The sequence below is a fragment of the Phascolarctos cinereus genome, unplaced genomic scaffold (genome assembly GCF_003287225.1).
Source record: "Phascolarctos cinereus isolate Bilbo 61053 unplaced genomic scaffold, phaCin_HiC Scaffold_5;HRSCAF=322, whole genome shotgun sequence".
Taxonomy (NCBI): domain Eukaryota; kingdom Metazoa; phylum Chordata; class Mammalia; order Diprotodontia; family Phascolarctidae; genus Phascolarctos; species Phascolarctos cinereus.
In genome coordinates this window covers 241342411-241398671 of record NW_027555958.1, presented here as the reverse complement: position 1 = coordinate 241398671, position 56261 = coordinate 241342411, and the positions used below count along the sequence as shown (strand labels likewise).

At 44.5% G+C, this 56261-nt stretch overlaps 1 protein-coding gene and 1 long non-coding RNA gene across 2 annotated transcripts; one reads left to right on the top strand and one right to left on the bottom strand.

Moving 5' to 3' along the window:
* Positions 1–17552: 17552 nt before the first annotated feature.
* LOC144457598 (uncharacterized) lies at positions 17553–23009 on the bottom strand. Its single transcript, XR_013487051.1, has 2 exons — positions 20959–23009; positions 17553–17866 (listed from the first exon to the last, which is right to left on the bottom strand). It is a non-coding gene; the product is annotated as an uncharacterized LOC144457598 (long non-coding RNA).
* Positions 23010–28947: 5938 nt separating this feature from the next.
* On the top strand, positions 28948–46176 carry ARMC12 (armadillo repeat containing 12). The gene is made up of 7 exons (XM_020999580.2): positions 28948–30758; positions 35802–36055; positions 36616–36761; positions 37080–37214; positions 41823–41996; positions 42669–42740; positions 44481–46176. Exons 2-7 carry the CDS (start codon positions 35914–35916, stop codon positions 44817–44819), a joined length of 1008 nt encoding a protein of 335 aa, XP_020855239.1. The 5' UTR covers positions 28948–30758; positions 35802–35913; the 3' UTR covers positions 44820–46176.
* Positions 46177–56261: the final 10085 nt, after the last annotated feature.

Here is a 56261-nt window from a genome sequence, read left to right as displayed (position 1 = left end):
AAGGCATCCAGGAACCCAAGCTCGGCTTGCCTAGCCCAACACTTGCTCCTAGTTGCCATGTGGTCACAATTTGGCATTTTTCTATGGATGGAGTGAAGGAGACTAGTCCTCTCCTCTCATGCCCTCTAGGGATAGATTTAAATAGCCCTTATACAGAATCTCAAATCACTTAAGCTCTTCAGCCCAGAGCCAGTACCCATGGCCATGGCAGGCAGGGCAGTTCTATACATGCTATCTGCAATCTGAAATTACACAGGCTACACTAGAAAGTACAAAGAAAATGTGAGTTATAGAAGAACATGGGGGGGGGCAGCTAGGTGGTGCAGTGGATAGAGCACCAGCCCTGGAGTCAGACACACACTCACACTCACTAGCTGTGTGACCTTGGATAAGTCACTTAACTTAGATTACCTCACCAAAAAAAAAAAAGGGAGAGAGAGAACATAGGAAGGGTCAGTAGTGGGAAAAAATGCTTAAGTTCACAGTAACCCACACCCTCAAGTTGGTCTGAATAAAAAAACAAGCTAAATAAATGAATGAATGAATAAGAAAGAAAATAAGAAATAGCTGTAAATACTCTAGGAGTCAGGAGACTTAGGTTTCCTTGATATACCACTCTTTCTTTGTGACCTTGAGCAAGTAATTTCTCTCCTTGGAGTCTGACTTTTCTCAACTGTACAATGAAAGGGTTGAATGCTGGTCCCAGAAAAAAAAAAGATCAAATATACTTCCTTGCCCTCAGTAGAGAGGTAAGGGCAATAGGTGTAGAATGTCGCATACGGTATCGGATTCTGTCACTTTTTTTTCTTAATTATTTTGCTATGAGGAAGGGCTCAATCAGTGGTGGTAGTAGGGAGTACAGAAAATTGTTATATTAAAATAAAGTCATTGATAAAACTTTTTAAAAATAAAAATGAAATGAGGGGTTAGACAAGATGCTCTCTAGTAGTATGTTTTGGGGGCAACCACGAAGACCCCCAGCCCATGCCCAAGAGAATCTTCCCTCATCTCTTGGCCCTGGTAATCTATTATTCCATAGGTGTTGGAGTGAGAGGCAGATAGAATGACAGAAAACATCGAGAGAACTGGAGAGAGTGGGAAGATTTGTTAATGAAATTTCCCAACTAGTGAAAAGACCCTTCCTCTCCAGTTACAACCACTAAGCCAGGCAAAGATGTGAAAACTGACAAGCTGAAACTGCTGACTAGTTTTGCCTTAAAGCACACAACATCTTTAGTTCCCCTTCTGAGGAGGGAATTAAAAAAAAACAAAAACGAAAACATGCTTGCCCTGGGCATTCTCAAAACTCTCCTAGGTTCAGATTCTACCCATTTAGGATGTGGTATATTTTTGGGGAAAGCCATGAAGATCTCCATGCCCAAGAGAACCCTTCCCTAGATCATTAATTAATTAATCTATTATTAGATTGAAGTTGGAGAAAGGGAAGTAGAATGACAGAAAAAAAAAGATCATGAGAATGGAGAGTGGGAAGATGTGTGAGATGTGGGGAAACTGAGGACCTAGGGAACCAATCACTTATCCAATGCCACATATCTGCTATAGGGTGGGATTAGAACTAGGCCTCCTAACTAACTGAGCCTTTTTCCAACATGTAGGTCAGGTCACTGGCCCTGTATGCCAAAGGGCATGACCCCACCAACTCCACATTATCATTGATCTTAACCATTCCTTTTTGCTCTTCCAACCCAGGAGTTGAACTAGCTCTCTCAGCAGAATCCGGCTGTCCAATATTTCTAGTGTCACCACAGAGTTTTTGCCACATGGCTCCTTGTGAATGATTTCCTCTACTCTTTCTTCCCCATGCCAAGAATGGAGGCAGGGAAATGAGATCTTTGTGGCTACTGGGGGAGGTGTGGTAGGGGGCTGACAACTCAGATCAAGGCAAGAATAGTACCTATCTAGTGGTTCCACTAACATGGTAATTCCTTGGAAACATTTTCCCCCAGAGGGCCAAAGGAATCCCCATCCTCTTCCTCTACCTTCCCCTGCCCCACCCTAGAGTCTCCTTGCATATCTCCACCCCTTCCTGCCTGCCAGCTACTTATAGCAAGGGGGAATATACCGTGCCTGACCAGCTACCAGCGGATCTTCCAGGGCTTTTTCTCCTTCCCGTGGGGCCATTAGCAAAGGAAATTAATACAAAAAGCCCAGCTTTGACGTAAAGCTTGAGGAGCCAGGAAGCCCGTAGCTGAGACAGCGTCCTCAGTTCACCTGCCTGCCGCACCCCCTCCAACTCTGTCCTTTTGCCTCTCTGCTTATGACTGGCCCGTACTAGAGAGTGAGGGTAAAACTGGTCTGATTTGAGGCTAAAGGAGAGGTCCCAGAGCTGCATTAGTGTATAGGAAGTGTGGGGGTGGGGAGGACAGAGAGTAGAGATGCACATGGAAAATATATAGGTGGGTAACTTAGGTATTTTTAGGTATTTGGAATGCACTGCTTTAAGTGTTCAAGGGGTAGAGATGGTGCTACCAGGTCCTACTAGGTCTCGATAAACTCCATTGGTTCCCTATTGTCTCCAGGATTAAATACAAAATGCTCTGTTTAACTTAAACTCTCCTTAACTTAAGTCCCTCCTACCTTTCTTTTTTTGGGGGGGGGGAAGGGCTAGGCAATTGGGGTTAAGTGACTTGCCCAGGGTCACACAGCTAGTAAGTGTTATGTGTCTGAGGCCAGATTTTAACTCAGGTCCTCCTGAATCCAGGGCCGGTGGTCTATCCACTGTGCCACCTAGCTGCCCCCTCCTACCTTTCCAGTCTTCTTACACATCATTCTCTGCCACATACTTTTCAATTCAGTGACACTGACCTCCTGGCTATTCCCCAAACAAGACACGCCAGGCATTTTCTCTGGCTGCTCCCATGCTTGAAATACTCTCCCTCCTTATCTCCATCTACTAGCTTCCCTAGCTTCCTTTAAGTCCCTGCTAAAATCCCATCTCCAACAGAAAGCCTTCTCCAACTTTCTTTATTTCAGTGTCTTCCTTCTGTTAATTATTTCCCATTTATTCTACATATTGCTTGTTTGTAGATACTTTTATGTTTGTTGTCTCCTCCATTAGATTGTGAGCTTCTTGAGGGCAGGAACAGTCTTTTCCTTCTTTGGTATTTCCAGTGCTTAGCATAGTGCCTGGCACTTGGAAGGTACTTAATAAATGTTTGTTGATTGATTGAATAAGTGAGGGAGCTTGTGTACAGGTGTGAAGACCCTGGCTTTGTTGTGAGCACATACTTCTCCGTTTGGGGATTGGGGAGAGGGTTGCATAGGTGTATGTATGTGACTGGATGTGTATCATTGAATCTTCATTCTGGCTGAGAGCTGGGGTTGGGTGAGGGTGCTTATGTCCTGCTTCCTCACCTTCCATCTCTCCCTTGGTGACCTTTCAGACCTCTGAGAGGACTTTGTTCACACTCTCTTATGTATTTATTATATTCTAGTTCACATTAGAAGCAATACAGGTAGAGTGATTCTAACAGCCAGGCTTGAAATCAGAAAGAACCAAGTTTAAGTCTTGCCTCTGACCTAAAGGAGCTATGTGACCCCAGACAAGTCAATTAACTTCTCAATAACCCATACAACTCTTCTAAGACCATGAGTTACAGACAAGTTACTAATCTATGTTAGTGGATCGTTTCCAGGCCAGGGGGTCTTCACATTGATGAAATCATAGGCCTAGACCCTGCCCTCCCCACAAAAGACCAACACCAAGCTTTATATGTCATTTTCCTACTGGTCTTATCTTCCCTATTAAACTATATGCTCTGAGAATACAGACTCCCCCCCTCAGTTTCCTCATTCGTAAAATGGGGAGTTCAGAACTCTAAGGTCCCTTCCATCTCTAAATCCATGACTCTGTGAGTCATGTTTATGTGTCTCCTGCAGAGTCTAGCACAGTTCTTTGCACACGGTAGGTAGTGAATAAGCATTCATGGAATTTAACTGAATTGAACCATACGTTGTAGTTTGTCCTTTGTTTCTGAAGAGGACCAATGGCTTCACAGGGTGATGATGTCTTGGCTTTCCTGTGAATTGGATTCAAGTGAGGCAGAGTTGCACAAAGGCATCAGCCTCACTTTCTCTTCCAGAGTCATTGGAGTCCAGTGGCAAGACAAAGTCAAGATGATTGATGGTCTGGGATGCAGTGGATGACCCCGGCTCTTCGATGCTTAACCCAAGCTCTACGCCTTCCACAGTGCCTTCGTGGCTGTTGGAACAAATTGTTCTCATCTACCCATTCCACTGGGGGAAGTCTTCACATGCTTGGGGTAGACACCCCCTCAACTCACCGAAGGGTTTGAGACCCCTTGGTTACCCTCAACATGATTTAGCCCATCTGCCAGTTTATGGCTTCATATGCCAGCTTCTTGGAACCACTGGTGAGAGTGGAGTGCCAGTAGACCCCAAACGTGGATGAGCATCCCTAAAAAGGGCTCCAGAGGCGCTCACACCAGAGGTGCTAGTCCTCCTGCAAAGTAAGGTCAACTCCTCCTGACCACCTGCACGTACCGGTGAATCTAGAATCTAGTTGAGAGGGCCCAGGGGTACATACTTAGTTTGACAAAATGCAGCGGCACAGAAAGAGAAGGCAAACCCAGCAGCTTCTTCTGACCCTGTGGCCCCTCCTCTCTACTTAAGGAAATGAAAGCATCTCCAAGTAGTACCCCACTCTCTGTGACTGAACTAGCTCTGAGGAAAAGCTAAGGGAAGAACTGAGGTCCAGGGAAGCTGAATGATTTCCCAGAGCTCACACTGGTCAGCATTTGAACCCAGGGCCTCTACCTTCCGAGGCAGTGTCCTTTGTATGGCATCATACCACCTGAAGTGAGCCTCCTGCTACATTTTGAGCACCTCTGTGATTGGCAGAGACCTTTCATTTCTCTAAAGACAGATTTAATCTCACGAAGGCAAGGGTATAGTGATTAGGGGTCAGAGCCTCATTCTGGAACCATCTAATGGTGAAATGGTTATTTCCAATCAATGAGGTCTAAATTAAATTGTTTCTAGGGCAGAAAACAAACCAACCCAGCTCCCCTATCTGGGAGGCAGGGTGTGGGGGAGGGGAGGAGGAAAGAGAGGATAGTCTATGGCCTGGCCCCTCTAGCTGAGTCTTGGCTCTTGGGGCTGGTGTCCCCAGTGAAAGTTAAAAAGAAAAGTGCCTCCCTTACATCCCAGCTAAAAATAGCCCCAGGCAGCAGCAGCAGCAGCAGCAACCAAGTTGCTGGAGCTACAATAAAAGGAGGAGGAAGAGAGAGACTCAGATGTTTTTCTTTAAATCTAAAAGCAGTTCAGCAGTTGGAGGAGAGGAAGGGGAGGGAGGAGGAACAGGGGTAGGAAGTGAATAGGACATATAGAAATCCCAGAGTACGGTGGGGGTGGGTCTCTCCTACTGTCACTCTAGACAGGGCAGCTGGCCGTCCTGGGTGTGTCTCGGGGCCATGTGGGTTGTGGGAGGAGTTCCATTCAGGAAGCTCTAGTAGTTGGGGTGGGGCGAGGAGGGGGAGGAGGAGGAGGAGGAGGAGGAGGAGGAGGAGGAGGAGGAGGAGGAGGAGGAGGAGGAGGAGGAGGAGGAGGAGGAGGAGGAGGAGGAGGAGGAGGAGGGGGGGGGGTCTCTATCTCCAAGAGGAGAGCAAACTGAGAGGGAGAGAAGTGGAGAAAGTGACCCCCTCCATAAGTCTTCCCACTTCTTCCATGAAACTCCAGCCCACAGGGACCTCTCTCTCTCTCCTCTTTGCGGACCAGTTTCCCATACACAACTATGTATTGTTTGCCTCTTTAAGTATGCATCTCCCTCCACCAGACTATGAGGTCGTTCCTTTGGAGACGCAGGCAAGACAGCTGAGAAATTTCCCTGGAAATTGGAAATGTAAGGACATTAATTTAGCATGTAAATATGATTCAGAGGGAGAGAGGAAGGACAAAGAAGGGGAAAAGGGAGACCTATTTAACTATAGCAACTCGCTGTGATCTCTCTCTCCTCTGAATGTATAGCCTGAAGCACTTTAAGCCTGCTCAATCCAATAAACATTTATCTAGCACCTATCACAGATGAGGCTCCCTGCTGGTTGCAAGAGGAACAGAGATGAAAAAAAAAAAGACAAAATTGTTCAAGTGGGGTAAACAGAGCCCTGGAGTTCTAGACCTGTAACTCAGCACACCAAAATGGCTAGCTATCCTATGCAACACGGGTGGTAATTGGCACCCTGACTACATCTGGTGCCACATGTATACATGTGATCTGTCTGGGACTCTTTTCATGAATGACAGGAAGGAAGGAAGAGAAAGAAAGAAAGGAAGGAAGGAAGGGAAAGAGGGAGAGGAGAAGGAAGAGGAGGAGGAGGATTAGTTATTATCCTTCATTCTTGAAGAGGACTAAAATGACATCACTATGTTGTAGTCAAGGTACAGTACGTCTGACTGTGGCTAATCAGACCAATAAGAGGTCAGAAGACTCTACCACAAGTTGGGCACAAATAGTCCACATGAGCATTTGGCGTGGTGATGGCTCTAAATCTGCACATCTCACATTTCTTTTGAGCTACCGCAATTCTACTTCACTTGTAAAGCACAGCACCTTCTTTGATGCAGGCACACCATGTTGAGTGGTCCCGTGCCAGTGTGTCCTATGTCATGCAATCAATTCCAAACTTCTTCAGAGAGACTTGGAGAGCGTTCTTGTATTGCTTCTTCTACTCTCCATGTAAGTATCTGCCTTGTGTGAGTTCTCTGTAAAATATTCTTTTAGGCAAATGTACATTTGGCATTCAAACAACGTGGCCAGCTACATAGAGGTTGGTGCACGCATTGCCAGAGCGAGCTCAGTGTTTGGGAGGCTCCAAAAGAAAGTGTGGGACAGGAGAGATATGGCCAACCCACTGAAGTTGTGCTCTCTGCACTAGAGTTTGAACTCCTGGCAGTTTAGAACGAGGAAGGACCTCAGAGTCCCGTACCTTATCTTGCCAGGTGATCTTCAGAACCTTTTTATAATAATTCAAATGGAAGTGATTCAGTTTCCTGGCATGGTACATTGTCCAGATTTCATAGGCATACAACAATGAGGTCAGCACAACAGCTCTGTAGACCTTCAGTTTGGTAGGCAGTCTAATACCTCTTCTCTCTGACACTTTCCTTCAGAGCCTCCCAAACACTGAGCTAGCTCTGGCAATGCATGCATCAACCTCATTATCTGAATGTACACCTCTGGAAAGCATGCTGCCAAGGTAAATGAACTTATTTACAGCATTCAAAATTTCTCCATTTGCTATAACCAATGGTTCCAAGTATGGATGGTGTGGTACTGGCTGGTGGAAAACCTATGTTTTCTTGGTGTTAATTATTAGGCCAAAGTGAGCACAAGCAGTAGAGAAATAGATCCATACTTTGTTGCATCTCAGCCTCAGAGGCCACATTGAGTGCATAATCATCTGCAAACAAAAAAAATCATGCGACAACTCTTTGTAGCCTTTTCAAGTTAGATAATTTACCTTCAGTGTGGTAGCTGACCTTGATGCTGTTTTCATCTTCATTGAAGGCATCTGACAACATTGCTGAAAACATCATGCTAAAAAGTATAAGAGCAAGCACACAGCCCTTCACTCCCTTGGTGACTGGGAAAGCTTGAGAGCATCATTCATTGTCCAGAACCCATGCAAGCATGCCATCATGAAACTGACATAAAGTACTGATAAACTTCTCCAGGCAGCCAAATTTTGCCATAATTTTCCACAAGCTCTCATGACTGACAGTATCAAAGGCCTTGGTCATATCTACAAACATTGTATACAGACCTCTGTTCTGCTCCTGGCATTTTCCCTGGCGTTGTCAGGAAGCAAACAACACATGAACTGTTCCTCAGTCCTTTCTGAAGCCACACTGGCTCTCAGGTAGATAGTCATCTCCCAGGTAAAGGATCAGCCTATTAAGGGGAACTCTGGCAAGAATCTTGCCAGCAATGGCTGAGAGAAAGACCCCTTGTGATTGTCACAGGACAATTTATTTCCTTTTTCTTTGTAGAGATGGACAAGGGAAGAATCCTTGAACTCCTTGGGGGATGAGTAGTGAACACACCGCTTCAACCTGACTTCAACCTGAGGTACACAGTCAATGGCTTTAGCATTAACTGATGATTAATTAATTCTGTTGAGAATGCTATGGAAATGTTCAGCCTATCTCTCCAGCATCTGTCCTTATCACTAATCAATGTGGCTCCGTCAGCACTGAGTAATTGAGATGCACCATAGGTCTTTGGCCCATAAATAGCCATCAGGGCATCATAAAAGTTATTGTCAGTGTAAAACTGAATTTTGTCTGCCTTCTTACGAGCCAAGAATCCTGCATCTCTTTGGGCTTTGCTTACATTTTACTTTTGATGCAGTTAAACTCTGTCTTTTTAGACATGGATGAACTATCCTGCTCCACCTCCTGTGGAGATCTCATTTTTTCACTTAGCAGCTTCTGAATTTCTCCATCATTTTCATCAAACCAGTCTTGATGTTTGCAAGTTTTCTTACCCAGATGAGTAAATGCAGTGCTGTACACCAAATCTCTGAAATTGCTCACTCCTTTTTTGCTCCACTATTGCCAGCCTAATGTTGGCTCAGCTTTCTCTCCAAGTTAGCAAGGAATTGTTCATACTTGGAGAAGTGCTCTAATCTACCTACATTAAGTCTTCTGGTAGTCACTTTGCCTTGGGGACGCTGCTTTTGTTGAAAGTGAATATTTAGCCTGGAGAGGATAAGTCTATGATCAGTCTAGCACTCTGCATCACACATTGCCCTCATCTCTCTCACATCCTGTCTGTCTCTTCTTACAATAATATAGTCTATTAAATGCCAATGTTTACTGTGGGGGTACATCCATGAAGTTTTATTCAATTTAGGTAAATAGAAGACACTGTTGGTGATGGGAAGGTCATGAGATACACAAGATTTTAGTAGTGAGTGACTGTTGCTGTTTCCGATTCTGTTCCTCCCAAGGACTCCCTGCCATGTCTACTGGGCTGTAGGCCTACACTGGCATTCAAATCACCCAGAATCACAAGCTTGTCCTCTTTTGGCACATTGCTGATGTGGGTCTCCAAGTCTTCATAAAATTTTTCTTTGATCTTATCCGGGCTTGTCATGGTGGGAGCATACACACTGATGATAATGGTAGGGATTTCCTGCAAGTGTCAATAGCATTATCATTCACTTCTTTGGGGAGGCATACAAGCTCGTTGACTAAATTAGTCTTGATTGAAAAATCTATGCCAGCTTCATGGTGCTCCCCTTCATTGTGGCCACTCCAGAAAAACACGTATCCAGCTCTGACATCTGTAAGATGGCCTTCATTGCCAGCTTTGTTTCACTCAGGGATGCTTTTTGGAGGCCATACTTGCTGAGCTCTCTTGCAACAAGAGCTGTTCATCTTTCAGGTCTACTTGATTTCATGTTGTCCATAAGTGTGTGCACATTCGATGTACTGATGATGAGTAGAATCATCTTCATAAAAGTTTTTGTGCACTTTTTTTTGTTTCAACAGCAGGGTGGGATCCCCACGTGTTTGCCTGCAGTAAGTAGGTGAGGGTTGGATGAAGCAGACAATTTTTAGGGCACCTTTTCTAGCCCCTTTCTCATGCCAAGAGGTGAGTAGCAGAGTCCTTAAAAAAAGGCTGCTCAAACATCCAGGGGGCTGCTGAATCCCACTGCTGCTTCAGTCCAGTAAGAAAACAACCCTATGGCCTGGGCCACCGGTGTGCAGGGGTGTGACTATAGCTCCCAGTGTATCCACACCTGCTGCTTCTCACTTGCCTCTCACCATGGGACTTTGAAGTAGGTAAAAAATGGTAAAATGGTATGGGTGACATCCTTTGATTCAAGCCAAAATTCGATTTAGGTGAGGCAGAGTTGCCCAAAGTCATCAGCCTCACTATCTCTTCCAGAGTCGTTGGAATCCAGTGGCGCATCCAAGTCAAGACAACCGGTGATGGCTTAGGATGCAGTGGAAGATGTCAACATCTGCAAGGTCTTACCAAGCTCTAAGCACTCCATGGCACCTGCTTCAGCAGCCTTCATGGCTATTGCAACAAATTATTCTCATCTGCCCATTCCACTGGGGTACGTCTTCACATGCTTGGGGTAGACACCCACCTAACTCACTGAAGGGTTTAAGACCCCTCAGTTACCCTCAACCTGGTTTAGCCCGGCTGCTGAAACTGTCTACTGGGGTGCGGCCACTATGATTCCTACAGCTTTTTGGAGTCACAGTTGAGAGTTGGATGAATTGGACACCAAAGTAGCCTTGAAAAGGGCTTGGCAGCCCTCACACCAGAGTTACTAATGTAACACACTCTATACCCTTAAAAAAAGAAAGAAGAAAGGGGAAAAAAGGAAGGAAGGAAATATACTAGAAGGTCCAGGCACATCACTTGATGCAAATTTTTTTTATACTTTTGTTATAATTTATCCTATCTATGCAAATGTGCTTTATAAATAATTACAAATATTATAATTATACTTTGAAATAAAATTTTTCATCTTTACCTTATGGATAAAAAAAACCACACTGTATCAGTCCTTCAAGGAAATATTACATTCCAATCCTTCTTAAGCACTTGCTACATGCTAACCACTATGCTAAGAGCTGGGGATACAAATACGCAATTGATTACAGTTCTTGCTCTCAAGAAGATTCCATTCTAATGTGGGGAGACTGCATGGACAAGGAAGTAGGAAGGATTAGTTTTGGTTTGGAAAGGTACATGGATGGTGAATACAGCCAGTTCACTGACATAACCTTTCCAATGGGGATATTAACTTAATTATGATTCCAGAACTGGAAAGCAGGGTCAGTAAGGACCGGCCAGGGGTGTAAGTACAACGTGGTGAAGCATGGGCAGGGTCAGACTGATATAATGGACATTCAACAATCAGGGAAATGGCCTCATGAAGTACTGAGCTCTTCACCCTGACTACATCTATTAGCACTTGGAGATTCACCAGAAGTATCAAGAGGCCAAAGGGCCTGTTTTGTCGGGGGAGTGGCCAGGCTGCGGGCTCAGAACTACATGAGAAGTACCTCAGCCAGAACACACTGAAAGTAGCCGTCCCTACTGTGTGACCACTGTTATCTGGGGCAAGAAGATATGGGATATAATGAAAGGAGCCATGAATTTAGAATCAGAAGCCCTACGCACAAATCCTACCTCTGATACTTCCTGCCTCTATAACCTTGGACAAGTCACTTAATCTCCCTGGGCCTCAGTTTCCTCATTGGTAAAATAAAGAGTTTGGACTAGATGACCCTTAAGGTTCCTTCCAAATATGTGCTTCGGGGCAGCTAGATGGCGCAATGGATAGAGCACTGGCCCTGGAGTCAGGAGTGCCTGAGTTCAAATCTGGTCTCAGACCAGACACTTGACACTTACTAGCTGTGTGACCTTGGGCAAGTCACTTAACCCCAATTGCCTCGACACAAAAACCAAAACCAAAACCAAAACCAAATATGTGTTTCTAAATTCTGAACCTGCTCTATAAAACCTGAATGATCCTAGGTATATCACCTCTCTGAACATCCATTACGCGTGCTGGAAAGCCAAAGGGATGAAGAATACCTATTGTCTAGACCAGGTCTCATCCTCGAGGCCACATGTGGCCCTCTAGGTCCTCAAGTGCGGCCCTTTGACTGAATCCAAACTTCACAGAACAAATCCCCTTAATAAAAGGATTTGTTCTATAAAACTTGAACTCAGTCAAAAGGCTGCACCAGAGGACCTAGAAGGCCATGTGTGGCTTTGAGGCTGAAGGTTCCCCACCAGGTCTAGACTATTATATGGGTTGAGAATCAGTTTGCATATTTGTTAGTACTTAAGTAGGTGCTAGTTGACTGACTAACTGGATAGTAAGCCTGACCTCAAACTCGGGAAGACCTGGGTTCAAGTCCTACCTGGCTCTGTGATCCTGGCAAGTCACTTATCCTCTAAGTGCTCTAAAACTATAAATTGTGGGGTTTTTTCTCTTTTAAATAGTATTTTATTTTTCTAATCACATGTAAAGACAATTTTAACATTCTTTTTTAAATAAAATTTTTAGTTCCAAATTTTCTCCCTCTTTCCTTCCCCTCCCTCCTCTCTAAGATGGTATGTAATTTGATATAGGCTATATCTGTGCAATCATGTAAAACATATTTCCATATTAGTCATGTTGGGAAAGAAGAAACAGAACAAAGGGGAAAACTATGAAAAAAATACAGAAAGTGAAAATAGTATGCTTTCAATCTGCATTTAGACTCCATCAATTCTTTCTCTGGATGTGGATAGCATTTTCTTTCTTTTTTTTCCATTTATATTTTTTTCAATTACATGTAAAGACAGTTTTCAACATTCACATTTATAACGTTTCGAGTTCCAAATTTTTCTCCTTCCACTCTCCCTTCCCCAAGACAGCATGCAATCTGGTATAGGCTGTGCATGTACAATCATATTAAACACATTTCCACATTAGTCATGTTGTAGAAGAAGAATCAGAACAAAAGGGAAAAACCATGAGAAAGAAAAAAAAGAGAGAGAAAATAGTATGCTTCAATCTGTATTCAGACTCCATAGTCCGTTCTCTGGATGTGGATAGTATTTTCCATTGTGAGTCTTTTGGGATTGTAAGACTATAAATTGCAAAGAAGGTCCTTGCCTACCTGTATCAGTAGATGGAGTTTTCTTACCTGGGAGTTCCCTATGCCAATACAGTCACAAGTCCAGTCTATCTCCCTATCATATGGGATGGATATACAATTCATATAGTTTGTCTGTCTGTTCATTTATTTTGGGCAGATACTGAATATGGATAATGAATGGGACCAGGCATTTTAGTCCCTTTCTTAGCATAATTCCAAATTGGTTTCTATAATGGTTAGACTAAGCTGTACCAACTGTGGATTAATATGCCTGTCTTTCTATAACTCCTCCAACATTGGCTATTCCCATATTTTGTCACTTTTGCCAATTTGTTGAATGTGATGTGAAACCTCAGAGTTGTTTTGATATGCTTTTTTCACATTATTCATGATTTAGAGCAATCTTTCATTTAGCTGTTAATAGCTTATAATTCTTTTGAGAGCTATCTATGTCCTTTTTGATCACTCATCTTTTGGGGAATGGCTTCTGGCTTTATATATTTTATACTGTATATCTATCTCTATCTCTATGGGTGTGTGTGTGTGTATGTATATATGTGCATGAAGACACATGTATATATACATGCACTTACATATACACACACACGTACATTTTAGATATCAGACCCTTATTGATTTGATTTGATTTGTATTTGATACAAATATCTTTTCCCAATCAACTACTTCCTTTCTTGTCCTAGTTGTATTGATTTTGCTAGTGCTTTTAAATTTCATATAATGGAAATTATCTATTTTTTGGGGGGGGGGATACCAAGCAAGTGAAGAGAATATGACAACTCCCACCAAAACCAATGATTCAGCTCAAATTTCACCCATGCCTCCTCATCTTGTGGAACTCTTGACCATGTCCTCCCATTTAGTCCTTCATATTGGATTTACCCAATGGTCCTTCAGTACATTGGGTGGACCCTCCTGTGGAAGATTTACAAGAGAATTTACATTCAGATTAGAGAGTACGGATTGATTGTGACCTGCATCATAGGAGAGAGGACTCACCTTCATAAGATCATAGTTCCATACAAGTATAAGCAAAATGAAGGGACTGAGTTAGATGATATCTAAGGTCTTTTTCATCTCTCAGTCTTAATAAGTTTACAATCTGGTACCACACTGAGTTTATGCTTCTTATTTTCATTAATAATATTTTCATCTGTGTATTTTTACTCTTCCATTTTCACTGTATGTGCCTTGGAGGCCAGGACTCTGCCTCCGACTGCCCTGTATCCTCTATAGTACCTAGTATTGTGCCCTGAACATTGTAGGTGGTCAATAAATATTTGCTGATTGGTACATCCGACGGCAGGAACAAAACTAGAAGAGACATGAGAAGCCATCTGGTCCAACTCTCTTATTTTATTTTTTAAAATTCATTTTGTTGATTTCCTTGATCTTTACATCAGCCATTTCTACCCTCTGAGACCTAATCTGAACCTACCCCCCCCCTTGTGAAAAAGAAAAACAATTAAGCAGAGACATCTGATACAGAAACCTTGTCCAACAATGTAGACACTATTCTGTCCCAGGAGTGTCCCATCTCTCTGCCATGAAGAAGAACATATGCTTCATTATATTTTATCCAGGACCTTTACTGTTTTTTTTAGTTACTCAGAGATTTACTTTTTTTTGTAATCTTTAAATTTACATTGTTGTAGTCACTGTATAGATTATTCTCTTGGTTCTGCTTTGCATGAAAACAGTTTGCATCAGTTCATGCAAATCTTCCCAGGTTCCTCTGAATTCCTCATATTCCTCACTTCTTACTATACAATAATAATCCATTGTATTCATATACCATAATTTTTCAGTCATTTTGCAATAAAAGGGCATATACTTTATTCAGCCCCTTCATCTTACATATGAAGTCCTATATGAGAGAAAGTGACTTGTTTTTACATATTCTATAGCCTGATAATCAAAATGACCAAGTTTCAGAGGCCAGTGTAGGACACTGGGAATAAACACGATGAACCAGGGGCCAAAAGCTGGAGTTTAAGGGGCAGCTAGGTGGTGCAGTGGATAGAGCACTGGCCCTGGAGTCAGGAGGACCTGAATTCAAATCCAGCTTCAGACACTTGCCACTTACTAGCTGTGTGACCCTGGGCAAGTCACTTAACCCCTACTGCCCAACCAAAAAAAACAAAAACAAAACAACCAAAAACTGGAGTTTAGAGTTTGGATTGTCCCCTGCAGGTTAATTGTCAGGGTTAGTCTTATTAAGGTTGGATGGGGGGGTGGGGGTAGAGTTAGAGAGGCCTAATGTCACAGGACACAGAGAGCTAGACTCAAAGCCAGGAAGACCTGAATCTCCTCCAACATATACTGACTCAGTGTGTCACATAAGCTGTTAGTCACCTCAGCAACTCTCTAGGACTATATATTGAGAGAAGTTTCCTAACTGCATTGCTAGAAGGTTTCCTTACGTGAGAGTTTTCTGTATCAGTGAAATCATAGGTCCAGTTTATAGAGGAACTATTAACAGTAATTGATCAGAAGAATAGGCAATTTCTCTAGAAATTAAAAAAGACTGGGGCAGCTAGGTGCTGCAGTGTATTGCCCCTGGAGTCCGGAAGACCTGAGTTCAAATCTGGCCTCAGACACATAATACTCACTAGCTGTGTGACCCTGGGCAAGTCACTTAACCCCACTGCCTAGCCAAAAGAAAAAAAAAAGGAACTAAAAAAGATTGAAAAATGTAAGGGGAGAAACCTGATACATAAATGTGACTAGCTGAGAGGTAGAGATAGGGTATAGGGAAGAAAGAGAAAGGGAAGAAGGAAAAGAACCTTATCTCAGTGGGGACAAAATGAGAGACTTAGAAGGACAGGAAATCAAAATCTAGTTCTGTCTTGCCTAATACAGGATGTCTGCTGACCATATTCCATATCCTCTTGGGGTGGCTAAGTATTAATTGGTGTGGTCTTAGTCCTAGGAGCAGGAGGCAGAAATGACCCAGTGGAAAGGAGATTTACTCTAGAGTTTTTGTTGTTGTTCAATCATTTTTCAGTCACGTCTGATTCTTTGACCCCATTTGGGGTTTTCATGGCAAAGATACTGGAGTGGTTTGCCATTTCCTTCTTCAGCTCATTTTATAGATGAGGAAACTGAGGCAAACAGGGTTAAGTGACTTGCACAGGGTCACACAGCTACTAAGTGTCTGAGGCCAGATTTGAACTCAGGAAGATGAGTCTTCCTGACTCCAGGCCTGGCATTCTATCCATTGTACCACCTAGTTGCCCATTCTAGAGTTAGCGGTCCTGAATCCTCCCTCTGATGCTTGCTACCTAAGTGGTTTTGGACATATCACTTAATCTCTCTGGGTCTCAGTTTCTTCTTTTTAAAATGAAAGGTCAGATTAAACAGCATCTGAAGTCCCTTCCGGCTCTAGATCTGTAATCTTTTGAATTTGTCCCACCCACAGGAATACTGTGAGGATCAGATGAGATTATGGATATAAGTATGAAAAGCATAAAGTGCTTTTGTAGTGGCAAAGAAACAGAAACAAAGCAGATTCTCATTGATCAGGAATTCCTAAACAAATTGTGTGATGGAATATTACTGTGCCTGCCATAAGAAACAATGAGTATGGAGAATGCAGATGAGCTTGGGAAGACATATGAATTGATACAGAGCGAAATAAGCAGATTCAGGAAAATAGTATACATGAATACAGAAATGTAAATGGAAAGAAAGAAAAAAATAAAATAAAAAGTGGATGCTATATAATTATAATGACCAGCCTTAGCCCTGAAGAAGGGATGAGAAGACTAATATCCTTCTCTTCTTTGCAGACCATGGGTACTGTCAGACTCAACTGATATGATAGTTTTGCTGAATTGATTTTTTTCTCTTTCTTCTTTTTTTATTCTTTGTCACAAGGGCAGGAAAGGAGAAAGGGACATATTTGGAAATGAAGATTATGGAAAAACTAAAGGTATCTGTATATATAAAACATATGTACTCATATTTGTGTATATACATACATACATACATACACAAATACATATATGAGGTTACCTAGGTGGCCCAATGAATAGAGCACTGGGCCTAGAGTCAGGAAGACTCATCTCCCTGAGTTCTACTTTGACCTCAAACACTTCCTAGCTGTGTGACCCTGGGCAAATCACTTAACCCTGTCTGCTTCAGTTTCCTCATCTGTAAAATGAGCTAGAGAAGGAAATGGCAAACCATTCTAGCATCTTTGCCATGAAATCCCCAAATGGGGTCACAAAGAGTCCAACATGACTGAAACAATTCAACAACAACACCTATGTATATATTTTTAATCCTGAAAAAAAAAGAAAAATATAAAGTGGTATATAAATGTAAGTGGTATTCAATAGCATTATTACTTTCATCCTGGTGAGCCTGGATATCCATGGAAGTGGCAAAGCCCCTGTAACTCTGGAATGCCGCTGAAAAATTTGAGAACATGGCACTATGAACAGGCTTAGCCTCCCCACCCAAGCACATCAGATTTCTGGCATCACGGTCCTAGATCAATATCATGAGGGAGGCCAAGTTTGTTTCTGGGTGAGAGGTGAGGGGGGAGGTGGGGAAGGAGGAAATGTGCAGGAGGTTGGGGGGAGACAGGAATCCAAGCTATTTGGGATGAGATCAAAGGCCAACCCCAGTACAGACACTTAAAAGGCCTGAACAGAGCAGTTTCACCACTGACAATGTGAATATTGGTCATTTAATTGCTCTGGACCTCATGTATTCAAGATGTGAAATGGCAAGATGAGCAAATAGGTGTTTACTTCCCTTCCCTTCCTCCTGATAAAAAAAAAAGTATTCCTGGAAGAAAGACCCAGTGGAAAGTAGAAAATGAGGGGGGTGAGATTAAAGGAAAAACTAGTCTTTTGGGCCTGGAAAATGGACATGAGGTGCTCTTTAATCCCAAATGTTGGTAGTAAAAGCAGAAGAAGAAATTCATCCATTTGTGAGTATCTTGACCTGGTCAAGAGAAAACACAAACTTCTGGATCTGGCACCTGGGCACAATTTAGAAAATCATTACAAAAGTAGCTGAACCAATTTTAAGACTCCAAACTGGAATGAATCTGTGACTGCTCTTGGGATGGGGAGATCTTACCTAGTTTTCCTGTTATGGGGACTTCTGAGTCACATCTTGCAGGGGTGACTTAAGGCTTCATTGTCTAGGGTTGTTCAAGGAAGTTCCCAGGCTCCTAGAAAATGAGCTACACATAGTCATAACTGTACTTTGGGCAAATTCAGTTTGAGTGGCTGGGCTTTGCTTTGAAGAAGACAGTGCAAAGTGAGGCAGAGGGATGTCCCAACAATGGGACTTTGGGGGTGAGAGCGGCAGTTGGGACTTGAGTCTCTGCAGTACGCTGAAATAGGATGTGGGGACACTGTTCACGAGGGAGAGGAAGCTCAGTCCTGGGTGACAGTGCCTTAATCATTCAATCGACAAGCATTTATTAAGTGCTCAGTGGGTGACAGACCAGTTTCCAAGTGCTAGTAATACAAATAAAAAAGCAAAAATACCTGCCCCAAGGAGCTTCCATTCTAACCGAAAAAGTCTAATGACCCAGCACTGAGAACAACTCTGCTCCGACCTTTTGCCACTTTCCTGTAAATCTCTGTGATACTACAGTTTCTAGATTTCCTCTCACTGCTCTCTGCCTCCTCAGTTGTAAATAAATCATTTCCAACTGCCATAAAATCACAATCAAAATAAAACGTTATATTCATTGAAAAAGAACAATAATGATCATAGTAGTAGTAGTTGTTATTGTAGTAGTTAGCATTTATATAGCACTTTAGGTAACAGTATTTCATTTGATCTTCATAACACCCCTCTGAGATAGGTGCTATTATCATCCTTATTTTATTTTATTTTTTTTGTTTTAATACAAATTTATTTATTTTTAGTTTTCAACATTCACTTCCACAAGTTTTTGAGTTCCAAATTTTCACCCCATCTCACCCCTCCCCCCACCCCAAGATGGCATGCATTCTGAATATCCCTTCCCCTAGTCTGTCCTCTCTTCTATCTCTCCCCCCCCCCCGTCTCTTATCCCCTTCCCCTTCTATTTTCCTGTAGGGCAGGATAGACTTCTGTACCCCATTTCCTGTATTTCTAATTTCCCAGTAGCATGTGAAAACATTTTTTTAAAACATATGTTTTTAAAACTTTAGGTTTCAAATTTTCTCTCTTCCTCCCTCCCCACCCACCCTCATTGAAAACACAAGCAACTCAATACATGTGCAGTTAAGCAAAACACGTCCATAGTAGACATGTTGTGAAAAACTAACTCTATTTCCCTTAATCCTATCCTGCCCTCCCATCTATTCTATTCTTTCTTTTGACCCTGTCCCTCCTCAGAAGTATTTCCTTCTGATTACCCCCTTTCCCAATCTGCCCTCCTCTCTATCATCCCCCTGCTCTCTTATCCCCTTCCTCCCCTATTTTCCTATAGGGTAAGACAGATTTCCATACCCAAATGAATGTATCATCCTTATTTTACAGATGAGGAAACTGAGGCTGAGAGAGGTTCAGTGACTTGTCCAGGGTCACTCAGCTAGTGAGTCAGAGATAGAATTCAAATTCAGGTCTTCCTGATTCCAAGTCCACCAAACACTCTACCTGCTGGAGATTCCACTCTCAAAGCCCCAGAGTCATCCTTCAGTGGTTTAAGGATGGCTTGTTCTATACTGGGTTAGTAGTGAGAAAAGGTACTAGAGTCTGTGAACTCATTCTTTTGTAGCCTGACTCCTAGGTTGGGGGTCAAAGGATGGGAGAGAAGGAGGAGGTGCACCCACTTTGGCAGCCTTCTATACTGCGCTGCTACACAGAATGGAGAACCATGAGGATTGGGAGGCTATTCCTGCTCTATCACGGGCCTGGGACTCAGGTCCATAGTGGGCAGAAGAAAGCTTGACTGATTGGCAGCAGAATGCCATGGAGTCTAGGACTGGGAAAGGATAAATATAAAGCGGCCGGCACAGTACTGGACAGGGGCCATATGAAACACAAAGTACATTCCGGCCCCAGCATAACAAACTGTACCAGTCTTTTCCAGGGTTGGGAGGACTGGATCAGGGTGGCCAGTGAGCAAGGGTTCTTGCTAGGATGGCTTGAGACTCCTCCCCTTACCCCACTGCAGGCCCAGGCAGAGCAGGTCCTGCTTTTCCTTTTCAAAGCTTGGAAAACGTGTTCTCTCCTTCTCTCCCCACCCCCCACCTCTCACAGTTCACCCTGGGCACATTCAGACTCCTGGGGTTCCTTATGGAGCTCCAGCATTCAGACAAACCACGAACTAGGCCCTACTCATGGTTCATGGAGAAAGGGAAAGTGAGTAAACAGCAGCTAGGGCCAATGAAATTCAAAATAGACATTAATGAGAGCTGTCCAAAAGCAGGATGGGCTGTGGTGATCTGTCAGAACGGCCTCTTCCACACTCACACATCTCCCATCTTTGCATGACCTTTGTACTGGCTGTCCACATCCCGGGACTTCCTCGCCTCTTATACAAGACTTAGATGAGTCATCCTTACTTTGGTGTAAGTCACTCTTACTCTGACTCTGAGGATGGGGGCTCTGATTTTTCTCCTCTGCCTTCCTTCCCTCTAACTCATAGAGTCTCTCTCTTCCTTTAGGGAGGCTCACGCTCATGCACTTCTTTGTACATGAAGCTTTTCCTGATCCTCCCAAGTGCCAATCCCTCATCCCCAAACACCTTGTATTTAACCATTTTGTAGATGTTTGCTTTTGCTCGCCTTATATTGATATTGAATACGTACCTGTTTAAATATGGACCTGTCTCGCCCATTAAAATGTGAGCTTCTTGAAAGAAGGAATTACTTCGTTCTTTGTACTTGTATCCCCGGGATCTTGCATGGTGTTAATAAACAGTTGTTGACTGATTGATTTGTCCTGTTACTGGACGTGTTTGAGCAAAGACTGGATAACCACTTTTCAGGGACAGTGCAGAGGGGCTTCCTATTTGAGAACGAGTTCGATTACAGTGAATAGAGCACTGGGCCTGGACTCAAATATGGTCTCAGATGCTTACTAGCTGTGTGATCCTGGGCAAGTCGCTTAACCATTGTCTGCCTCAGTTTCCTCAACTGTAAAATGAAGATAATAACAGCACCTACCCATGTCCCAGGGTTGTTGTGAGGATCAAATGAGATCAGATTTGTAAAGTGCTTAGTGAAGTGCCTGGCACCCGCTAAATGCTTAGTACACGCTTGTTTTCTTCTTTCCTTCTTAAAATGCTATGATGCCAAAAGCCTAATACAGCCATAGTACCTTGAAAGGTGCTGGGGATACAGATCAAACTGGAGAAAAATGAGAGTCGCTGTCCTCAGAGTCAGAGTAAGCGTGACTTACACCAGAGTAAGGGTGACTGATCTTGTGTTTGAATTCTTCCTCTGCCATGAGCTGTGTGTGACCTTAGACAAGTCACTTCCCCTCTTGGAGTCTCAGTTTTCTCTTCTATGAAATTAGAGGGTTGAATTAGATGATTTCTAAGGTCCCTTAGAGTAAAAAATTCTAGGTTTGGGTAACCTAAGCACACAGGGCAATGCGATCTATTGAGAATATAGCGCAGGAAGCAGGATGGGGCCTTCAGGGAGGTGCTAGAGCTGAAATTTGTGAGGCTGTCCATTGGGAGCACTGAACCTAGCTGACTCGATCCTATTTTTCATGACCTAGCTTGAGTCTTTTCTCAGAAGCCTTTTCTGACCATTCTCCCTACATCCATAAACCTGCCCTGGTACTCCCTTTTCTTTTCACATATTTGTCTCTCCCTTCCAATAGACCACGAGTTTCCTGAAGACAGGAACCCTGAGTCTGCATCCACACAGTATCTAATGCAATGTTAGGTACATGGTTTTGTGCTTAATTGATACTTGCTGATTTATTTTCTTGATTTGGAGCAAACAAACCCTGAGGAGGTCCAAATCCTGGGCACTCTCCCCCTAATTACTAAGTTCTTGTTCAACATCCTCTCTCCCCCCACCCCCACCACAGGCTCTCTGGCCCAGAGCCCAGGGAAAGATGAAAAAAAGTTGGTGCTGCCTCAGTCCATGGATATGTCTGGGTTTTTAGAAATGCCCGTCTGAACTGGAGGCAATGGATGGTGGAGTGATTGTGGGTGTGTGTGTGTGTGTGTGTGTGTGTGTGTGTGTGTGTAGGTGGGGACTGTTCTAGCATAGCTGTACTTACAGTACTCTTTCTATAGCCACAAAAAATGGCCAGCTGGCCTTTTGGACAGTGGTGGGGGAAAGAAGTGTCCCCAAACCTTTCTAAGGGGCCTGACTCTGGCCTGCCAGACACTTCTCCAAACCTCTGTCCATGTCCCAGAGAAAGAGGAAGCCCACGATTTTGATTTGGGCTGAAGACATTGACCATGTGTGAAAGACAGATTTTGAAAGGGATTTTAGGAATGGCAATGAAAGAAATTAAAAGCCCTAGAGATGGATCACTCAACCCTCCACAGCTGCCCAATCTGACTTACCAGAGAGAGTCATATTGTTGTTGTACTTGATTATTGCAGGTTCCTCTGCCCCAAACTGAAGAATTCCCAGCCTCCCCCCTTACACTCCTCCAAATACCCTTCCTCATATTCACAGGGAGAATTGGGGATGGGTGGAAGGAGGCAGACTTCATAGAATCAGGGACAATAGAGCTGGAAGGGACCTTAAAGATATCTAAGATGGGGGCTCTTAACCTGCTATCTGTGAACTTGTTTTTCTTTTTCTTTTTTTAAAAGAATTTGATAATTTTTTCAATGTAATTGGTTTCCTTTGTAATCCTATATATTTTATTTAATGCCTTTAAAATATTATTCTGCGAAAGAGTCCATAGGTTCCATCAGACTAATCAGAGGGGTTCATGGAACAAAAAAGGTGAAGAACCACAGGTCTACCACAACCCTTGTGTTTCACTGGTGAGGAAACTGAGGCCCTGAGAAGCAAAGTGATTGGTCCATGGTCATGCAGATGGATTATAACCAAGTGGAGTCAGGCCTAGAACCCAAGTCCAAGTCCTCCATACTTCCTTCTCTCAACTGACCTGCTGTGGCCCATCTGTTCTTGCCTCAAACTCTGGTCACAGCCTACAGACAGTGGTAATCCTAACTCAAACAGGCATTTGGCCCTCATGATGCCAAGGGCTCCTTGCCACCTGAAAGTAGGGATGGAGTTGGGGGAAAGGGAATCTCCCAGTGACAGGCTAGAGCTTGAGGTCAAATGGATAGGAGGAGAGAAGTGGGGCACCTCCTGTAATTCTCATCTACCCCTCCCCAAACTGGCACTTAGACAAGGCTGGCAGGACTCCTCTGCCAGGGTTAGAGTTTCCTTGTGGGCTGAGTGCCCAGGCTCCCCTCTCCACATCCCCCACCCCCGTCACCACCCTCTGTTCCCCTACTCGTCTCCTGCCACTCCCCCCACCCCGTACTCCCCCCTTCGGGGCTACAGTGCCGTGGGGGCGGCTGTACTCTGAGCCAGGCACAGTGCAAGCTGCGAACACAAACAAGTGAGAAGCTGATGTGAGCAGCTGGGCTCGGGGCCAGGGAGCCAGGGCTGGAACACAATGTACCGAGCAGGCAGCGAGTGCAAGAACAGCCTGACTCAGCAGCTGGGGAAGCGGGTGTGCTCGCTCACCAGATAAACCGCTCCTGCAGCCTGCGGTCAGCTCAGCTCCTAGACCCAATATACACACAGCAGTTACAGGCGGAGCTGATGGGTGCAAGTTCCTGGGCCCCCTGGAGCCTCCTCTGGTACCTCCCTGGAGGTTCGTCGTCTAACCCCCACCTCCCGCTCACCAGGGCTTGCTCCTTGCCTACAGGACAGCTCCCCCCCTCCCCCCACCCAAATTCTCGTGCAAGTAGAGTATGTACCTACAGACACCTCAGGCATGTACAGTACTCCCTATCTGAAAGGAGACGCTCCCACACCCAGACTGGAAAACACATAAGTACCGGCCATCGTACCCAACCTCACCCCCCTTACCCTCCCCCCACCCCTCACACACACACACTCCTCACCAATCCTGTTCACCAGCCCATCGACAGCTTTGGGCCACCCAAGGTTATGGTGTGGTTGGGGTCAGCACAGATTTTGGTCTACCTGCATCAGTCAGAGCTGGACTGTACTTGGGTGGAGATGATAATTCTGGGGAGTGGGCGGAACCACAGAACCTAGGATAGAAGCACACAGTTCCTCTGTTTTGGGAAAAGAGAAAGAGGTAGAGATAGGGTATAAGAGAGGGGTTTCTTTGGGTAACGGGATAGGAATGGCATGGCCTGTGGGGGGGGGGGTCGTGTTCAATGGGCCCTTCTTTGGGCCTGAGAAAAGGAAAAGAATCCCAGATGCAGGAGACCTCGCCTCTTTTATCTCCCCACTCCTCCAGTCTTCTGATTACACTTGGTTTAGAGGTTCTGCCTCTCCCTAGATGACAGATTAGGGATTCTCCTAGAGGGGAAAAAGGTAGAGGGGATGTGGCACAGCTGAGACACTCCTATTTTGACTTGTCCATGGTCCCTTCCAAAGGCACACGAAGAGCCTTAAGAATTGTGACACCCCAAAGGACATTCATGTTGTCACTTCCCTCCTCCCCTCACCCTCAGCCCTTGGAGTTCTCTGTGGTCTGGCAGAAGGACAGAACCATTTTGAGCATAACAAGGGGGTAAGAAGCTAGCTGCTAGAGAGGAGCCTTTCAGCTGCCAAAGGCAAGGCCAAGGACACACATGGGCAGAGAGAGGGATAAGGAGGAAGAAATTGCCCTACGGTACACCTAGGCCTGCTGGGGTGTCTGCAGGGTGCCCCAGGGGACATGCTGTACCCAGAGAGGTGCCAAGGCTGGCTAGGGAGGGGCTCCCTTCTCTGCTGAGTTCCAGGAAAGGTGCTGGCTTGCTTTGTGGGCCTCAAAGGGTGGGACTGGAGGAAGGACAATTCTGAGACTATGGAAAGGCTTTATCTCATTTCTGGCCCCTGAGCTTAGCTTCATACTGTCTCCTTCTGCTCCTCCTCCTCCTCCTCCTCCTTCTCCTTCTCTTCCTCCTCAGCAAGGATAGTGGTTATACTTGACCTGGGTATCCTATCCTGAGTAGATGGCATAGAGATAAATGACTCTCTCTCTTATTTTCCTCTGACCCTCCCTCCACACACATATAATCACAGATGCTTATCATAGATTTAGAATAGTAAGTATCATTTTATTCAGAGCTGCATGAGACTTCAGAGATAATCTAGTCCTGTGCCCTCATTTTATGGATGAAGCTCAGAGAAAGAGAATGATTTGTTCATGCTTTCTCACAGAGTGGGGGTTGGAACCCAGGTTCTCTGACTCCATTGTTCTTTCTAGCTTAAAGATCATCTAGTCCAAAACCTTCATTTTACAAATTAGGAAACTGAAACCCAAAGATAATCTCTAATTCTCAACTTCACTCCCCTTCCAGTCCCTTTGGACAATTTCTTTTTTTAATTTTTTAACCCTTTTTTTTTTTTAGGCAATTGGGGTTAAGTGACTTGCCCAGGGTCACACAGCTAGTGAGTGTGTCAAGTGTTTGGTCTGAGGCCGGATTTGAACTCAGGTACTCCTGACTTCAGGGCCAGTGCTCTATCCACTGTGCCACCTAGCTGCCCCCCTTTGGACAATTTCTTAACAGACTTACTCTGGTTTGGTGCTGATAGCCACTTGATGGGGGGGGTCATGTGCTCACCCCTGCAGTTTGCATATCAATCAATCAATAAGCATTTATTAAGCACCTACTACCTGCCAGGCTAAGTTCTGGGGATACTAAAAGAGGCAAAAGATAGTCCTTGCCCTCAAGGGGGTTACAATCTAACATGCAAATAAACATATATTGACCAAGTTATATACAGGATAAATAAGAAATAATTAACAGAGAGAAGGCACTGGAATTAAGAGTAGTTGGGGAAGGCTTCCTGTAGAAAATGGGATTTTAGTTATGACTTAAATGAAGTCAGGGATCTCAGTAGTCAAAGTGGAGGAGGGAAAGTGTTCCAGATATGGGGGGCAGTTGGAGAAAATTCCTGGAGCTGAGAGAGGGAGTGTTTGTGGAACATTCTGGAAGCCCACGCATTAGACGGAAGAGTATGTGTGAAGGAATAAAGGAATGAAGTGTAAGAGAAAGGTAGGATGGGGCTAGGTCATGAAAGGCTTTGAATGACAAACAGAACATTTTGTATTTGATATTGGAGGCAATAGGGAGCCACTGGAGTTTATTGAGTAGGAGGGTTGAGTTGGCCAAACCTAAGCTTTCGGAAAATCAATTTAGTGGCTGAAAGGATTGGAGTGGGGAGAGACTTGAGGAAGGTAGACCCACCAGAAGGCTATTAAAGAAGTGCCAGGAGTGAGGTGATGAGGACTTGTACCAAAACGGTGGCAGTGTTAGAGATGGGTTCCGGAGATGTTGCAAAAGCGAAATTGACAGGCTTTGACAACAGATGATGGGGGTGAGAGATAGTGAGGAATTGAGTGAGGAGTTGAGGACGACTCCTAAATTGGGAGCATGAAGGACTAGGAGGACGAAGATGCCTTCTACAGTAGTAGGAAAAGTAGGAGGAGAGTAGGGTTTAGGGGAAAAGATAATGAGTTCAGTTGTGAACATGTTGAGTTTAAGACGTCTACCAGACATTCTGTATGAAATGTCTGAAAGGCAGGTGGAGATTTGAGATGCCTCTTTGGAGCAGAAGTGCTAAGTGTTTCCTTCTTTATGGTTATTAGAAAGCCCCCTGAGACCTTCTATCTTCAGTTCTGTCATTTCTCTTCAGAGTGGTGACATTTGTCATCTAGGGCTGTGTGTATTTGAGGATCTACCAATCAGAATTTAATTTTAGGTTCCTGGCTGCTGGCCAACCCTGTCTCCTTTTGAACACACTTTATTTCAAAGAGGACTAGTCACACAATCTTGGCATGATGGAATTGGTTCCCCAAGGAAATAAATACACAACCTAAATGGTTACTTACAGTGTTTTTCCTCAGCACAGAATCAAAAAGTAAACAGCATATAAATAATGAGACAAAGCATAATGATAAAGCAGTTACAAATCTGCCATTTTCCTAGATCCTGGAAGTCCCCTAGACTTAAGATTGCTCTGGATCCAAGAGTTCAGGACATATATGATGTGAGTCTTCCCTTGAGATGAAAGATTATAATCATACAGTTCCCACAGAATGTTCAATTCACATTTCCCTTAGGATGAGTCATCATCAGTCATAAACGACCTCTGACACCTCTGGAGTCAGAATCTTGTCATGTCATAGGAGTGTGGATCTGGTTGCTGGTCCACAACTAGAACTCAGGACAGCTGGTTCTTCCCCATCTTGACTTACTGGTCATCATAAGGGTCCTCTGGCCTTGTCTGGCCACAACTATTGATTTGGCACTTGGTCGCAGTGAGCTGGTGAACCTAGTAAGGTTCACTCTGACCTTGACCACTACTCTCAGGTCCCTTCTTCTCTAATTCCCTTAACACAAAGGTGGCTACTTGAAGTAGGAGAGAGGGGTAGCTGAAAAGCAAGAGGTTGTAACACTTAAATGTCCTGAAACTAATCAAACACAGAATCACAGAACTAGAAGGGACTCCCCAGATCATCTCATTTTGCAGGGGAGGAGACTAAGGATCACATAATGAATTAGTTGCAGGGCTGGGGTTAGAAACTGAATCTCTTTACTTCTGGGTCAGTTTTTTTTTTTCCTACAGTAACATACTGTCTCTCTCAGGGCATCACTCATTCATAAGTTTCCCCTCAAGGTCAAGAAGTCTCAAAAATCATAACCAAAGCATCTTATGATATACATGGGGAGAATTTGGGGAGATGAGGGCAAGAGGGTAGATGGTACACAGCTAAATAGATTCAGAATTGGCTGAATTGACCAAAAGAGAAGTTATTAACGATCGATGTCAGTCTGGAGAGATGTCTCTAATGTTCTTTTTGATCAAATTGATCCCCCTAAAATACGAGTCTCAATCATGTCACCCTACCCTTCCACTATTTAATCAACTCCAGTGGCTCATTATTGCCTCTAGGAATCAAATATAAAACCTTTTGTTTAGCTTTTAAAGCCCTCCAGAGTCTTCTTACACCTTCCACCCCACCACCCCTCCCCCCTACACTATGTGTTCCAGTGATAACAGACTTCATCCTGTATCTTGAACACAATGTTCCATCTCTCCACTGTGGGCATTTTCACTGGCTGGGCCCCAGGCCTGGAATCCCCTCCTCATGTTCACTTCCTTGCTTCCCTGGATTCCTTCAGGTCTCAGCTAAAGTCCCACCTTCTACAAGAAGCCTTTCATGATACCTTCCCTCTGTTGATTATCTCCAATTTATCCTATAGATATTCTACTTGTACATGGTTGTTTGCATGTTGTCTTATTCATTAAGATTGTGAGCTCCTTGAGAACAGGGACTCTTTTTTTTTTTTAATTTGGCCTTTTTTTGTATCCCCAATGCTTAGCACAACTCCTAGCATATAGTTGGTACTTAACACACACACACACACACACACATATACCCTTACACTTAGATTAAAAAAAACCTAGCTGCCCAAGTACAGGATAAAAAAGGCATGGCTAGACATCAGTTCATTTGAAAAAATCTGGGGGTGTCAGAGAACTGTAAGCTCAACATGAGTCAACAATATGATGTGGCAGCCAAAAACATCTAACGTGATCCCAGGCTGCATTAAGAGAGAGGCACAGTGTTCTGAACAGGGGAGGTGATAGTCTTACTGTCCTTGACTTTGGTCAGACCACATCTGAGGTCTTGTGTTCAGTTCTGGGAGGCATATTTAGGAAAAACAAAACCAAACTGGACCATATCCAAAACAGGATGACCAGGATGTTGACAGAACTGGAAACCAGGCCATGGGAGGACCAGTTGAAGGAACTCATGAAGTTTAGCCTGGAGAAGAGACTTGGGGGAAGGGATATGATAACTGTCTTTCCATATTGGAAGGGCTGTCAAGTGGAAGATCTGCTTGCCCCAGAAGGCAGAGCTAGAAGCAAAGGGTAAAATTTTCAGAGAAACAGATTTCATCTCCTTGTAAGGGAAAACTACTGAAAGTGAAGTCTCTGAGCTAAGAGGGGGCAGTCAAGTCCCCTCCACTGGGGAGACAGGATACCAGCAATAATCCTCTCCATTGAGAATCCCAGCAAAGTAGGGGTGGGGGGAGTGATTGTGGTGCACTGTGGTGGGGGGAGCGATGAGGAATAGCAGCAGAAACCAGCTTGGAGATGTACCAGGTAAGGCTTTGATATTATTGATTGATACATCCTGATCTGCTTGTCCTACCCAATTCCTCCCTCCATATAGTACTCTTTCTCTTCTTTCTATCAATGGAAACTATCACAGCTCAGTACAGTTGAAGAGGTCTAGGGGTTTTGGGGTGCTGGGACCCCCAAGATCACGGTACCGGGCCCTGCCTGAAAGAATTCAACTCAAATCTTCTTCAGCCAGAGGAAAAGTTTATTAGTGATAAAACACTTAGGGCCAGGTAGCCTTGTGGGCCTGAGATTCTCAGCATCTGAATGAGGGCCAAGGTGGATCTTAAATACTAAAGTTAACATTGTGTGGCCAGAGAAGGGGGTTGGGGAAAGGGTCTAGGTAAGAATTCTAATTGGGGAGGTCTGACAGATTGAATAGACAATGGGAATAGATAATGGAGGGAACAGGAAGGCAGAAGTTTGAAAGGCATCTGCACAAAATCAAGGTGGGGCTAGGACTTTCAAAAGGAGATAAAGGAAGGCCTTTCTGAGGCCTATAAACAAAAGGGAGCCAGATTCTTTTAGGGCGCATCTGAATAAGATTAAAAGGTAAGGCTAAGGCTTTCAAAGGGAGATGAGGGTCTGGGGCCTGTGAGTCAGATTCCCTTTGGGGCAAAGGGTGAAGATCTTGGCTTGGGCCCCGCCCTCATCACAGCTTTTAGATTCCTTGGGACCAAATTTTATCCCATTATCTGTATTTCATCCCTCTCAACTAGACTATAAGCTCTGAGGTGCTAAGCACAAAGAAAGTGCTCATTCCACAGATACTGTTAAAGGCAAGGCTCAGTACCAGATAGTGGATGAAGACTGATTTGAAAGATTACAGTCTTTAGTAGCTGGGAAAGACTACTAACACCTCCCATACATTCTCGGACAGAGAGAAACACACCACCCTGACTGATACACACAGGCCTCCCAAGGGCCTTGGGAAGGAAAAAAAACGTTTGTGAGTCAGCCTCTTGACCCTCCTCTCCTCCTCCAGCAGTCTCAGTACAGACAGGACCAAATCAGACCCCCTCATTGTGACCTTCAGAGTCCTGAAGACCATCTTGAACCCTGTTCCCACTGGCCTCAGTTCCTGGTGGAAGTTGCCCTTATTCTCTATCTCTCTTCTTGGACAGAAAAGCTCTGCCTAGGAGTTACAGAGGGAGGGGCACAACAAATCGCTTACCCCTTCCTCCAACAGTAATCTGATCCCTTACAATGGTGACATGGACTTCTGGGATCTGATTCCCAGGTTAACCTTCCCCAGGACTCAGTCTCTGCCTCAATATCCCCACAACAGTAATGAATAGAAAAGTGCAGGAAAAAGGTGTCCTCCAACTTGGGACTTCCAGCCTCTCTTCTTACCCTGGATTCCCTCCCACTTTCCACTCTAGGTCCCCTACCCCCACCCTCTAGAGGTTGCCGTGACAACAGTGAGGTCAGAAGGAGGGGTGGGACCTTTCTCCATCCTCCCTTTCTAAGAAAGTTCCTTTCCCCACCTCACGTCAGCCTCTCCCCGGTCACTCACTTCAGACGCTGAGGGTGGGGGTGGTCTGCTGCGCTTCCTCCTCAGCTGGCCCTGGAGCAGCCTGCTTAAGGGCCCCTTCCTTGGTTCCTGATCAATCACACAGTGGTGTAGGATGCCCCAGCCACAGCAGCTGTGGTGGTGGAAAGACTTCTCAATCTGGAAACAAAGCCTGGGTTGAAATACTGTCTCTGCCGGCAGAGTTGTGATTGCTTCTTGCCTCCGTTTCCTCATCTGTAAAATGGGAATATTAAAACCTACAGTACCCGTTTCACAGAAGTGTTGTGAGAACAAATGAGGTAACGTTTTGTAGTCAGGATAACTGTATGTAACCCGAAATATAGATTCCATTTTTTTTTTTTTTGCTTCCTGAAGCAAGCCACTTCACCCTCCAGGGGCCTCAGTTTCCTGAAATGAAAATTTCTAAACTCTCAACTAGGTCTAAATCCAATGAACCTATGAAAACTGAGGCGGGCGTGCGGTGGGTAGAGCTGTATTCGTGGGGAGACTGGATTTGGTGACCCTTCCACGCCCCTCCTACCCCCACTTCCACTCTCCAGGTCTGCAGGCTTGCTGCAACCAAACTGTCCCTGAAGCACCCTAACCACAGAAACCATTCTCCAAACCCCGGTCCTAATTGAGGTAGAGCTACACTCCTGGGCGACACACCCCGCACACGCCCTAGCACTGGGGCCACTCGAGTTTCCCCCTCGGGCCTCCGAGCCGGGCCGACTGGGAGTGGGAGTGGGGTGTGTGCGGATGGGAGGGAGGGGTGCCCTGCCCGCCTGGCTCCCTTTCCCCCACTTCCACCCCGGGCCCCTGAACACATTCCTCCCGAGGGGATGCAGGGCAGAGTGGAAGGAGTTAAACAAGGTGAAGGAGCTAGGCGAGGGGGATGGGACACAGTGAATGGGGGGAAGGCGGAGGGGACGAAAGAGAAAGTGTGAGCGCGGGGGCGGGAGGGGGGGTGGTGAGCGGAGAGAGACAGAACATCCTGTGCCCGTCGCCGGATACAGCGCTGGAGGGAGGAGGGGGCGCGGAGGCGGAGGTAGACAGAGACTGGGGGATGGCGGCGACTGAGCGATGGAGGGGGCCGGGGGGCCGCGGCCACCCGGGGCAGGGAGTGGAAGGCGGGCGGCCCCGGAGATGCCCCTCGAAGGCCGCCCCCACCCCCAGCCCCATCCCCACACTGCACACCACGCCCTGCGCTCTGCGCTTACTGGAGGCTCCTACCCCCCACTTCTGCGCTGGCTCCCCAATCCCCTGCGGCTCCCAGTCCTTGCTGCCTTCTCCCGGTTTCCCCGTCCTGCCGCCTCCTTCCCCTGCGAGGAGAAAAAGCTCGAAGGCAGGCTTCAAAGTCTGGGCTCCCTGGCAAAGGGGGTTGTTGAGTTGAAGGGCATGTGCCAGCTGGTAATCTGGCTCTGCTGCTTATTACTCCTGACCCTGGGCGAGTCTCAGTTTCCTGATCTGTAAAAGGAGGCGGTTAGACTCGATGACCTCCAAGGTCTCTTTCAGCTTTATAACTCTGATCTTTGATATCTGAGGCTGAAATAGAATATGCCATTGTACCCATTCCACAGGTGAAACTAAGTTTTAGCAAAATTAAGCCGCTTTCAAAGATTGACAGGGTAGTAGTAAGCTTTGGAGATGGATTGCAACCTAGGTCTTCTGACTCCACTATCCTAACCAATAAATTGGTTAATTCTCCCTAACTTTATTCTACTCCGGCCCCAATGGATTTCAGCCGCTATAATACCTAGCACAATGCCTTGCTATCTATCAAAATCAGTTGATTCATTGATTGACTGAATCGGACAGCTAGCTGCCAGAGATAATTATGAAAATATGAGGTTTGGAGATTGGATTTGGGTTAAGGCACAAGGAATACAGAAAAGGATGTCGCAGACAAAGAGGGTCATAATCTAGGTATGTGCTGGTGGGGCTGTTCAAAAGAAAAACAGACCCAATTAGGCTTTATGGGAGCCTGATTTGGAGGAGCTGTGTGGTTACTTTTCTGTCTGGCTGAGTTGCCTTAGAATCTCACAGTTCAAGGTTCTTCTTCTGGGCTCCCCAATGTTAAAGGTGTATAGGGTTCTGAGCAGAGGCATGGACATGACCCAATAAAAAGAGATAGGTTCAGAGAACAGAAGGCTGACTGCTGTAAAGAGTCTTCCAGTCAGGGACATTCCTGAAGGGGGAGAAGGACTCCCACCACACAACAAATTCTAATTTTATGCAACAGTGGTATACTGCAAAGAACTCTGGATTTGGGGTTAGAGAGCCTGGGTTCTAATCTTGCTTCCAATTCAATCCGTCAACAAGCATTTATTAAGCGTTTTGTTGTCGTTTTCGTTGTGTGCCAGGTACTAAGCTATCTGGCTTTGCCTGAATTACTTCTCCTGCCTGGGCGTCAGTTTCCTCCTCTGTGAAATGGGTATAATAATACCAGCTTCCTACCTCACAAGACTGTCATGGGGAAAGTGCTTTGATTATATTGGAAATACAAATGAAGTCTGGTTAAAATGCAGATGAAGGGGAAAAGAAGTCCCATAAGAATATCCTGAAGGGATAAAAAAAAAAGATCCTTCCTTTTACTCTGGTGATGTGGAGGGGGTGGAAACCATCGGGTTTATGGGGGTAATTGCTGATAAATATTTATATGGGCCTTAGGCATTTGCCCCTTTTCCCTCACTGGCTACTTCCCAGAGTCTCTGCCTAGTGGTTAGCCAACAGGGAAAAAAAAGGAAGTGGGGGTCAGGGGAGGGAGAAGTGGGTGGGAATGTGGGAATCCCAGGGACATTGGGGTGTAGGGTGGAGGAGACAGAATTGGACTGCATTTGAAAATTTCAGGAACAGTGTGTTACTGTCCACCCGAGGCTCTGAGCCTTCCTTGTAACACAGAAGACTTTAAAGCTCTTCACAGTCTGGCTCCAGCCTACCTTTCCAGGCTTAGTGCATGTTATTCCCCTTCATGGACGCTATGTTCCAGCCAAATTGGCCTACATTCTGTTCCCTGAACTTGGCAGTCCATCTACCCCCTCCATGACTTTGCACAGGCTGTCCCCTGGCCTGGAATGCCCTCCCTCTTCACTTCAGGCTCCCAGCATCTCTAACCGACCTCAAGGCTCAGCTCAGGAGCTGTCTTCTAGGGGGGACCTTTCTTGATCCCCCCTAGTACTACTGCCCCTTCCCTCAAATCCTCATCTGTTTGGAAGTGCCCATGCAGAGTAGCACAGTGGAATATATTCTAGATTTGGTGACAGAAGACTTGCGTTCAGATCCCATTCGCCAGCTATGTGACCTTGGGTAGATCACTTCTCTCTAAGCCTCAGTTTTCTTATCTATGTAATGAGGGGATTGGACCACATGGCCTCTAAGGTCCCCTGCCAGTTTATAATCTACGATCCTGTGTTGTTCCTCCCTGGTAAAATGTGAGCTCCTGGAGGGCAGGGGAGATTTTTAATTTTGATTTTCTATCTCCTGTCTAGGAGGTATGGGTGGGTAGAGTGCCAGTGCCTGGAGTCGGGAAGACTTATCTCCCCAACTTCAAATCCAGCCTCTGACACTCACTAGCTGTGTGACCCTGGGCAAGTCACTTAATTGTCTTGGTTTCCTCATCTGTAAAATGATCTGGAGAAGGAAGGAAATGGCAAACCACTCCAGTGTCTCTGGCAAGAAAACCCCAAATGGGGTCATGAAGATGAAATGACTGAACAACAGAACAATCTCTGTCTGACAAGTGTCTTACACAATAGCAGGTACTTAATAAACATTTGTTGGCTAGGACTTGGAGAGTGAGATCTCCTGGAGATTTTTTGATTCTTTACTGGATGGCAGTGAGAATTACGTTGGAAGACTGGGGCTGACTTGACTCAGCCCGGTCAGTGTGGTCTATCCCACTGGTTTACAACTGCTAACAACTGGTTTGACCTAGGGCAGGCCACTGAACCTTGGTATTGTAGTGGAGAGAGTGGTGGACCTGGAATTAGGAAGAGCTGAGTTCAAATTTCAGATGCTTCCTGATTGTATAACCCTGGGCAAATCACCTAACCTCTCTTAACCTCAGTTTTTCTCATCTGTAAAATGGGGATAATAGCACCTACCTCACAGTGCTGCTGTGAGGAAAACATGCACAATGCCTTGCACATCTATTGTTGTTGTTCAGTTCTTTTTGACTCTTCTTGACCCCATTTGGGTTTGTTTTTTTCTTTTGACAAAGATACTGGAGTGGTTTGTCATTTCTTTCCCCAGTTCATTTACAGATGAGGAAACTGAGGCAAACAGGGTTAAGTGACTTGCCCACAGGGTGCCACAGCTAGTAAGTGTCTTAAGGCTGGATTTGAATTCAGTTCTTCCTGACTCCAGGCCTGGCTCTCTTATCTGCTGTGCCACCTAGATGCTCTTGCAAACCTATGTAAATCATAGCCACGTTTAACCTCTTTGGCCCTCAGTGTCTTCCTCTATAATTGAGGGGGTTGGACTAAAGGACCTCTAAGGTACCTTCGAGCTCTAAATCTCTGCTCCTGTGATCACTCTCTCCTCTGCCCTCCCTCAGCAGCCTCCGTTTAGGCGGTTGGTCCTTGGGTTAGGGATGCTCAGAGCTGCTCCTTTCCCCCCTCATACTGCCCTAATGGGAGAGACCGGCTCAAGTTTAAATGGGTGGCCCTCAGACCGAACTTCACCCAGTGCTCCCCAGCTAACTCTTCTCTCTCTTCCTCTCCCCTTCCTAAACACTCTGGGAGAGGGCCTCTTCTTCCACTGTGCGACAATGGCGGGCTGGGGAGGAGAGAAGGGAAGGACAAAATGGAAAGACTGAACTGAAGGAAGCCAGGAGTGGTCTGGGGGCTCCCTCCCTGCGTCGTGCCCACGGTCTGTCTCCCCCCACCCGGGTGGATCTCCTGGGTGTGAGTAGCCCACGAGGACAATCAAGAGCTGATGGGACTCTGCTGCCCTCTAGTGGCAGTGGATCTGCAAGAATGACCTGGCTAAGGCCCTATCAACTTCTAAAAGGAAAAGAGATTGATATCAGGACCTGGATAGAGATCATCTACTTTACATCCCTTATTTTACAGAGAAGGAAACTGAGGTCCTGGAAAGGAAAATTACTTGTCCAGGGTCATACAAGGGGGAGTCAGTATGTGTCTTTAAGATTTCCATGGGTCTATTTAGTCCACTGGATCCTAGCTGACCCCACTACTCCTCTCCTTTTCCCCCACCCCATGGTTCCCCCCACTTTCTCCTAGCCCTTTTGTTTCCCTCATCTCTATGCCCAGATTTCTTGCCCACTCACCAAGGGGGAGGCAGAGTCCTTCCCCTAGTTCCCTTTGTTTCCTGAATTCCAGGTTCTGATTTCGGCTCCCTGAGTTCTGGGTTTCACTGGAGGTTCCAGTTCCGGAAGCCTCTGCCTGGGGTGCCTGGGGTCCAAGCTCCCCACCTGAGGGGGAGCTGGGAAGCATGGATTTCAAGGACTTTAGACTCCGAAAGGGTGTGGTGGGCCTGGCCACAGGGGCAGGTGCCATCTACCTGCTGTACAAGGCCATCAAGGCTGGCATGAGCAGTCGTTCATCCTGCCCAACGTCACCCGTCTGCATTGCCCGTGAGTTCTCAGGGCTCCTGGGAGAGGGCTGTGTCCCAAGGGGAACCTTCAAACACAACCGACTCCTACAGAGGGAGGTCACCAAGGTGACTCCTCCAAGCTCCCATCTTCTGCCTCTCTCTCCTCTCCTCTTCTTTGCTGGCATCTACCCTGCAGCCCCCTAGGCACAAGTTGACATAGGAAGGGCTGGGCAGGGGTCCCCAACTAGAGCCAAATCAACCAGGAGATCTCAAAGCATGACCTGGTAGGTCTCCAAACTGGTTGCCACCTAATATGTGCCGCCCTCCCCCCTCTGCCCAGTTTGAGCTTTAGTGAGCTTTCTGATGGAGAGTGGATTAAATTTGGCATCAGCAGCTGCTCAGGAGCCTCTCTGCTCGCACCCTCCCCTGTGTTGTCTGTAGGCTCTGGGGCAGACATTGAAGAGGAGCTTCCTCTACCAGAAAAGCCAGGGCTTCCCCCATTATGCCCAGATCCCAGGTGCAATGCCCCCTTCCTTGGTCACTCTTCACTCCCTCACTCATCCTAAGGCCTGGGGCTGGGGGTGGGGCGGGGCTGCCTAGGCCTGGCCATTGAGCGAGAGTGGCATGGAAAGGATTCTGGAGAGCTTCGAAGGCTCCTCAACTCCCTGGAACACAAACATGATGAGTACTCCAAGGGCATGATTCTTCACAGCATCACCCGGTGTGTCTACTTGTTGGAAGCCGAAGTGAGGAGCGGCCCAGGGAGGGGATGGGCAGAGGGAGAGAGCAGGAGGGAGGGAGAGAGCCCTCAACCTGGCTGTCTGGGAGTGGGTGGGGCCAGGAGCCTCAGTGGCCCCTGACGTCCTGGCCATTGCAAGGATACCAACTGGGACCACATCCCAGGAAACCAAGGTGATGGGGGCGGAGGTTAAGAGCCACAAGAACCCTTCCCTCCCCTTTGAGTGGCAGGAGATGAGGGGCAGGGCTCCGGAAGGGAGTGGCTATCGTGGGTGCTCTTTTCTCCCCTCCTTCTTCCATGTCCCTCCCACCTTTGACCCCTACAGGCCTGTACCTGCACCTTTGAGGACATCAGGCTGGTGGGCTGCCTGCTTGATGACAAGGACAACAGCGTCAAAATCCAAGCTCTCAATGCTCTGAAGGCTTTCTCTGGTATAAGGAAGTTCAGGCTTAAGATCCAGGTGAACCCAGGGGCAAGTGATAGAGGGGCAGTCTTGGGGAGGATGAAGAAGGCAAGAGAGGCTTTAAATCTGAAAGCTTGGATGCCTGGCTTGTTTAAACACTACGGATATACATGGGCAGTCCACCCCTTTACCTGTAGTAAAAAGCTTTGTAGCCCTAATAAAAGCTCTGAGTTCCCTAGGCCCTGGAACCTGGGCTGGTCAGAGCCTCCCATGGTAACATTCAGGGAGGATGGATAAGGACCGTCATGATGGGGACGGTGACTTTGCTGGTGGGGATGGAGGGCTGGTTGAGGGTTCCAAATGGCAAAATGGATGGTGAGGGTAGATTGGCAACAGGACTGGGGGCCTGGGAGTTGTTCCAGACATATGTATGAGTCATGCTTAAGTCAAGCATTTTTTAACTGTCTCCAGGATATTAAGTTCAGTTCAACAAGTATTTTTCCAGCCTGCATGTATGCTTAGCATTGTGTGAGGGCCTGTGAAAAACATAAAGGAAATCTAAGACAGTTTTTTCGCTAAGAGCACTTAGGGGAGACGGGATATAGGGTAATGAAACATAGAACAATAAATAAGAAGCCCTGGATAAGTGGTCTTCAATCTTTTGCAGTATTGTAGAAATCTTTCACATGCCCTACTCGTGACAGTTCAGTTCTGTTGTTTCAGTCGTGTCCAACTCTTGGTGACCCTAGTTGGGGTTTTCTTGGCAAAGATACTAGAGTGTTTGCCATTTCCTTCTCTATCTCATTTTACAGATAAGGAAACTGAGGCAAACAGAGTTAAGTGATTCACACAAGGTCACACAGCTAGTAAGTGTATGAGGTCACATTTGAACTCAGGAAGATAAGACTTCCTGACTCCAGGCATAGCACTCTACCCACTGAGCCATCGAGCTGCCCTACCCATTATAGTGGTATCCATTAATTGAGAAAATACTTAATGGCAAAAAGATGCTATAGATTCAGTAATGAGACCATCAAGTCCAACTCCCTTACTATATAGATGAGGAGACTGAGCCCCAGAGAGGTTAAATGACATATATGTTTAGAGCTGGTAGGGACCTTAGTACAGATAAGGAAACTGAGACGATCAGCAGTTTAAGTAACTTGCCCAACGTCACACAACCAGTAAGTAGCCTGGCTAGGATTCAAATCTATTTTCTCTTGATTACAAAGAGAAATTATGCTGCAATTATAGCACTTTCCATTATACCACACCTGCCTCTCAGTACTTTTAAATTCATTTGAATTTTACTTACCTCAGCAGTCTGTACATATGTTGAAAAACGTCCATGCATTTTTCGTTGTTCAGTTGTCTCAGTTGTCCCTGACCCTTCATGACCCCATTTGGGGTTTTCTTGGCAAAGATACTGGAGTAGTTTACCATATCCTTCTCCAGCTCGGCAAACAGGGTTAAGTGACTTGCACAGGATCACATAGCTAGTAAATGTCTGAGGCCATATTTGAACTCAGGAAAATGAGGCTTCCTGACTCCAGGCCTAGGCACTCTATCCATTGTGCCACCTAGCTGCCATAAATACATGTGTTTGTGTATTATTTACTCCACCTACAAAAGGTATGTTTGCTTATTTATCATTCTAAGGCACAGGGTGTGCTTTCTGGACATTAAAATAAGTTTACAATATCAAAACATAGGAATTATCCGACCCATTGCAAAAATTCCAAGGCCCTTACAGGGCTTCTGCTGACAGGCTGGGAACCAGAATGCTCTCATTTAAATGCCAGCTGATTGATCAGTATCTATTGTGTGTGGTAGGGGAGTTCAGAGAAGAATCAGATCAGAATGGGCTGGTGTACTCAAGGGAGCCTTGGTGGATGTGGGTAAGAACTTGAAGGGATGGGGCAGGGAGGTGGCGCAGTGGATAGAGTACCGCCCTGGAGTCAGGAAGACCTGAGTTCAATTCTGGCCTCGGACACATAACATTCACTAGCTGTGTGACCCTGGGCAAGTCACTTAACCCCAATTGCCTCACCCAAAAAACAAAAACAAAAAAAGAACTTGAAGGGATGGTTAAGATGTGGACAAACAGAGGGGATGGGAAGGAAACATTCAGGGAGTAGGGGACTGAACAAAGTCACAGAATGTCTGAGCTGGAAGAGACTTTCAGGACCATCTACTCCATATTCTTCATTATACATGTGAGGAAGCTGAGGCAAATGTTGCATTGATTTGGCTAAGGACACTCAGTGAATTCGTGTCAAAGCCAGGATTGGAACCCAGCTCTTTTGATTCCTAGAACTAGAGAGGTATATGTTTAGGGAGGATGAATAAGGACCACCATGATAGGGATGGTAACTTTGCTGGTGGAGATGGAGAGGTGGGTGAGAGGTCCAAATAGCAGCGCCTATATACATCAAAAGGTAGGGATAGAGTGCCAAGCCTAGAGGCAGGAAGCCTAATCTTTTTTTTTTTTTTTTAGAGGAAGCCGATATTTTATTAAGGTTTTAGTAAACTTCCATAATGGAAACATGTAAATGAAATAAAATTTACTCTGCCCTTAGACCACCACCCTGAGCCATTACAATAGTTTACTAATGATAATTGGCAAGAGGGTGACTCAGTAAAATAACTTCATCCAGCAGTATAATGAAAACATTTTCTGTAGTACTGAATATATTTCTTTGTATTTTCACACAATTAGGGAGCAAGGCACATTATGAAATAAGAGTATATAGTTATGCAAAAGATAAGACAAAAAATTGAATTTAATTACATCCTTATTGAATTGTGCATATTCTTTTGCATATTGGTTACTTTATAATGCAGGTCCTTTTGGCCTCCCATGTTTAAAAAAATTATATGTATACATATGATATGTGTACATATATATGTGCATGTATATAGTATGTATGTATGTATGTGTGTATGTATGTATGTATCTGTCTAATACATATATGTATGGCAAAGCTCTCCCGAACTGTAGAAATCAGAGTTTCTAAGAGCCTCCCCTTTTCACCCCAAGTATGGGTTAAGGGGTTGGGGTGAGGGAGGACTAGGAAATGGGGGAGGCAATCCCATTTAAAGATAAAGGGTGTAATTTCTTTAAAAAGCAGTAAACATGAATCGTATTTACATCCAGTACATGCTTTTGTGTAGACTAATGACTTTTTAATGTACATCTTTGTACAGAATTCCATTAATAAGCCCAGTTTTCTTGAGTTCAAATCTGGGCCTCAGAGACTTATTAGGTGGGTGACTCTGGACAAGTCACTTAACCCTGTTTTCCTCAGTTTCCTCATCTGTAAAAGGAGCTGGAGAAGGAAATGGCAAACTGCTCTAGCATCTTTGCTAAGAAAACCCCAAATGGGGTCATGAAGAGACTGAAAATACTGAACAGGTGTTTATAGAGAAGGGCACAAAGTTTTCTGGGCTTTGAATGCCAGGCTGATGAGTTTAGATTTTATCCTGATAGGACTGGGGCATTTTGCTGACTTTTTGAGCAGGCAAGTCAGGATGAAAACAGGAAGATTAATTTGGCAGTGAGTGTGGACTAATGGCTAGAGAGCTGACTTTAGTTTCAGGAATACTTGGGTTCTAGTCCCACCTCTGACACATACTGCCCATGTGTGACCCTGAGCAAATCACTTAACCTCTAAGTGCCCCCAGGCAACTCACTGAGACCAAATACCTGCCCTTTTGCATTGGTAGGGGGATTTTTCTCAAGGGGAATTGCTTTTACCAATGAGATTACACACGTCTGGATCCAAAATCTGGTTGTGGCTCGCAGGGGTGAACTGCTTGTTCTCTGATCAGCTATCTAGAGGGGCAAGGTGATACAATGGAAAGACTCAGGAGATAGATGACCTGCTTCAGATCTTGCCTCTTACCGGCTGTGTGACCTTGGGCAAGTCATTTAACCACCCGGGCCCCAGCTTCTTAGCTAGAAAATGAAGGGCTAATTGATGTTTGTAGATCTATGATCCTCTTTTTCCTACTCATCTTTCAAGCACCAGCCTAAATGTCATTTTTCTGCCCACTCCAGCCCGTATTGATCCCTCTGAGGACCTTAGGGACTGTATTCACATTTGCCACTTAGAGTGCATTGCTTTGGGCTGTGATTGGCTTCATGTATATGTTAGACTGTTAGACTGGGACTATCTTATAGACCTTAGTATTCCTCCACCGTTGTGCATATGATCACCCAATAAATAACTCTTTATTGATTTAAGTGGTCTGTGTCATTATACTCCATTTTAGACTATGAATTCTATTTTAAAATAGATTCTTATTTTGTTAAATATTTTCCAATTACATGTACATTTTTTAACATTTATTTTTTAAATTTTTTAATGTTTTAAATGTTAAGTTCTCCCCCTGCATGGGAGATTAGGAATGAAGACCCCAGTGGGGGTTGCTCACCCGTTTGGGCCTTAGCTCCCTTCTCACCTAGTTTCTGTTGTTTTGCCTTAGTCTTGCCTTTCTCAGCAATACGTCCTAACCTAGGCATTTTGGTCCCACTAGACTCAACTTAGAGGAGACTGGTAGATTGGCTGTTCCTAAGCACCTCAGGGAGGGAAAGCATTGAGGGCATCAAGGGGTGGAAGATCTGATCTCAGAGTCAGACTCCTCTTTCTTTGTCTTCCCCAGGAGCATTCCATCAAAGTCTTGGAGCTGATCTCCACCGTGTGGGATTCTGAGCTGCACATAGCGGGCTTGAGGCTACTCAATGGATTGCCCCTGCCTGACTTTGCTCACCCACAGCTCCGTCGGGTGATGCCTTCCCTCATGGAGATCTTGCAGACAGACAGCATCCTGGCTCAGGTACCCGAGGACCACCTCAGTGACAGTCATGAATGGTGCCATCCTCCAACAGCCAGCCCCTCCCCTCCAACACACATAGATGGGCACTTACTTGTGACACAGTCCCCACCTACCTTGCAGCCTTTCCATCAATGGTAAACTGAGTCACGTCTCCTTTTGCTTGCCCCAGTTCCCTCTGCCCACCCCACAACCCCGAATCTCACACTCCAGCCCAGCTCCCTTTCTCAGAGCACTGGCTTTGAAATTAAGAGGACCTGGGTCCACAATTGTATCTTGTCACTAGCTCTGTAAACTTGGGCAAACCACTTAAAACTCTTTGAGCCTTATTTTCCTCATCTGTAAAATGAGAGATTTGGATTAAATGGACTCTGAGGTCCTTTCCGGGTCCAAATCAATGATTCTATTATGATAATAATAGCTAGCATTTATATAGTGCTTTAATGTTTGCAAAGCACTTTGCAAATATCTCCTCTTATCCTCACAACAACCCTGTAAGGTAGGTGCTATTATTATTCCCATTTTACAGATGAGGAAACTGAGGCATGAAGAGGTTAAGTGGCTTGCCCAGGGTCACACAGCCAGTGAGTATCTGAGACAGGATTTGAACTCAGGGCTTCCTGACTCGAGGTTCAGCGCTCTATCCACTGTTGATATTCTCCCCTCCCCCTTCAGGTCCAAGCAGTTCGACTCCTGAGTCATCTGGCCCAGAAAAACGACCTATTGTATGACATCCTCAATTGCCAGGTAAGTCTACTCTCCCTCTCATAGGGGAGCGGGGCAAGGCGTGAGGTTGAAGGAGACAGGGTGGTTGTTGCTGCTGTCCTCTATTCCTGAAGAGGACCACTGACCTCAGGAGGAGAATGCCTTGATTTGCAAGTGAATTGGATTACAGTGAGGGAGGGCTGTGCAAAGTCACCAGCCTCACTCTCTCCTCCAGAGCCATCTGGGTCCAGTGGCCAGATATAGATCAGGACAACTGGAGACGGGCCCATGCTACCTGTGTGTCCAGCAACAGAATAACTGACCCACTGCCTTTTACTTACTGGACACCCAATTTCAGTAATGATTTTCTTGCCCTGATTTCTAAGTAAATTTCTAATGCCAAGATACTCAAACCAATTTGCTCTCTTCTGCATTTTTCCTCTCTAGGTCTGCTTCTAAAATTTCATAATAATGAATTGCTAAGGGTATAACTGTACTTTGGCATTCAGGGGATTGGGAGGGAAAGGGGACCAAAGGGGGTGGGGGTGGGGATGGGGAGAGGTAGGGGGGCTGGTGGACTGTAGATTCTCAGGGTGTGGGAAAAGCTTGAACAGATCATCTTGTCCATCCTCCTCCCCTCATGATGCATAGCAACTAAAACCATCCTGAAGAGGAAGGAGAAGTGGCCTTGTTTACAAGAAGTTGTCACTGAAGACATAAAACTTTGGAGGTTTGACTGAAAAAAGAGGTAGCCCCCAATGCTGTCCCTCCCATAGCTAAACTCTGTGGGGATGAGTAAGGGAAGAGACAATAGACTTACTTGATTTTTATTTTAATCTTCTACCAATTATATGTAAACATAAAATTTCAAAATTCTTTAAAAAATTTTTTGAGTTCTATATGATATAATATTTTATAAAAATAATTTATAATATCATAGAATATATACGATTATATAATATTTTATAAAAATAATTTATAATATCATAGAATATATACGATTATATAATATTTTATAAAAATAATTTATAATATCATAGAATATATACGATTATATAATATTTTATAAAAATAATTTATAATATCATAGAATATATACGATTATATAATATTTATAAAAATAATTTATAATATCATAGAATATATACGATTATATAATATTTTATAAAAATAATTTATAATATCATAGAATATATACAATTATATAATATTTTATATATTATATATTCTCTCCCTCCTCTTCCCCGTCCTTGAGGAGGCAAGCAATTTGATATAGATTATACATGCTCAGTCATGTGAAACATTTCCATATTAGCAATGATAAGGAAACTGAGGCAAGCAGAGGTTAAGTGACTTACCCAAGGTCACCCAACTAGTACGCATCTGAGGTTGGATTGGAACTCCAGTCTTCCTGACCTCAGTGCTAGCATTCAATCCACTTTGACACATAGCTGCCTTGAAGTGGGGTAGACTTAGAGGAGTCACCTGAATAAGGGAGTTGGTAGTGAGATGGCATAGTGAAACTACTGCCCAACTTGGAGTCAGGCAAATTGAGTTTTGATCCTGATTCTAAGCTGTTTGACTCTGGGCAAGCCACTTGTCTCCTCTGAGCCTCAGTTTCTTTACCTGTAAAATGGTAAAACCTGTTCTGCTTACCTCATAATGCTTTATCATGAGGAAAGTCTTTTGTAAATATTCAGAGGCTATAGAAATATGACTAATTCTTTGCCCTTCTCTCTAACTGTTCCTTCCCACCCGCCCCACCCCACCCCACCCCATTAGGTACATTGCAATTTCCTGAACCTATTCCAGTCCATGCAACCTGGGAGCCTGCTGTTCGAGGTGCTAGTGTTTGCAGAGCGACTGAGTGAGGGTCGGAGTTGTCCCCATTACCGAGCGGTGAACTGGCAGTACAACGAACAATCTTTGCATGAAGCGCTCTTTGGGGAGGAGTCCCGCCTGGCTGACCGGCTGCTGGCTCTGGTCATTCATCCTGAGGAGGAGGTTCAGATTCAGGCCTGCAAGGTCATTGTCAGCCTGCAGTGCCCTCAGGACTTTGGCACTCGGCACTCTTCCTGCCATACAACCAATTCCTACTTTAATGAAGAGGATGCCAGTTAAGGAGAAACCAATAAATGTCATATGGGAGAGAAAGAGAAAAAAAAAACAACAAAGAAAGTGGGGTGGGGATGCTTGAGAAGAGGCAACATTTGTTGCAAATCAGAGCTCCAAAGGGCCTCCCAGAAGTCACCTTGGCTGACCCAAGTCCCCAGGGAAGAACAACACATGTGTCATCCTCCTAAACATTTTCCTCATTAGCACGAAATACAAAGAGCATTGGTTCAAATGTCGGCCCTCCCCCCCGATATTTAGGTGATTGTAGGCCTGAGTGGGGTACAGAGAACGTGGGTTCCAGTCCCAGATCTGTCACTGTGTGTGACCATGGGCAAGTCACATCATCTCATCTGTTGGTCAAAAATGGCCTTTCCGGTGCTTTCTAAGTAAGTCTGCAATCGTGTTATTTTCTCCATGAAAAACTAGAAACTGCAGTGGTTCCCAGGTCACTCAGAAATTCAAAGACAAGAATTCATCTCCTCCCTCTATGCCCTCCCTCAGCTCCCAGATACACCCTTTTGGACAAATTACCTTATGTCTTCCAGAATCTAGTTTTCTTCTTTTGGAGATTTAGATCACTTCCCAGATTTCCCCATGTGGAGTCAGGGTTTGTGCCTTGCACATCCATGGACATGCACTGGATAGGAGGCACTGCACATCTATGGACGTGCACTGGACTTGGGGACCGGACCAAAGGATTTGAAGAGCAAGCCAAGATCATCAAATTTATGCAGAGGGCTAGAATAGAGACCTTCTAGTCCAATCTCATAGAGCAGGGAACAGAGGCCCAAGTGAGGTGACTTGTCAAAGGTGACGCAGGTGAGTCAGCGGCACAGCTGAGTATACAACGCAGGTCTCCTGATTTCCAGCATGCTGATAGTTGGTAGTATCACATTGTTTCCTCCTTGTGGGTGCTGAGTTTGTGTTGGTGCTGGTTCATCTTTCATTCTCAAAGAGGACACCAGGAAGGTGATGTCTTGACTTGTAAGTGGATTGGATTTAAATGAGGCAGAGCTGTGCCAAGTTATCAGCCTCACTCTGTCTTCCTCAGTCACCGGAGTCCAGTGGCAAGCCGTAAGTCAAGATGACTGGCAGTGGCCTCCATTGGTCTTGATTATGCTGAAGCAGAATGATATGAGAGAAAGAATCACTAGATTTGAAGTGAGAGGACCTGTGTTCAAATCCTGACTTCGTCACTGCCTGTTAGTTACCTTGGGCAAGTAAAAATCTCTCTGGGTCTCAGTTTCCTCAACTTTGAAAAGAAAGGGTTGGATTCGATGCTGTTGAAGGGCTCTTACAGATTTGAATCTATGATCCTGAGAAACCCAGACTTTGGGGAGTAAAATGGCTATTCTAGTCTGAACCACTTGGGGATGAGAATAATTCTTGGGAAATGCTCTCTAGAAATCATCATTCCCCCTGAATCCATGGCTTGCTTCCTTCCAGCTCTGTTCTCCCTTGCATATGGGGCCCTGTCCCTTTTAGAGACTCAGAAAGGATTTGAGGAAGGAAAGAGACATAGAGATGGGGAGAGATCCAGTTCAGAGCCACTATATCCTTTTGTCCTAAGACATCAATTCTAATCTCTCTTCAGGTGATTCCACATTCTACAATCTACTGAAATCTACCCTAGATCTTAGGCACAGCCATTCAAATCATGGGCCTCTACTGTTGTGTTTCTTTTTACTAATCAACTACAAAATATATTAGTTCAAAGTGTAGTTAGGGCTGTCCCTTGCACATGTAGCATGGGGATGTCATTGTGTGTCTCGAAGGGAGGCACAGTCAACATCTCTAGCCTCTTTTCCCATCACCCTCCTCCAAGGGAGACTTCATTTCCTGCCAAGAAAGGAAACAGGAGTTTGGTGCCAGAAGCTTGGCCACTCTACTCTCCTCAGAGAGGGGTACCGGGCTAGAATTTATGTTTGCTTCGTTTAGTATTCTTAGTTTGGGAAATGTAATGTTCAAGTTAAACTTCTGATAGCTAATCATTAAAGGAGAAAGGATGCCCCAAGCTATAAATGCAAGGTTCAACTCCCCATCAAATAACAGTTCCAAAATGAACATACATTGCCATTAGCAAAGAGACCTATTTATCCAGATTGATAATACCGGACAATACAGAGTGAAGGAGCTCTCCCATCGTGAAGTAATTCTATTCAAGAGAGAGTTTCAGATCTCATCCAAGGGGAAGTTCCCTCAAGGGTCTGAAATCAGACTGGGGATAGAGACATGATGGAGACTGCCCACTCCTCTCATGTTAGATAAGTCCCAGAGTCTTTTACTTCAGTCACCTGAAGTGGGGGTGGCATTTTCCATCTTCTCTCTCCAACCAGAAGCCTCAAAAGACTGGAGTCCAAAGAAGACTTGAAGAGACAGGAGGGTGCTCTCTCTCTCTCTCTCTGTCTCTCTGTGTTTCTCTATCTCTCCTCTCTCTGTCTACCCGCTGACTTTCTCTGTCTCTCTTTGTCTCACTCTGACTGTCTCTCTGTCACTGTCTCTCTGTCACTGTCTCTGTCTCCTCTCCCCTTCTCTCTCTCTCTCTCTCTCTCTCTCTCTCTCTCTCTCTCTGTCTCTCTCTCTCTCTCTCTCTCTGTCTCTCTCTCTCTCTCTCTCTCTCTCTCTCTCCTCTTCTCTCTCCTCTCTCTCTCCCCCGTCTTTCTTTGTCTCTCTCTTTGTCTCGCTTTGTCTCTGTCTCTCTGTCACTGTCTCCCCTCCCCCCTCTCCTCCCCTTCCCCCCTTCTCCCTTCCCCCCCTCTCCTCCCCTCCCTTTCCCTCCCCTCCCCTCCCCTCCCCTTCCCTCCCCTCCCCTCCCCTGTTCTGTGCCACACAGCTCTGTGGGCATCTCCACTAATCTACGCTCTAGTGCCCTCTGCTGGGTGTCTATACTAAGCTGATGCTGCTCTTCGCTGCCATCTGCTGGTTTTCACCTGCTATTGAAATTCTTCTCCGCCCTCTGCACATGTGTATGTGTGTTGGGATGTCTAATAGCTCCTTAAATAACAGCTCCAGGTGCTATTTCAACTCTTTAATGATAAAATCTTTAAGCATTTAAGCTTGTCTTTTAAAATGACTTTGTTTCATTTTTTCTTATTAATCCCTGACCCTAATCCACAGTATCACTTGGGGTTAGAAAATTCCTTTCAATGTTTTCTCACTCCTGTCATGCTAGTTTTGATCCATGAAAATCTCACTTGAGAAGCAGCACCAGAAGGGTCTGGGTTTAGTTGACAACTCTTATCCTATTTTACTGCCAAAATGAAATTGCTGCCCTCTTTACAAAAGAAAAGAATAACCCTTACCCGTTCTGTTTTTAATGGATTCACACCATTCTAGGTACTTTGATTGTATGAGTGATGGCCTTTGTGATAAACAATTCCCTTTTTTTAAAAAAGGCAATTGGGGTTAAGTGACTTGCCCAAGGTCATACAGCTAGTAAGTGTCAAATGTTTGGTCTGAGGTCGGATTTGAATTCAAGTCTTCCTGACTTCAGGGCCAGTGCTCTATCGACTAGGCCACCGAGCTGCCCCTATCAATTCCCTTTCTTAATGGTCACAAACTATTCCTTTAATAATATTCTAGAATTTTGTCAGATTTAGATGGCAAATCAAATTCACTGGCTTCTGGTTTAGAGATTCCATCCTTTCCTCTTTTTAAAAAATCAGAACACTAGGGGCAGGTACACTGATTGCATCTCCCTATGGAAGTTAGGTGGCACAGTGGGAGAGTGCTGAGCCTGGTGCCAGGAAGGCCTGAGTTCAAATCAGGCTTCAGATACTTACTAGCTAGGTGACCCTGAGTAAATCATGTCACTCTGTTTGCCTTAGTTTCCTCATCTGTAAAATGAGCTGAGGAAGGAAATGGCAAATCACACCAGTGTCTTTGCCAAGAAAATCCCACAAAAAGACAGCCACAACTAAAATGACTGAATAAACATTGAAGGTATGGACATATCCGTTAACATCTTATTGAGATCATAGCACCATAGGGTAATAGATATAGAGCTGAAAGTCCCCCTAGAGGTCATCTGGTCCAGCGCCCACATTGTATAGATGACTGAGCCTATCTCCTTGATAGGGTTCTGTCAATATTTCCAGCCTTGGAAGGTTGTAGCAACTAGGTGGTGCAGCAGATAGAACCTGGGACCCAGGACTCAGGAAGACATGGGTTCAAATGTGGACTCAGCAGATCTAAATAACTGGAAAAACATCAGTTGCTCATGGATAGGCAGAGCTAATATAATTAAAATGACAATCCTACCTAAATTAATTTACTTATTCAGTGCTATACCAAACTACCAAAAAAGTATTTTATATATCTAGAAAAAATAAAATTCATTTGGAAAAACAAAAGTTTAAGAATATTAAAGGAATTAATGAAAAGAAATGTTAGGGAAAGTGGCCTAGCTGTACCAGATCTTAAATTATATTAAAAAGCAGCAATTATCAAAACTAGTTGGTACTGGCTAAGAAATAGAGCAGTGGATCAATGGAATAGGTTAGATACACAAGACACAGTAATCAATGACTATAGTAATGTACTGTTTGATTAACCCAAAGATCCCAACTTCTGGGATAAGAACTCACTATTGGACAAAAACTGCTGGGAAAACTGGAAAGTGGTATGGCAGAAACTGGGCATAGACCACCATCTTACACTGCACGCCAAAATAAAGTTAAAATGGGTCCATGATTTAGATATAAAGGCTGATACTATAAGCAAACTGGAGAGCAAGGAATAGTGTACCTGTCAGATTTATGGAGAATGGAAGAACTTAATGACCAAACAAGAGATAGAGAACATTATAATATGTAAAATGGACAATTTTGATTACATTGAATTGAAAAGTTTTTGTGCAAACAAAGCCAATGCAACCAAGATTAGGAGGGAAGCAGAAAATTGGGAAAGAATTTTTACGAAGTATCTGTGATAAAGGCCTCATTTCTAAAATATATAGAGAACCAAGTCAAATTTATAAGAATACAGGTCATTCCCCAATTGATAAATGGTCAAAGGATATGAACACAAAGTTTTCAGATGAAGAAATCAAAGCTATCTATAGACATATGAAAAAATGCTCTAAATCACTGTTGATTAAAGAAATGCAAATCAAAACAACTCTGAGGTACCACATCACACATATCAGATTAGCTTACATGACCAAACAGGAAAATTATAAATGCTGGAGAAGATGTGGGAGAATTGGAATACTAATGTATTGTTGGTGGAGTTGTGAACTGATCCAACTATTCTGGAGCGCAATTTGGAACTATGCCCAAAGGGCTATAAAAATGTGCATACCCTTTGACTCAGCAATAGGACTTTTAGGGCTATACCCCAAAGAGATCATACAAATGGGAAAAGGACCCACATGTACAAAAATATTTATAGCAGCTCTTTTTGTGGTGGCCAAGAACTGGAAATTGAGGGAATGCCCATCAATTAGGGAATGGCTGAACAAGTTGTGGTATATGAATGTGATAGAATACTGTTGTGCTATAAGAAATGATGAGCAGCTGGACTTCAGAAAAACCTGGAAAGACTTGTATGGTCTGATGCTGAGTGAAGTGAGCAGAACCAGGAGAACATTGTACACAGTAACAGCCACATTGTTCGATGACTAACTTTGATAGACTTGGCTCTTCTCAGCAAGGATCTAAGACAACTCCAAAAGACTCATGACAGAAAATGCTATCCCCATCCAGAGAAAAAACTACGGAGTCTGAATGCAGATCAGAGCATATTATTTACTCTCTTTATTTTGTTCTGTTTTTTCTTTCTCATGGTTCCTCCCATTCATTCTAATTCTTCTTTACAACATGACTTGTTGAGGTTAGAGTTGGGAGAGCTGGTTCAGGTATGAAAGAATTCACTTGGACCTTCTCTGTAGCCAGTGGGAGCTTTACTTTGTCAAAGCTTCACAAGCCTGAGGTTAGCAAGGAGCTAAACAAAGGGCGCTGATATAGGAAAAGACCCAGGCTTATATAGACAGAAAATTATACAGCCTGTAGGAAGACAGTGTATTTTTAGGGTTTCTTATGGGGGTTGGAAATTAGGGACAGGATAAGGAAGATGAATGATAGGGTAGGGAACACAGGATAAGGGAGACAAAAGCAATTCTTTTGGTACAAGTTGTACGGCATTTCTAGATAAGGGGAAAAGGACTTGAGAAGTTCTCAAGTTCTAGGATCTCAAGGTCCAGGATGGGCTACAGAATGAGCCTCAAACCCCCTTAGGGGGCCTGGGAAAGTAACCTTTAATATTATTTTTAATCCTAGGGCAGTCTTTGTCCTCACATCATGATTAATGTGAAAACGTGTTTAATAAGAATGTATATGGGGGCAGTTAGGTGGCACAGTGCATAGAGCACTGGCTCTGAAGTCAGGAGGACCTGAGTTCAAATCCAGCCTCAGACCAAACACTTGACACTTACTAGCTGTGTGACCCTGGGCAAGTCACTTAATCCCAATTGCCTAAAAAAAAAAAATAAAAAAAAAAGAATATGTAGAGCCTGTATCAGATTGCAGGCCTTTTTGGGGAAGGGAAAGGGAGGGAGGGGGAGAAAATTAAAAACTCCAAAGGTTATGGAAGTGAATGTTGAAAACTTAAAATAAATTAATTAATTTAAAAAATATGGACTTAGACCCTTACTAGCTGTGTGACCTTGGACAAGTCACAACTTCTATTTGCCTCAGTTTCTTCCATAGTATTACCTCCCAGGGTTATTGTGAGGATAAAATGAGATGATATTTTTAAAGTGCTTTGCTATTATTATTATGAACCCATTCACACCTCATTTAGGAGGAGTGATTAAGTCTCAGCATTGGGGATCAGCTCAAGCTATTGTGGCAGAGAATTCCACCATTGTCTCGGATCTACAATACAGGCAGAATTGTCAGAGATAGTAAAGTAGTGAGTCAGTTTAGAGAGAACCAGAGGAGAGTTAAAACCAATCTGAATCCTTGGGAGGAGATGGGGGCAGGGTAAACCCTCTGCGTCCTCATAGCCTCCATCCAGGAAGCCACTAATCCCAGCCAGGTAGATGCAGTAGAAGCATTTCTCCACATCCTCTCAACCTCTTGCCCCAGGCCCCTCCCTCCATCTGATGGGAGAGGGTGGAGGATGGACAGCAGAGAGAGCTCCTCCCAGATCTTCCATTTACAAGGGGCATCTAGGGCAGCCATCTCTTTGTTTCTCATCTGGTCACACTGCACTCCATCTCATATCTGTCCAAGACTGGGGGGTGGGAACAGGGAAGAATTTCTACCCAGCTTCTAAGGATCAGCTCAAGTCTCACTCCTAGGTGGGCAGTAGCCAGACTCACTGTGCTCACTCAATTCCTCTTCTTCTCCCTTCTTGTATTCTTCAGACTTTCCCCCTTCACCCATCCTTCCTCTGCCTATGTTTTTCAAAGCTTCCTTTCGCCTTAGAGTCCTTAGCTGTTAAGCTAAGTCTAGTGCTAGGAGGCTGACATGTCTAGTCAAGACACCTCTCTTATCCAGAGGTCATGTCTCCACTCATTCTTTCATTTGACATTCACTAAAAGCCAATTTAATTCAACAGACACTTATTAGGTAACTATTACATGCTAGGCACTGTGCTAGATATTGGGAAATACAAAGGAAAACATGAAACTGTTTCCAGCCTTGGGAGCTTACATTCTCCATGACTGAATCATATCTAGTAGCGCCTTTGAGCTCACTGAACATGAAGCCATATGTTGATGTAGTTCAGAGCATCTTCATAGAATCACAGATTTAAAGTAGAAGAAACCTCAGAGGCCATCTATTCTAATCTTCCTCTTTTTATGGGTGAGGAAGCAATGTTCTAGGAAGGCTGTTATTTGCCTCTAATCACACAGGTAATAGGTAGCAAAGCCAATATTTAGACCTAGGTTCTCTGACCCCCAAACCAGTACACTTTCCACTGTAACAGACTCCTTTGTCAAGTTCTTCACAGAATTTCTCTTCATCCTTTGCAAAAGATTCTGATGCCAGGCTTGATGGCAAATGCCAGTAACCATAGGTATCAAGGAGATTGAAGCTGGCAGATCTCTTGAGCTCAGGAGTTCTGAGCTGCAGTGGGCTAAGCCAATCAGGTATCTAAATTCAGCATCAATATGGTGAGTGCCTGGGAGTGGGACACCAATAGGTTGCATAAGGAAGATTAATCTGTTGCGGTCTGAGAGGTTGAGACCCCTCCAAGACTGGAGTACAGGAAGGGGTTGTCTGGAATGCATTCACAGACTCGAGCATTCTTTAAGTCAAGGTGGCAAAGATTTATTGTTATGCTTTTCAGTGGGCAAGGATTCTTAAGGAACCTGCAAGAGACTGAGGATAGAGCTAGGGTTTATATGGAAAAGGGCATGGGAAAGGAATGCCAAGGACACCGATTAGGTAATCTAAAGGTCCAGGTGTCTTTGGGAGCTATGGATGGGAAAGTACAGGGAGTATACCGGACAGGGAGGGATATGACAGAGGTATGGATCTTGGGAGTCTGGCAGGAGGAAGAGTCTTTGGGACAGCCAAGGACAAAACTCCTTGGGCCAGACAAGACACCCCTCTCTCTCTGTCCTGATTAGAGAATTCTCTGCAACAAGGGAAAGTTTACTCACAAGACAGGAGCTTACTAAGGAATTGGGAGACTTCCAGAGACATGATCTTAGGGCTGGGGCCTGAGCAGCCCAGCACTCTCCCACCCAGCTTTGTATAGCTGCACCAGGGACAGAGATAAGGGTCTTGCTGGGGCCCACGCAGGAGTAATTGCTAGGCATGGTGTCCTTGGGCTGCGGAGTGATTGTCAGAGACAGTGTTTCTGAGACTAGGGAGAAATTGGGGTCCAAATACAAGCATAAGCACCCAAGCACCCCATCAAATCCAGTCCAGGTCAGAGATAGAGCGGGTTAAAACTCCCATGTGGATTAATGGTGGGATCAGGCCCATGAGTAGCCCCTACATTTCTAGCCTGCGTAAGACTCAGTGTTTAAAAAAAGGGAAAAGCTTGCAAATAAGCTGAGGTCAGCTTCATGACAACCTATTCGCTTATTTTTATCTTTGGATACCGCAAGAAACAATGGCCAAATGTTTAACGACCGTTTTTTAAAAAAAAAATTCTTTTTTAAAAAATTATTTTTATTAATATATTTTCTTTTTGTATCACCTAAACTTGCTTGATACAAAGTTTAGGTGATACAAAAAGAAAAGATAAACATTGCTGTTACCAGGCACAATGATTTCCCAGTTCCCACTTCACTTTGCATTACTTCATACAGGTCTTGCCATGTGCATGCCTTCCTTTGATTGAACCCAGGGAGGAAAGAGAGTGAGTTGCCCCCATAGGAATCTTTTATCAACCCCAAAGGTCCATCTTTACCTTGATTTAAGGAGACCAGAAACAGGACCTGTATGTGCTCTGAAGTTGACACAAGATTGTATCATCCGAGTACATTGCACATTCTCATAAGGACTGGGCCCATTGGCCAGTCATAGTCCCTAGTTACATTTCTATATATACTTGCTCTGTCCCTGCATTAAAACAGACTGTCTTTGGGAGTAGGGGCTGTTTCATTCTTTGTACTTATAACCCCAGCACCTAGCACAGTGCCTAGAACATAGCAGGGACTTAATAAAAATTCAATAATTGATTGATTGAATATAGCTAGCCAAGCAAGTGATTTTTTTTGAATAGTTTTAACATTGAAATATACATAACATTTTGTTGTTTAGTTTTTTCAGTCATGTCTGACTCTTTGTGACGCCATTTGGAGTTTTCTTTTTTTCCCTTTTAAATAGCATTTAATTTTTTCTGATTACATGTAAAGACAATTTTTAACATTCTTTTTAATAAAATTTTGAGCTCTATATTTTCTTTCTCCCTCTCTCCCCTCGCTCCTCCCTAAGACAGTAAGCAATTTGGTGTAGGTTATATATGTGCAGTCATGTAAAACATATTTCCATGTTAGTCGTGTTGTGAAAGATACATATCAAAAGAAAACACACACACAAAACTGGAAAACTAGTACGCTTTTATCTGCATTCCAACTTTATCAGTTCATCCTCTGGATGTGGATAGCATTTTTCATCATGAGTCCTTTGGAATTGTCTTGGACCATTGTATTGCTTAGAATAGCTGTCATTCGCAGCTGATCATCCTACAGTATGGTTATTACTGTGGACAACGTTTTCCTTGTTCTGCTCATTTCACTCTGTACCAGTTCATGTAAGTCTTTCTAGGTTTTTCTGAAATCATTATAGCGCAACAGTATTCCATTATATTTATATCCCACAACTTGTTCATTTGGGGTTTTCTGGGCAAAGATACTGGAGTGGTTTGCCATTTCCTTCTCCAGCTCATTTTACAGATGAGGAAACTGAGGCAAATAGGGTTAACTTGCTCATGGTAAGTATCTGAGGCCATTTTTGAATTCAGGAAGATGAGTCTTCCTGACTTCAGGTTTGGCACTCTATCCACTGAGCCACCTACTTGCCACATGCAACATGACAATCAAATAACAGGTTTCAAAATAGGCAGTAAACATACCAGCTTTTCAGCAGGTGTCAAGTTTCTCTTTGCATATACATTCACCTACCAATGGGGGGGGGGAAGGGAAAGTGAATTAAGTATCTTTTATTTCAACTCAGCAGAAAGTTTTCAGTATAAGTCTTTTCCTCTTTCTTTATCTAGTACTACTTAATTGATGGCATCATATCTTAATTTCCTATTCATGTTTGATTAATTGTGTTTTTTGTATAAATGTGGGGAATAGCAAGGAAGCCAGTTTGGCTGAATTGTAAAGTGCAGCAAGAGGGTTAAAGTACAACAAGGCTAGAAAGGCAGCTTGGGGCCAGATTGTGAAGGGTTTTAAATGCCAATCAAAGGCATTTATATTTGATCCCAGAGTTGTTAGGGAGACTCTGGAGTATATTGAGTAATGGGGTGACATGGATCAGAGATGCACTTTAGGAAAATCAGTCTGCAGTTGTGTGGAAAATGGATCAGAGTAGGGTGAGACCAATTAGGAGGCTATTGTCATAGTCCAGGCAAGAGGTGTGAGGACCTGAAGTAGGATGGTGAAGAGAAGGGAGCTATGGGACACCTAGTGTGGAGACAGAAATGATGGTTTGGCGCCTATCTGGATATTAGAATGAGTGAAGACGAAGAGTTGAGAATGACACAGGTTGATTGCATGACTGGAAGGATAGTGGTGCCGTTGAAAGCAAGACGGCAGTAAGGAAGAGGGTGAGTCGGGGAGAGTTGATGTAATGAAATGTACGAGGTAGATCACAATCCATCCATGGCAGCCCATCCTATGAGGATTCATCCCATTAAAACTGAAAAGCAGGTTAGGGATAGGACTCTTAACTGATTACTGACCCACAGCACAGAGCTCAGCCTTTGAGGGGCACCTGCCCCAGTCAGGAGGTGATAAGGGGCAAGGGCTGAGTCTTC

What these genes read in the sequence shown, in the direction of transcription:
- ARMC12 (XM_020999580.2), top strand. Translation starts at nt 35,914, where the DNA reads ATGGATTTCAAGGACTTTAGACTCCGAAAGGGTGTGGTGGGCCTGGCC. An exon ending in GTCACCCGTCTGCATTGCCC is followed by an intron (nt 36,056 to 36,615) that starts GTGAGTTCTCAG and finishes GGGGCTGCCTAG; the next exon opens with GCCTGGCCATTGAGCGAGAG. An exon ending in CAGACAGCATCCTGGCTCAG is followed by an intron (nt 41,997 to 42,668) that starts GTACCCGAGGAC and finishes CTCCCCCTTCAG; the next exon opens with GTCCAAGCAGTTCGACTCCT.